At 35.0% G+C, this 72,089-nt stretch overlaps 1 long non-coding RNA gene across 1 annotated transcript; it reads left to right on the top strand.

Annotated features, from left to right (window-relative positions):
• The first annotated feature begins 14,860 nt into the window (after window positions 1-14,860).
• Window positions 14,861-47,757, top strand: LOC141553292 (uncharacterized). Its single transcript, XR_012485376.1, has 3 exons — window positions 14,861-15,010; window positions 42,632-42,714; window positions 47,552-47,757. It is a non-coding gene; the product is annotated as an uncharacterized LOC141553292 (long non-coding RNA).
• Window positions 47,758-72,089: the final 24,332 nt, after the last annotated feature.

Here is a 72,089-nt window from a genome sequence, read left to right as displayed (position 1 = left end):
TATGATCCCCATTTTACATTTGAGAAAATTGAGGTACTCAGAAATTAAGTAACTTGCTCAGGATCACAGAGCTAGTAAACATGGGAGGTCAGAGTGGGACTTGGATCTTTTTGACTCCAGGCCCAGCAATTTATTCACTGGCACTATTTTAAATCTGCATTGTGAAATATGATGTAAAAGGTTGATCAGAACCTAATTTCTGCCAGACTACTTTCTAGTTTTCACTGTAGCTTTTTTTTTTTTTATCAACTAGAGAATTCTTTCCTAAATATATTTTTTTATTTTTTGTGCTTTTTAAATGCTGAATTTTTGAAGCCCATTGTTTCTGATATTCCCTAGTCTACACTGTTCCATTGGTTTATCTCTTTATCTTTTTAATCATTATGGAATAAAACAATTTTAATGACTGTTGCTTTAAACATAGTTTGAGGTCTAGAAGTGCTATTCCTTCTTTTTCTCTATCCTTTTCCACTATTTCCCCTTAGGGGAAAGTGTTCAGAGAAGATAAGCACCTCTGATGTAAGGGTTTGTTGAGTTCTTTACAGGGTTGTTTATCCACTTTTGATGTCTACCAGTTCTTACTTGTGACTCCAAAAAACTGTAGCATGTGCAGTGGCCATACCCTAGTAAAACTGTCTCAACAGATGGGACAAATAAGATTAAGCACAATCAATAGGCCTCAAACTCATTGGGGAATGAGGTACAATCAAACACAAGCATGCAAAGACTTTGTGCAATGGGAGGATGGGAAAGAACAATTTATTCCAATGGCCATGGAAGATGGCTGAAGCAGGTGCTGCTTGGTTAAACATAGAAGAAAGCAACATTATCTACTGCATCCTGGGCTACCACCTGTCATCCTGACTTTTGTCTTGACACTGGACCTCAGTGATTCTGAAATAATGTGAGGCTGATAATTTATGCAGATTTGCCTCACTTGACCAAGATGTCAGTGGTTCTCTTCAAAAAGAAGGATAAATAACACTTCTCCTAATACTTTCAATCTTTCATTTTATTCCAAATGAGTTTTGTTATTATTTTACTAAGTTCTACAAGTTGATAATTTGATTGGTATAGCAATAAAAGTGTCAATTAATTTGGTAGAATTGCCATTTTCCTTAGATTGAATGTAGTTTTAGGTAAGTAGTATTTATATTATTGAAAAAGGTTCTTCTCTGATTACTTTATAGTTATCTCTCTCTCTTTTTAAGCATAAATGAGTACATTAACAAAGGTTTTTTTTTCTTTTTCTTTTAATTTTATTTATTTATAATTTTGACATTATATATGCATGAGTAATTTTTTTATAATATTATCCCTTGTATTCATTTTTCCAAATTATCCCTTCCCTCCTTCTACTCCCTCCCCTTGATGACAGGCAATCCCATACATTTTACATATGTTACAATATAACCTAGATATAATATATGTGTGTAAATACCATTTTCTTGTTGCACATTAAGTATTAGATTCCGAAGGTATAAGTAACCTGGGTAGATAGACAGTAGTGCTAACAATTTACATTCGCTTCCCAGTGTTCCTTCTCTGGGTATAGTTATTTCTGTCCATCATTGATCAACTGGAAGTGAGTTGGATCTTCTTTATGTTGAAGATATCCACTTCCATCAGAATACATCTTCATACAGCATTGAAGTGTACAGAGATCTTCTGGTTCTATTCATTTCACTCAGCATCAGTTGATGTAAGTCTCTCCAAGCCTCTCTGTATTCCTCCTGCTGGTCATTTCTTACAGAGCAATAATATTCCATAACCTTCATATACCATAATTTACCCAACCATTCTCCAATTGACGGACATCCATTCATCTTCCAGTTTCTAGCCACTACAAAAAGAGCTGCCACAAACATTGGCACATACAGGTCCCTTTCCCCTCCTCAGTATTTCTTTGGGATATAAGCCCAATAGTAGCAATGCTGCATCAAAGGGTATACACAGTTTGATAACTTTTTGGGCATAGTTCCAAATTGCTCTCTAGAATGGCTGGATTCTTTCACAACTCCACCAACAATGTATTAGTTTTCCAGTTTTCCCACATCCCCTCCAACATTTATCATTATTTGTTCCTGTCATCTTGGCCAATCTGACAGGTGTGTAGTGGTATCTCAAAGTTGTCTTAATTTGCATTTCTCTGATCAGTAGTGATTTGGAAGACTCTTTCATATGAATGGATATAATTTCAATTTCATCATCTGAGAATTGTCTGTTCATATCCTTTGACCATTTATCAGTTGGAGAATGGTTTGATTTCTTATAAATTAGGGTCAGTTCTCTATATATTTTGGAAATGAGACCTTTATAAGAAAAGGTTTTTTTCCTATATCTATTATGATAAACATGTGACATTTGTTTTAATTTGATTCCTTATATTGATTTTTTTCTTGATGTTAAGCCATCCTTGCATCCCTGATATATAGCCAACTTGGTTATGATGAATGATGTCTGGAATCGGTCACCATAGAGTGTTTGGCAGAATTTTGTTTAAAATATTTAAGTCAATATCCATTGATTACCTTGTTCTGTGATTCTTTTCTTTTTTTTTTCTTTTCCTGGTTTAAGTATTAGGACAATATTTGTCTTGTAACAGAAATCTGATGTGTTTGGTTTCTCAATTTTTGCAATAATTCATGTAGTTCTGGTACCACTGATCTTTAAAAGTTTAAGAGAATTGGCTTGTAAATCCATTTGGACCATACATTTTTTTTCTTTGATAATTCCTTTGCAGTTGGTTCTATTTCGTTTTCTAATACTGAATTATTTGTTATCTCTATTTAGTATTCTGTTAATTTGGGTATTATTAATTTTTAACATATTCCTCCATTTCTTTTGTAATATCTATTTTAGTAGCATATAATTGTGAATATAAGGTTCTGATAATTTTTTTTAAAAATTCTTCTTGTTTTGCTGTAATATCAATTTGTTCATTTACTAATTTGTTGATTTAATTTTTATGCTCTTTTCTTTTTAATCTTTAATTCCCAAAATTGTTATGTGGTTAAATTTTCCTTTAAGTGAGCAGTATCATTGGGTAAACATGTTTGGTACTAGTATTGTTTCACCATGTATATTATCTGTAACATAATAGATATTATCAAAGTGGACTTCTGGTTTAAACTATTTGTCCATGCCTTTTTCCATTTCTTGGCTGTGATTTTTACTCCTACTTTTGCAGATTCATTTCTTGGCTGTCATTGTTACTCCTACTTCTACAGATTCATCCAAAGAATGCCAGATTGTATTCCAGAATCTTATTTTTTTTAATGTTCATTAAGTAAACCACAAAATAAGGTCCAAATAAGGAATCCAAAAACAAAGGAGAGATTGTGCCTCTTTCTGAGGCATCAATTTCCCAATGTAAAATGGAGATTATAACAGTTAGCCTCTCCATCCTTCCTTAGAGTTTGCTTAAACTTTTGCATATTAAACTCCTTCTGGAAAGATGTTCTAGAAACACAAAGGGGATGATTAAAATGATAGCAGACTAATAGCAATTATACTCTGCAGAGTATTACTTACCTGAGCAATTCAGATGTTCCAGGTTACAGCATGTGGCATCTTAGATGTTGTCTTTCCATGAAGGGACTCTTCAGTCCACACAACAATTTCATTTCCTGTAAGGGACAGATGCTCAAGAAATGTCAGCCCTATCAGCTTTCTCCTCTCACCCCACTATCAAGTTCAGTATACATTTCCCTAGAATTATCATCTATTTAGAATATCCAGGATTTACTGAATCACAGCCTCCCAAGATGGCAAATCAGGAAAAACCTTTGAAATCATATAATTCAAAAGTTTCCAACTTTTAAAACCCATTTACCTCTCATAAACCTTTCCCTTCCCCCAACTGAATATAAAAGGAAATAAATTCTAGAGTTGACCTTGCATATATACATATATATATATATATATATATATATATATATATATATATATATATAAAGTTGTTTTTTTTTAATTATTGAAAACAGAATGAAAGTCTTGTGGGAAAATTTAAGAAGAAAGTTTCTCCTACCTCTTGGGGGTATAGATACACCATATTGATATCCCCCTAACTTAGTTTAACCTCACTTTATTATTTAAGAAATTGAAGACTAAGATAGAGGAAATGACTAAGACCACCTGATTAGCTACTCTGATTCTCAGGTTTATCCAGACCTCTTTTTCATAGGTCTCTCATACTATAAGAGTCAGAATGGAATAATTGATAAAGTTCTTTCCAGAAAACCAAGAAGACCTGGTTTGATCTTGCCTCTAACTAATCTTAACCATGCATCATTATTCAATCATTTTAGTCATGTCCCACTATTTGGAGGTGGTTTTGGTAAACCACCCCTTTGGAGGTGGTTTTGGTACTTTTTCCAGTTCATTTAACAGATGAGGAAACTAAGGAAATGGAGTGCTCAGAGTCACACATCTAGTAAGTGACTGAAATCAGACTTGAACTCAAAATGATGAGCTCACCTGATTCCAGGTCTCACACCCTACCTACTGCCTATTCTGACCTTGTAATACTTGATAAATCATTTAACTTTATAGATAACTCTCATGTACTATAGCTTTGCAGAGAAAATGTATTGGAAGAAGTTTCCTCACATGGGAGTTTTCTATACCAAGAAAATCAGGTTTCATTTCTGTCCCATAATATAATGTATAAAGCTATACTTCAAAGCCCCATTCCTTAGGCTTTCCTTCCCTTAAGGAAATTCATGTTTAGAAAGTCAAATGAGCACAGATTGATTTACTGTGTTAGCTAGATATCTCCTTAGAAAATATATCTGTGAAATGAGATATAAAGAATAATGGAGAAAAGAAAAAGAATTACAAACAGTCCCTGAGATGGAGCCTGTTGAGTAGAGCTGGGAAGCATGGGGGCCCTGAGAGCATAGAAAGGGGGAATGGAGAGGGCAGCAGTCCTAAAGGAAAAACAGATACTTCAGGGTGGTCTTGTCAGAAAACAACACACAGTTCCAAATAAATTTTGAAACTTGATCCAAGCATTCGTTTGAGATTTTAATGTTCAGATAAAAAATTTTAAGTTATGAAACTAGATCTTGTTCCTTATTTTTCAATCATCTAGCTGAAGGAGTATTTCCCTAATGCTGGCCCAATTTTCATCCATTCTGGATGGTAGCTATTGTCAGGGGGCTCTCTGCTCTCTTTCTAGAGACAAAAGTATTCACATGAGTGCTTGGATCAACTCATGTCTTTCACTGTGTACTGGGATGGAGGTGAGCCATGGGGGAATTATCATCCTTTGGTTTTGAAATTATAGCTCTTGTTCCCTGGAACTACTACAAAGAAGGGATTTATTGTAAATGGATGGAACATTGGTCTTGCAATCAAAGAACCTCAGTTGCAATTCTTGCTTTGCCCCATTCTTGTGACTGGGCCACTGATTTCACTTCATTCCTTGCTTTCCTCGTCTGCCTTGTTGGGGTAACATATTTACTCTACCAAACAAAGAAAACAATTTGTAAACCTAAAAATGTACCATTATTATGAGATATGGATGTTCATTACCCTTAAACAGGAACCCAGCTAAAGATCAGTGGAACAATTTTGAAATCATCACCACCTCCCCTGTCAGTCAGCTTTGAAACCTCAGAGATAATCTTTATCCTTTCCTTTTCTTTGCTTCCTAGGATAGGTATTACCTCCAGGATGGTTGTGAGGATCAAATGAAATTTTATTTGTAAAGGGTTTTGCAAACCTTATACTGTTATTTAAATTTTAGCTATGTCTTCTAAGGAAGACATAGCTAATTCTCCAGTCTCTTTGCTTAGAAGAATGACATCATTCCTTCAGTCCAAATACTTGTTCCTTCTGAACTTTTGAGAGAAGTGACTCTGACAATAAAAGGGGACAATAAAAGTCTATCTAAACTCATTCCTTAATAATTAAAAAATTCCATCCTGGGAAATGTTCCCCATCCCAATGATTCTGAAGCCTGATAAGTCATCATTCAAACCCATTCCTCAGATCTCACTATCTAATCCCTTTTGTCCTTTCTCCTCAAATCACCATGCCCTTAATATCTCATACTAAAGCTACCATCTTTTCCATTTAAGCTCTGTTTATATATAATGTGTTTTCTAGAGTGCCTGTTCATATACAACATACTTCCTTTCATCTTATTTTCCCTTTTTATTCCTTTCATTCCTGGCTCTCACTGAGACCTCTCTGATTACACAGTCTTCCTGGTTGCTCTTTCTAACACTGGCAGCATTTTCTATTATTGTCCTGCACTCACTGGACAAAGAAAAAGGTGATTGGAATATTGCTTTGCTCACCTTCTGCCACTGACACTTAGTAACCTCACTGCCTTTGAAGTTCATTCAATCATATCTGCCATTCATCAAAATTCTGGTTGCCTACTGATCTTTAGGACACATCTTTCCTCTGTGAATTCTGTGCTTGGCTCACAGTCTCTCTCTTCCCCCTTTATAATAAGAGACTTCAGCATGCATATATATATTGACAAATACCTTGATCTCATGTTCCTTAGCTTACTCATTTCCCATATTTCTTCTCCCCATTTCAGCCATTAACAAAAAATCTTTTTTTTTTATTCTAGATCTTGTCATCACTCACAGATATGCCATTTCCATGTTCATGAACACTGAAAATTATTTTATCAGATTATAATCTATTGTCAACTCTTCTCTCCCTCTGATTTTCAACCTTAAATCCTATTTTTTAAAAATATTGAACCCTCAATGTCTCAGTTCTTTCCTAGGCAACCATCCCTCTAATAGCTACCCTCTCCTCATTTCACTATCTTGATCTCTTGATTAAGAGGTCACCTCTTGACTTGAGTCCCTTATTCTCTTATTGCAACAAAGATTTTGCCCTGCCAAATCTCAGTCTTGGATCACTCCCACCATTTTCTACCTTTTCTTCTATACACATGATGCTGAATAAAGCAGGAGAAAAGCATGAAACCATGCTGACTGGGTCCACTGTGATTATATGACACAGAACTTCAATGGATCTTCACAGTTGCTGGGCATTCAATTTTATATTTCCTTAACTAGTTGACTATTCCACTGACCACAGTGATAAGTAAATTGTAAATACATGGCAGGTAGTCAACAGCAAGGTCAGAGTACTACTTATCTGACTTCTGCTGATGGCTTCTCAGTCTCCTTTGATGTATCTTCATCTAGTCACACCTACTAACAATGGATATCCCAAAGGACTGTATCCTAGGCCCTCTTCTCTCTATATGCTATTTCACTTAGAGATCTTCTCAGTTAAAAAGAAGATTTCTGGATTCAATTATCATCTCTAGTCAGATCATTCTAACATCTATTTATCTAGTCATAAGCTTTCTATTGATCTCCAGTCTAACATCTCCAATTGCCTAATAGACATCTTGAACAAAATGTCTTATAAAAATTTTAAACTCAACAATTCCAATGTTGAACTCGTTATCTTTCCCCGAAAACCCTCTCCCCTTCCAAGTGTTCCTATTACTGTCAAAGGTACCACCAATCTTCCAGTCTTTCAGGTTCAAAACCTATGTGTCATCTTTGATGCTATACTATTTCATGTTCCATATTCAATCTGTTACCAGTCATTTTATCTTTGTAATATCTCTTTCATATATTTCCTTTTCTACTTTAACACAGTTAACACATTGATTCAGGCTGTCTTCATCTCATCAGTGGACTATTGCAAAAATCTACTGGTTGTTCCCCCTGACACGAATTTCTCCCCACTATATGTCTTCTATTCAGCTACCAGAGTGATCTTCCTAAAATGCAGATCTGTTCATGTCATTTCACTTTTAAAAAACAAAAACAAAAAGCTCTAGCAGCTTCTTATTACTTCCAAATCAAATAGAAAATCCTCTGGCTTTTAAATCATTTTAAAATCTGTTCCTCATCCCCTATTTTCAAGTCTTTTTATATCTTATGATCTGTTTGTCATTCAAATTTTCTCAAAAACTGCCCCCCAACCATATCTTTCTAGTGTTTTTTATGCCCTAAACATCTATAATCTCTGATCCAGTATTTCTGGACTTTTATCTGTTTCTTGCACAAACACTCCATCTCTCAACTCTGAAAATTTTCACATCTTCCATGCCTGTAATGATCTTCCTCTACTTCTTGTCTTTCCTTTGCTTTTCCTTCAAATTTTGGTTAAAATCCTACTTTCTCCATGAAGCCATTTCTCATCTACCTTAATTCTAGTATCTTCCCTGTGTTGATTATTATTATATTTACAAGTTATTCTCTATGTAACTTATTTACACATAGTTGTTTAAATGTTTTCTCTCCTTCAGATTGTGAGCTCCTTGAGAATAAAGATGACATTTTCTTTTCTTTGTATTCTAGTACTCATCATAGAGCCTGCCACATAGTGGGTGCTTAAAAATATATACTGATTGACTAGCTGACTGGCCAACTTGTACCAGCTTACAAGAACCTGTTGTTAAATTTTCCTACTTCTTAGTTATTCTTCTCTCTCAAATTATTTATCTGTTCTTATTATCTGTAAATTGAAAGCTCCTTTTTAATTCTTTTTTCTTGTACTCCTAATACTTAATATAGAACATGATATATGATAGGTGATTAATAAATATTGTGTTATTCTTGTTGAACTAGATTGATCTGATTTAAATCCAAGACTTTCATTTGCACCTTTACTGGTGTCAACAAAGAAAATTCTATACCAAAACTTTTTTACTTCCCTACTGGATTAATAATCTCATGAAAAATATAAAACCCTACAGTCCATTATTAAACCCTACACTCTAATATTTCTTCCTATAAATCACTGCCATTATATCAAGATTTCTGAGTTCTTCAGGATTCTCTCAGGTCCAAATAAGACGTGAAAGAAATATTGATTTCCAAGGAAACAATTAATCCATATATAGAAAAGGTCCAAGGAGTCTAAGGGTATAAAAGTGAATTGACTATAGGGAAGCTACAGACAATTCTTTCAACTAAATTTAAGCTCCTTCTAATTCGTGGTAGCTGGTCTGCTCAGAGATGACATTTTGGAAGAGGAAAATTCCCATCATGTGACATCTCTTTTCCCAGTTATGATCATTTCCCAGAATCATTTCAGAATGATCAGAAATGATCATTTCAGAATGATCATTTCCCAGCTGTGACCTTTTTTCCTCTTTAGGAAATAAAGAACATCCTATGTGTATAAAGCAAAGAGCTATTGTCTAAAAGCTAGCTTTCTTCTGGTTATCCTAGTGTTTAGTCTCTGAATCCCACCAAAGCACCACCTGGGAGTATCAAGGCTGAGCAGATGCCTCTCAGTAGGATCTATGTTCCTTCTTGGGAAAGCTAATGATTTTTGGCTGAATTACAGCCTATAATCTCAAACTGCTGTGAGCCATAAATGGTAATTCCAGCACTAGGCTTCCACCTCACCTTCCTTCCTCTGTCAATCCTGTTTAGAGAGACTTTCCTGCCACTAGAAAGAGGCTCTTTCCCATTCTTGCTCTACCAATATCAGCTTCTGATACCCAAAGCTGCAATAAAAGTTGTTACACCTGCCTTACATAGAACTTGTCTGAGATGCTGCCACACATACACCAAACTTTTATCTCATTAATTTCATTAAGCATTTCCTAAACATGTATAGATAGATAGATAGATAAGATATTCTAATTCAAAGCATTTTGCTAAATTTTGAAGAAGAGATGATATGTTCTTCTTTCATTAATATGTGTAGATCAAGGGTTAAAAATATACACAAAAACTATCAAAGTAAAAATGTACATTTCCATAGTATTTTATGTCTGGAAAATAGTTTTCTCCTAATAATTTTGTGAGATATGCAGTCCACATATCTTCATCCCTATTTTCAAGATGAAGAAAATGAGGCTCCAAGAGGATACATAATTTACCCGAGAACACTCATATAGTAACATTAACCAGGACTTGCACCCAGGTCTTCTAAGTCTAAATCTAAAACTCTCCCTTTTATCTGGATCCTTCTGAATTACCTCTGTGGAACTAATTTTCACTAAGAAACTAATACCTTTAGGGATTAGACTTGCCAAGTTATTGACCTTTTAAAATAAGACCAGGTGGATATCAATTTTAAATCCAAAGGAATGGATATTTAATGGTAGAATTTTAAACTAATGTACTTAGGTAGGAAGGGGGCAGGGAGTTTTGACATCTTTCAAATCTCACCCTATAGGTTTGTGTTTAAAGCAAGCAATAAATGTCCAGTTTTTACTTTAGAAACTTGCCAGATATTCCACTGGGTATTTTTCTCTAAACAGAATTTATGGATACAATGTTGTCCTAATGTTATTTTAGCTACTGCTTTTTTTATTTTTTTTTTGTTTTTTTCTAAAACCAAGTGCTCTTCCCCCTCCCTTAAACTTCCTTCCAGGCATTTTGAGTCATTTCCCAAGGCCTTTGGTGGCTTTAGTTAAGGAACTTGGTACAAGCAGTGATTGTCATTTCTGGTGTTTGTCTCTCTGGAGGATTTATAAATGGGTATCAGCCTAAGCTAATTAAAAAACCAGCAAAGAAGGTGGAGCCTGGAAAGACTGATGCTGGCCTTTACATTAAAGCCAAGCATTTATCACTCATTTTGATAAAACACACACACACACACACAACCACCATTAACCCTTGAATTTTATAGGACAAATATTTAGAACTTGAAGCGAATCATAAAATATCAGAGTTGGAAGGGACTTCAGTCCCTTCTAGTACAACCCAGACCTAATGAATCACTCCCTTTATAATATATATCAGACAAGCATGAGGACCTAAAGAGGAAGAACCCATCATCCCCTGAAGGAACCCATTGAACCTTTGGATGGATCTAACTGTTGGGAAGTTTTCTTTTTTCTTACATCATGTCTAAATTTGTTTATTTAGCCAAATTTTGTCTTGATATTTACACTTTTTCCTTCTAGATATACTTTCTGAGGTCAGCAAAATAATTTTAATCTCTCCATTACAAGATAAACATTATTATTTGATGTATTTCCTTCTTCCTTTCTGTCTCTGGTTCCTTCAATTATACCTCATTAAGTACCATGATATTTGTTCATAACATCTGACTGGATGACAAGTATTGTTGAAGTTACTCATTTGTATAATGAAAGCATTGTATTAAAGAATTTATTTCTATGATCCTGACTAGCTCAACAGCCTATAGTTCCATGATCTCATGTTCTACAGGGAGAGGATATACAGAAAGAATAAGAATGGAATCAAAAGGAGATGTTCAAGACACCTAAGATATACTTTGCCTGCTTCACAAACTTCAGTGAGGACAATCCTCAGTAGTTTCATATCCAATTCAATTCAGTATAATCAAAATTAAGCTAGCTCTTCCCAATAGATTACGATCTCCTAGAGAACATGGATTGACTTTTATTTTTCTTCCCTTAGCACAGGCCTGGAACATTATAGATGATTAATAATATGAAATACAGAATTAGATGCTTAAGATACAAAGACAACAATGAAAATTAATATTCTCCAGAAGTTTCTTTCCTTCATGCTTGACACTATAATTCTTTCTTTATTATTATTATTATAGCTTTTTATTTACAAGATATATGCATGGGTAATTTTTCAGTATTGACAAATGCAAAACCTTTTGTTCCAATTTTCCCCCTCTTCCCCATCCCCTCCCTGAGATGGCATGTTAAATATGTTAAAGTATATGTATAATATGTATACATGTCCATACAGTTATTTTGTTGCACAAGAAGAATTGGACTTTGAAATAGTTGTACAATTCTTTCTTGGTGCTTCTTTCATTCACTCTTTCTCATCTTATTCTGTAAGCTTTTTATGTGGTATTTAATGTGTGACTAAGTGAATATAAGTAATTTTTTAATTTTTTGTTTTGTTTTTGTTTTTTGTTCACACATTGACATTCAGTGAAGGTTTAAAACAATCAAATACTTAACTATATAGCTGAATCTCAAGGAACTCAAAGCTGTCTATGTCTTTGCAATGCCAAGGAAAGAAAGAATGGTATATTTTGGCTCTGGGTTACTGTCAGAAAGACACACACATCAAAAAGGGCAGTGGTTTTTTCATGACCATTACATATTGGTAACAGACCTAGAAATAAAAACAAAAACTTCAGTCCTCCCTTTAAGAAAGGGAGAAGAGGAAAGTGAAGAAAAGGGAAAGTTTGAAAGTAGAGATTTAAAGCTGTGAGGAGTCTTAGAAAACATATAGTTAAAGGCTTTTATTTAATGTTCTTTTTATTTTGTTTTAACTATGATCTTAATTATCAATGAATACAAACATTCTAATAAACAAAACAGTTACATAAAATCATGAACTTGTGTGGTATGCATTTTAATATATATTAAATTCAAAACCAGAATGGTAATATTGTCCTGATTGTGTCCCTTTCTAGACTTTTTTCTTCTGTTACTGTTTTCTCCCTTTCTTTTTCTTTTATTTCCTCCCTTCCTTCTCTCTCTTTTTTCTTTCTCTCTCTTTCTTTCTCTCTCTCTTTCTCTCTCTCTTTCTCTCTCTTTCTCTCTCTCTCTCTCTCTCTCTCTCTCTCTCTCTCTCTCTCTCTCTGTCTCCTCTGTCTCTCTCTATCTCTCTCTCTGTGTCTCTCTCTGTCTCTGTCTCTCTGTCTCTCTCTTTCTTCCTTCCTTTCTTCTTTCCTTCTTCCTACTTTTTACCCCTTTTTTTCTTTTTTCTTTTGGTATGTCTGTTGATATGACAATCTTTTAATAGGAAATTTAAATGAATGTCTATGGACACGACAAAAACCAATCTCATTATTTAGTAACCTAAGAACTGGTAATTTTAAACTCCCCAAGAGAGACAATATTTCCTTCTCCTTGCCTAACTGAGGGGGGGAAAAAAGCTAAAATATCATGAGTGGTCCACAGGAAGAAAGTATAGAAGGTTCGTGGATCCTGATTGGATGCTAACTACCACTGTTACTGTTACAAACAATAACCAGGGGGCAACACACTTGGGATATACTGTAGCTAAACCAGCAGTTACCAGGAGACAATGCAGAATGGTATTGATTATACCTGGAGCTAAGAACAGAAATGGTAAAACTCCTGTCTTATCATTATTTACTTTGCTATGACTCTCACATTGAAGCTATATCCAATTCCTCATTTCTTTGAGAGTCTGTTTACTTTCAGTAATTGTCATCTATTTTCCAAAAAAAATTAGTTGCTTTAAGATTGTTTGTACATATTTTTGAGGGGCTTCAAAACAAGATAGGAAGATGATCATCCTAGGACACAGAGAGAAAAATATTCCTTTTTAAATATTGGTTTTCAACCCTGTGAAGAGTTTGAGTTTAATAATTGAGACCATGTATTATCATGAATTGTAATGTATTATCATGTAATGTCAAATTGATCTGCACTCATACCTGAACATAAAATAAGCCAAAGATGTTCTGGTGGATAGGGGCTTGATAGGGAGGAAAAAGAGGCAATGACCAGAGGAATCTCCTCTCCCATTGTTTCCTCCATAGCTTATTCCAGAAATTCCTCTCCCCTAAAGGTAAATTTACCCCTAATTAAATAGAAAACCAAAAATTAAGAAGAAAGCTAGGAAACTATAGTTCCCTGCACTCAAAGGTAGAGGGACAAAGATAGAAATTAGTGAATTTTCTTCTAAAGCCAAGTATTTCATATCATCCCACGTTCCCAATTTTTGTTAGATATCACCACTCACTAAATCTCAGTAGAAGTCCTCCCTTGTAAGAAGTAAGTATGATCAAGTAAAATGAACAAATATTGTTCATGTATGAAAACATGCACTTTAAAATGTATTTCTATTCTGGTTATACCAGAATACCTTTTACATATCTTGCTTTTGGTTTTCCCCTTCCTTATTTCTCCTTCCCCCTTCCCACTTCAAGGAATGTTTACCAGAGTATGTTGGCACACTTCCCACGCACATGCATGAGTAGTAAAGGCTTGACATTTTAATCCACTTACTTTACAAAAAATGTTTTTTCCTCAATTAACAGAAATTGTTTTTCTCTCCCTTTCATTCCCCCCTATTAAAAATTAATAAAAAATAAAAACAAAACTCATAACAAATATATGCAATAAAGCAAAACAAATTAAAATAATGACTATATAAAAAAAATTTAGTCTCATTCTGCCCCCTAAGTCTATCATCTTCATGCTAGGAGGTGAGTAACATACTTTATCTTTCATTCTTTGGAGTCATGGATAGTCATTTGTATTGATCAGAGTTTGTCATTCTTTCAAAGTTGTTAACAACTATTGTCAAACTACTTACCATTTTGGGAGAGGAGAAGGATGGGAGTGAGAAAAATTTCTAATTCAAAATTTTGTTAATTTGGCTGCTAAAATTGTCTTTACATATAATTGAAAAAAAACTGTTAAAAAATAGGACATGTCTTTGTATACTTAACACAGTGCCCGACACATGGTAAGATCTTAATGAATTCTAGTTCAAGGGGAAAATGTTAATAGCACTATTATTATTGTATAAAATTTTCTCTTGGTTCTGTGTCAATTTATCCTGACAAATTTCAGGCTCTTCTCATGTCTTTTATCTTATCTGACATTCTGGGTCTAAGCATCACCTCTACCTGTGCTCTGTCAGGATGCAGTGAACTCATTGTCTTATTTCTCCTGTTCTTCATCTCAACCTTCTTATTGTTTCTTTTCATTCACCTTTTTCTTCCCATCACTCATCTTTTTAGGATTCAAAAAATAAAAATAACAAAACAGATTTGTCATTTGCTGTTTCCTGGCCATGTCACTATTAATTACTTTTGGCCTAAGTTCCAGACTTTTCTGGAACTCATTGCCACACCCAGGGATAGTGCAAAAGGGTTAGAGGAATTAGTTTTGCATGAGCTCACTTTGGTGGGGCTAAGAGGACTTGTAGAGCAGAATGGCATTTCCATAAGGCACTAAGCCAGGATATATTTCTTCTGATCTCAGGGACTGGGCAATGTGACCACATGGGCAATTTTTCCTTTTTGGAGGATCTGACTCTGTTTCTCATATGTAAGTATTCTTTTTCCTCCTTTTTTCCAGCAGCCTGTAAAGATCATGCCTGTTTTCCAGATGCCCTTCAAAGAATCTAAATAGTGACTTGTTCATTCTTCTTCCACATGTCTTGGAGTACTTCCAGGTCTGCAGCCTATGATAGGTTCCAGGCCTTCTCAGTTATCATTGCTGGCAAAGATACTTGAAGAGGAGTAAAGGTAGGGTGAAGGAATATACTCACTAAAGGAAATAGCTGATCTCGTAGAGTCCTAGTGCCAAGTGGAGAAAACTGTTGGAACTATTATAGAAAGGTGCTAACTACTTTTCCTCTTACTAGGAGGTAATAATAATAACAATTTATTTTTATGGATTGTTCATAAAACATTTTCTTTATATTGTATGAATTAATGTTCACATAAACCTTTTGGAATATGTACTTACCAGTATTGTTATTGTTATTCTCTAAATGAAGAAAGTAAGAACCAAGTAGTAGAATAATTTGCTTATAACTTGCCCATGATACCTAACAATAATCAGAGGCAGGATTCAAAGACTTGTCCTGATTCAAGCCCTATACTCTAGTTGCTATTCTATATTGCTGTGTCTTAAATATTAACTAAAGATAAGAAAATTTATTTTAAAATACTTCTTTATGTATGGAGAGATAGACAGAGACAGAAAGAGAGAGAGACAGAGAGAAAAAGACAGATTCAGAGACAGAGAGACAGAAACAAAGAGAAAGGGCTTATGACTTATATAACATAAGACAAATCAGAATAGAATACTAGGCCAGAATATGATCATGCATCCCAGTGACTTTAGTTATTTCCTCTATAAATCTATTTCTATTAGTCTTATGATCATCTCCATTTTGGTGCAAGCATTTTTTATTTATTTTACCAGCTCTGGCCATAAGACCTTTGTTCAAATTTGACTTCTGATGCACTTTAGTATGGGCAACAAAAGTAAAACCTGCCAGAGGTCCCATTTTTTATTTGTAAAACAAGAAGGATTGAACTTAATGGCTTCTGAGGAAATGGGAATTAGGAAAAACTGAGTTCAAATCTTGTTTCAGACACTTATTAGTTTTGTGACTCTGAGAAAATGCCTTTATCTTTGTCTACTGTAGTTTCCTCAAGTATAAAATGGGGACAATAGTAGCATGTTACCTCCTAGGATTGTTGTGAGAATCAAATGAGACAATATTTGCAAAGGACAGTATCTGGCACATGTGATTAATAAGTGCTTATATTCTCCCTCTCCCTTATCTTCTTGGACCTCAGTTTCCATAAAAGAATTGGATAAAATTGCTTCTGTGGCCCCTGCCAACTCTCTATATAAGATATTCCTCAAATTCCCCCAAAATAAAACTATTTTAGATTATCAGCATTTAATATACACATTTATATATAGGCCATGTCTAAATAAACCAAAAGTTATTTCAAGAATGAAAAAAAAAAACCCTAATCTTTCAAATGTTTAATTTAGTAATGAGTTTAATAATAATAATTTTATTATTTAAGCTAAATATTTAAGCTTTAATAGCTTAAAACAGATAAAAGACTTTGGTGTACCCTATGTATGCTAGATTATGATATGTATTTGTTAGGCAATTCTAAGACAATTCAAATTCTGTACAAATAGCTAGCCTTGATAAAACTATTAAATTTCTATGTAACCTATATAAGTACCCATGGTCCAATTGTTTTTGGAGATCCAAATATTTTATGAATGACAGAAAACTTAGAAATGTCAACAAGTAAGAATACCTGATGGAAAATAAGAGGACTTATGTTTGGAGAAACCTGGAACATGGATTAGTACTTACAAGGCCTCAGATATTAGAAGTATCAATCCATTTTCAACAAAAAGAGCAATTGGATGGAGAAACCTAGTACTATTAGAGTCCCAGAAACTGCTATGGAGGGCTTAAACCAGTAATAGAAATTCTGACCTCCTAGAAGTTTGAAGTTAGAATAGAAATTTTATATCATCAAATTTCACTCACTCATTTTTAGCTTCAATTTGCATTATGAGAATTGCATTTCTCAAGTTTCTACTTCTTTATGGTACACTGTGATACATATAGCAAATGATACAAGATAAAATCATATATATGACCTATGAGATCACCTAGTGAAACAAATTAATTTTACAGATGAGAAAAAAAGACCCAGACACATTTTTGCATTCGCACAAATAATAACTGTCAGAAATGAGGTTTGAACCCAGTTCTGCTCATTCCAAAAAATCTGGGCTCTTTTTGTGGTACCAGACTTATTCCTTTATTATCTTATATAATTCCAAGGAATCTGTTGACATGGAGATATTGAGAGCAGCCAAAAGAAGCAAATCATATATGTTTAATTTCAGAGATCTTTAAGTAAGTCTTGTATTCTCACTATTGACAAGTCCAAAGCTAGCTTTAGAGAATAAGGAAATGAACTAAAATGAGGAGACTAAAGAAGATTGTAGTGATTTCTCTCAGAAAAAAAAAAATCAGTGATTCAAACTAGAAATAACAGTGTTACCAACCCCAGAGCCTAACAAATAAGGCAGGACTTTTGGAGCCAAATCATACATTATAGTCCAGTAGTAGTAGTAGTAGTAGTAATCCTATGATCAGTATATTAAAACAATCCCAAAGACTTAATGAAACAATAGCATTTGGGGAAATTCCTGAATCCAAGATCCTGAGATCTTCCTGGAAAATAATTCCTCCTACTTTGTCCATTTGGTCAGAGATAAATTTTTTGATCCTTGTCTTCATTTGAGTATTCTAGTAACCAATGACAGAGCCAACAAAAATGGCAAATCTTAGTCCATATATTTTTATAGATAAGCAAACAATCCCAAAGAAGTTAAATTATTTGTCCAAAGTCACACAGTTTGTGTCAGAACCTAAATTTTCTGAGTCATAATTCTATATTCTTTTTATCATTTTTAATCATATTTCAAAATTCTTCTATAACCTGGGACAAGGCACAAATGTTCTGGGCCTCAGTTTTCTCATGTATAAAATGGGAAGAATAATAATAGCATCTACCACACAAAGTTCTTAGGGCAATATAAGATGACACTTGAAAAGAGCTTTATAAACCTTTCAGCACTATATAAATATTAACTATTAACACTGTTTATTAATATTTCCATTATGAATATTTTCTACTTCCCAAGTAGATTAGGACTATGTCCTTAAATAAGATGGTGTGAATTTGAAGATACTATTAGGCTTATAAATTTAGAACTAGAAGAGACTGAGATGCCATCTGCTCATTTATTTCCCATGTGAAGAAATTGATCCAAGAAGGTTAAGTATGTTTTTCAAGGTCACTAACAAGCATCTAAGGTAGAATTTGAACCCAAGTCTTCTTACTCAGAGGCAGTATTATTTCCACATTGATTCTTATAAGAAAATGGCAAAGCCATAAACAGAAACAGGATTGATGAGACCTAGACACATGGTAAGTGAATTAGACCATGAGATCATCTCATTTATCCCTATTTTTTCCTTTCCTGCAACATTTTCATTGACATTTTTTTGTTTTTTAATTCTGCATTTCTCATCCCAAAAGTCTGGGCTCTTTTCATAATACCAGACTGATGCCTTGATCATCTCATATAATTCCAAGTAATCTATTGGCATAGAGATATAAAGAGCAGCCATGTGAAGCAAATCATATATGTTTAATTTCAGAGATCTTTACTTCTGAATACATTTCTCTTTCCACCTCTATTCAGGGAATTTTGTTTTATAGCAAAGGATAAGAAAGAAAAAGATTAAGAAGCAGTTCAACAAAACCAATTCATACATCAATTTTGTCAAACAATATATATGACATTCTACACCTATAATATCATACTTTGGCAAAATGGGAGCATCCCTCTGCTTTATATAAGGGATCACCATTGCTGAACTGATTATGAAGCAATCACATGAGCCCTGAAGACAATTTGCTGGTCAAGACACAATCTATTTAGGACAAGGAGCCCTTGATTACTTTTAGATAAAGAGCATGCATGATTCATTTCTTTAAAGCTTTGAGATCATAAATCAATGGAAAGATGATGAGTAAAGTATTGCCAAGCCAGCTGCTACTCCCTCCCTAGTAGAAATAATGATAATTATAGCTATTTATATAACGCTTGAAGATGTACAAACAACTTTATAGATATTCTTAGTTTCTCATCACAACAACTTTTTGAGGTAAAAATTATTATTATCCCCGTTAACCATGAGGAAACTGAGTCACAGAATAGTCAAATGATTTGTTTAGGGTCACACTGATAGTAAATACCTGAGGCAGGATTTGAACTTAGTTTCCCTACTCAAAGTTGAGTGCTTTACTACCTAACTGCTCCAGCAGGCAACAGGGAAAAGAAGAATGGGAATACTGGAGATAGTGGTAAAGGATGGATTGGATATCTACCATGTAAGTCTTTAAGATCTACTGGTAGAGTGCTATCTACCCAAATGCAGGATTGACTATGATCACACAAGGTCTTTTATGCATAGAGCTTCAGTAAGAAGAGAAGCATTCAGAATTGCAATAATTCTTTTCCCTTCTTTATTCCCATCTCCTAAATGTACAATGTTTTAAATTAATTGTGAAAAAAAAAACAATAAAGTCATGAATGAATTGAAAATTTGAATGAATTGAAAATTTGTTTTGGAAGATTTAGGCAAATGCAGATTTTTAAACTTCTTCTGGTCTAAACTATGCCAAGAAATCTTTTTTTCCCCTATCTCCCCTTCTCTTAACACCAAAGAAATTTTTAAGAGATCTATTTAATCATAATCTTCTTCAAATGGATCTTAGGGAGAGAATGTTTTGATTAAGACAACTTATCAAAGTAGGATCCTGACTGGAAACAAAGCTAAATTATGTTCTGATGTTCTAAATTTAAACAGCTGCTAATTCACTCTTTCCCATGCAGACCTAAACACTGTCTTTGCTGACCCCACCTAGGTTGACACTGGACATATTTATGTAGATATCATTCAAGTCTTATCTATACCCCATCCTAATGTCAAAACTATTCATTGTGCAAAAGGGAGAAGCAGTTATCAGCCTCTCATTTTTTCTTATGCAAACCTCTGAAATCTGACTTTGATCTTTGTTTTAGTCAAATAATTTAGCTTTATCCTTAGTATATTCTGAAAAGGTCAGGAAGACATTGGAACAGGTCAGGGCAGGAAGAGTGAGAAGGTTCTTTTAATCATCTACAGCTATAACTCAAGTAAAATGCTTAGAGCATTTTTTCCCAATTCAGAAACTTGAAGATTAATAATAATTATGATGATAAAAACAAGTAGCTTTTATATGAGCTTTTTTTTTTTTTTTTGAGATTGAGAGAGATTAAGTAACTTGCCAGGAGCTATTTATCAGTGTGTATTTGAGGTAAGATTTGAACTTAGGTCTTTTTTTTTTTTTTTTTTTTTTGAGACTGGGGTTAAATGACTTGTCCAGGGTCACACAGCTAGGAAGTGTTAAGTGTCTGAGGACAGATTTGAACTCAGGTCCTCCTGAATTCAAGGCTGGTATCCACTGCGCCACCTAGATGCCCCCAAACTTAGGTCTTTTTAACACTATATCTTAGTTTTCATCTCTCTATACTTCAGGTAAGCTCTCTGCCCTTCTACTCTTAGGTGGAATGATTTAACTTTATTTTATTGTCTCTATTTTCCTATTCTTCAGCTGAGGACATCTATAAATTTTATTTCAAAGACTTTTAAATTCCACTTTCCTTTGGTTGCATTCAGTGTTGCTTTGCAAAGTTAGAAGCCATTCATCATTTAAGTGCCCAGACCTACACAGACTTCAGCTTGTATAGGACTTCCTCTTGTTCTAAAAGATTCCTTTCTGGAGTCATGCCATCTCGTCTGTGTTTGCATGAATTTCGGGATGTTGTGTAATATTTGGTGACTATCAGTAAGAAAGCACTGCTGCACAGGCAATCAATTTTAAGATTTGCATAGCAATAGAAAAGCTTCAATTCCTCCTATAGTGAGTCTATAACTTATTCTTGTCATAAATGACAAGAAAGGGCCAGAGCCAGAAATAGATCCCATGTCTCCAGATTCCAAATCTCTCTGTTGCCCATATTACCTGTAGTGTGGAAGAGTTTAAAAACATCCTTAACAAGTAAAAATCAGTATTAACTTCTGGGGACGGATATGTTTTGTGTGTGTGTGTGTGTGTGTATGTGTGTGTGTGTGAGTTTACATTCTAATAGAGAGAATTTTAGAGGAGTAGTACCTACAGAAGCTATTTTGATTTAGAAAGTCATTATCTAGGGGATTCAATTGATATATTCTTTCTAGGTTTAATGGCACTATTCATTTGATTATTATTCCAAAGCTGGAAAAGGGAAGTCAGAAGGAACTGTGCTGCTTCAAGTAGGGGGTAGATAGTGAGAAAATGACTGAGATATAGTGTGAAACATTCTGGAAACCTACCTACAGTTCATGAAAGGGCATTGCCAAAGTAATAAGGAAAATGGAGAACAGGAATTACAGAGCTGAAAGCCTTTCAGATCATGACCTTTGGTCCTAAAAATGTAGGAGGAAATTACTACACCACACTAGGACTTGTGGTGTAACACTATGGATCAACTACATGGGTAAAACTAATTCTTGCAATATAGGGCCATTCCAGAGGAAACTCTATGTCATAAAGACAGGTCAGTTATGTGATGCAATAGACTGAATGTAGGACTTGGAGTCAAGAAAATATGATTTATAATTCCTACTTCAGACACTTGGAAACTGTGAGACCAAAGGTAAGTAATTCAGTCTTGTTTTTCTCATTTGTAAAATGGGGATAATAAAAGTACCTACCTCTCAATGATATTGAGAAATTTCACTGAGATGACAGGAAAACACTTTGAAACTCTTAAAATGCTCTAAAAATGCTATCATCATTATTATTGACTGGTACATGATCTTTTTCAGGACAGTATCTCCCAGTCTAAATCTGTTATCCCCTTATGCTTCTGATGATTTTGACTAATGACTACATGCACAAGTGTGGTTCCTTTATTCCATTCTTGTCTTATCCCACACTGAATATTTCCCAACAAGGACCAAACTAAAGAGGTCAATCTAGTCCTCTACTATTTATCATTCTCAATCCCATTGCCCTATCCATGGAAAACCATAATGAATAGATACTTTGGGAAAGGCTTTTTAAAAATGTTGCCTTTATAACAGAATAATTTGTATGTGGTAGGTTGTTGCCCTGGCCTGCAAGGAACCAGGGAAGAAAAGACAACCTTGATAAAGAGCTACTCAAATGATATGAAATTCAGTCTATAAGATATAAGGAGGTCTTTGCAAGCATGGCTCCCAGACAATTTACATGTTAAAGGCAACTACTCTATTATCCTGTAATATTGACTCTACTTTGTGTGGGGTAGACAACAGAGGCCCAGTCCTTTAGTTGTCTTCATTTTGAACGAGATGAGGTGAGATCTCTCAGGACAATTGTGAAAGTCGAGTAAGGCTTCATCTACTTCAGAGTTGGAGTAGGCCTGAAAGTCCTTGAGCATTGACTCAAGGGCATACCTAAATATCCTTCCTGCTATCCTCTTATGACATCATTCTCTCTCTACTTCAATCAAATATGGGCAACTATGTACTTATTGGCCAAGTTCAATTTCTTGGGTAGTTGCCCGTGTTGAGAATGTGAAACCCTCAGCCAATGAGGATGATGGTCAGTAATGGGAAGGGTGTTTGTGTTATGGACTATTTGAAGTGTAAAACCTGTCTCAGAAAGTGCCTTCTCCCTTGGATTGCCTGCTCAACGGATAGCACACCCAACTCGTAAAAACGTACTATAAACTTTTGCTTTGTTCCTAGAGATCTCTTCAGCTTTTTTTATTAAATGGTGACCTCTCACCATTCTGAGCCACATAATTTCAACTCTTTTTTTCACTTTATGATCTGACTCAATTTGCAGAATCATAAAGCATAATCATTTTAGAGACCATTCCTAGCTGCAAGGTGAACTCCTACATTAGCCCTGACTTACTTCTATAGTCTCTGCTTGAAAGGCATATAATTATGAGGAACTTAGCTGATAAAATAATCCATTGTTGGCAGCTCTAATTTGAGCAAGCTCTACTTTATTGTAATCTAAACTGTTAGGATTCTTACAAGGTGCTAAATCACTGGAATAGATATAATTATCTAATTTAGCATGGTACTTAACAATTCTCTAGTTCAGTAATGTATTTACTAGCATTCCAAGAGATTCACACCTTTTAGAGAGCATACTTTTAAGGAGCTCCCACAAGCCCACTCTCTGGGAGGAGATTCACAACTAGGATTGACTTCTGGGAAACCCATAATCCCACACTCTGAGAGGCAGAGGCAGATTCATTCCCATGTCTACCTTTGTGCTGTCTAGAGACATTGGGGAGGACGAGAGGCTGGAGGCTGAAGGACTAACCTTTGGATTTGGAGACATTCAGACAAGAGCTCTCGGGAGCCAAGAAGAGAGATAGGCCTCTACTAAAGCTAGCCGGGCCCCAGGAAAAGATTCAGGATTTTTAAGGACACAATATAGGATCTGGACTTTAACTCCTGGCTGCATTTTGGGCATTGTTGAACTGAAACTAAAGCCAAGGCTGCCTCCAGAAGCTCCCCAAGAGATCTGCTCACAGAAAACGATTATACTTTAGAAAAACAGAATATCCCACTAAACTCAAGAGGAACCCCTCTCAGTGGTTATGGATTTGTTTTGTTGTTGCTATTATCTGCTCCAGTCAGATTTTCTTTTACTTGTAAGACCTGAATTCCTTTCTGCTCCTCATCACACACCCAATAAGTCAGTGAGACAACAAACATTTATTAAGCACTTACTATGTGCCAAATACTGTCCTGAATCCAAGGATTCAAAAAAAGTCAAAAACATCTCTGCCCTTGAGAAGCTCAGTATATAATGGAGGAGATAACATGTAAACAACTACATATAAAAAATTATATAGCAGTAAAATCCAAATTAGAGTAGGATTTCAAATTCAGAATTGCAAAAAGCAATTTAACATTTCCACTCCAAATGTTCATGTAGCTTATTTGTGCCCAAACTGTGATAGAGTATTCTGAGTACACATTGGTCTGATCAGCCAGTTAGACACTGTACTTGACCCAACATTGTAATGTCAATTTGGTTCTCTTTGAGAATGAAGAACAACCAATACTAGATAAATAGGAAATAACTCAGAGAAGAGACACATGAGAATTAAGAATTGGAAAAGGTTTCCTTTTGAAGGTTGTTAGCTGGGACTAACAGTAACTAAGGAAACCAGTAAGTGGACATGGGGAAAGAGAGCTTTCCATGGAGAGGAGTCAGCTAGTAAAAATCCTAAAGCCAAGAGATAAAATTCTTGTTTGAGGGTAAGTGGCTTCCACCCTCAAACTTTTCTTTCCCCTATTATCTCACTGAGCTTTATTTTCCCTCTCCTCTTCATCACAATAGGACCTTTCCCTGCCTACCACACTTTACATATAAATTCTTAGAGATCACACAGAGATCATTAAAGTCTAAGGGCCCTCTCTTAACATTGGATCCCTTTGGCAATTTGGTGAAACCTAATGATCTCTGATCAGAGTATGTTTTTAAATATATGAAATAAAATGCATAGGATTACAAGGGATAATAATCATATTGAAATATGATCTCATATCTTAATAAATATGAAAAAGCTGTCTGTCCTCCCTTTTGAGATATATTAAGATAGAAAAAGTCTCAAATTCTCAGACCCTCTTAAATTTATCCACAAATGCTTTGGGACCCCTGAAGGAGTCCAATTAATTCATTTTACATTTTAACTTTTAGCACTTCTGCAATACTCAATTCATCAACATTTATTAAGCACCTACTGTGTACAAAGCACTATAAAATAAGTTGTGTGTGCAAAAACAAAATTAGACAGAATTCTTGCATTTGAAAAATTTTAATCAAATCCTCCTGTCCTGAATGTCCCTCACTTTGAACAATGTTCAAGGCAAGAAGTGTGTTATCCTTATCCAAGTGTCATGATTACAGAAAATTCTTTCCAAAGCTACCAAAATATTTTTTCCACCTGCTCCTTTATATCATCATGAAAATTCTGCCATTGGCACTTTATTCCTTGAATTGAAGCATACTAAATCCCCTAGTAAGAAAATAACATGCCTTATTAACCATTTTTGTGAACTCAATAAAAAAGGTAGAGCCATTGATCTGTGGGACATTGAATATTGCCAACAGCCCTGATGCTGAATTTCCCTTTGCCTCTGAAGCTTTCTTCCTATATCTCTCCTTCTCTTTGTAGACAATCTTCTAGGGGGAAAAAGGTTGTAGAAGGTTGCAGAAGAAAGAAAGAAAGATGCATCTATTTTCCCAACTCTCATGGTAATTTGTGAACATCATGTATTCCTATTTTCCTGCCCACTAAAATGAGAGAGTTATTGTTCTCCTATTTTAATATATAATATCCCCAGCCTCTGGTATAGTGCCTACATAGTAAATCCTTAATATAGGTGTTTTGATTGATAAATAAAAGTAGAGGGGAGCTCAGACTTCTAGGCAAGCACTCTTGACTGAGCTTCATAATATAGAGATCAAGAGATTCAAGAAAGACCTCAGTGTCTCTGAGAAGTATGGATATTTGGGTCATTTCCTTTCTGTTTATGTTTCTTTCAGCTTTTCCACATTGTGTGTATGTAGCCCTTGGAGAATTTTATGTCATTCATTGTGGTTCTTCCACCTGAGATAACCAGAGTAGGCAAGGAAGAACAAATTCAGAGGGAAATATCTTCAAATTACAGGAAAAGCTTAGCTGAAATCTAAGCTGTTGAAGGTCTTAAGTTAAGGTCTTAAACCATAACCCCGAAGGCCTAGGAAATGAGGGAGAGAATAGATGGACAGATCAATAAATGAAGGAATGAAAAAAATTATTTGTTAAGCATGCACCCTCTGACAAGCATTGTACTGTACATGAAGGATACAAATGCAAGAGAGAAAAAAGATAGATCAAGAGAGAGAGACAGAGACAGAGAGGAGACAAAAAGAGAGAAAGAGAGAAAGAGACATAAAGAGAGAGAGAGGAGAGAGAGAGAGAGAGAGAGAGAGAGAGAGAGAGAGAGAGAGAGAGAGAGAAGAGAGAGAGAGAGAGAGAGAGAGAGAGAGAGAGGGAGAGGAGACTACATTCATAAGACCATCAAGTGACCATCCTTTCCAAAAGGAAAAGTAACATTAATTTGATTACTGCTCCAGAATAAGAAGCAGAAATTAAGGTGACAAGTATGTCCTTAGTAACCATTTTTTGGAGACTTTTTGTATACTCTGAGATGTGCTTGGGTCAGAGATTTCTGAGTACTGGAAGCCAGAGTTCTTGGGATTATGAAAATGTATATTATAGCATAAATTTGTTCATCAGATATTTTAATGAGTTAATATTGAGTGGAAGAGGGAGGTATGTGTCAAGAGAAAGGATTCCACTAAGAGGGAAAAGGTATATATGAAGAAGAAGAAGATGAAGGTATCAACGGATAAATTTCAGTTTTAATAGAGATGTTCTTAGCAAAACTAATACATGAGCCAGAAATTCCAACCACTCTTTGACTCTACCCAGAATTTTTTTTTCCAAATTGGAGTTTAGAGTTAGACCTACCAATGGTTGGAAGGGTTCTGAAATAAAGCATGTTTTGCAATTATTTATGATAATTGAAGGTTTAACAAGCATCTTGACTGAGTGTGGATGAGGAAAAATTATTATGACCAAATAAAAATAAGTTATCTCTTGATGTTCTGGAAATTGTCTTATGCCATGAAATCCCTCAATGCACATACAGAAATTATGAAAACTGAGTATGATCTATTTAGGACCTTAGTCACTCAGACTTTGCATTGTGACTTTTAAAGGAATGAAAAGGTCAAGGTCACTGCACAGCACAATCTTATCTCTTTTTCTTTTTATTCTTCTTCCATTGTTCTTTCTCTTTCTTTTCTTTCCATTTCTTATTTTTCTTAACTAGGGACTCCTTCCCTAACTATGGATCTTATTTTAGCATCTTAATAAAAAGAAGGTAGCTATAGTATATTTGTTAGAAAGTTGCTCTTCCGAACTAGAAAGATCTGAATTAAAATCCTGCCCCTGATACATGCTGGCTGTGTTACTTTAAACAATTCTTTTAACCTCTCAATGTTCCAGGCATTTCTCTAAGACCATGTGTTGCAGAGAAGATACCTCTATCAGTTGATGGAATTTTCTCATCTAGGAAAGATTTGTGTTTCCTCTTATTTCTGATTAAAAAAATTTTTTTTCTTAACCATGATAGGGAATGAGTTTCTTCTTGCTTATTTGAAAAATATTTCATATTAAATTAACTGTTATTTCATCGACTAGAAACTAAACAATCAGAGACATTTTGGTAGAGTGAAAATATCTCTGGACAAAGTTCTAATCCACTCACCACCACTAGGATCTGCAACTGGAATAGAAGTTAGAGATTATCTACTAAAAGGATCATACATTTGAATCTAGAAGGGACCTAAAATATCAGTGAGTCTAATCCCCTAGTTTACAAGCAAGGAAATGGAAGCACAGAAGCAATCTTTGAAGTACTCTGTCTATCAAGTCTAGTCCCTTCCTTAAGTATCTCTTGCAAACACACTATTCCAGTTTCATCATATATTTATTTTTAAATGGAAACAAATGGAAACAAATTTTGCTTTATAGAAATTTACTCTAAAGTCAACTTTAAACAAAATTTAAAGAAAATTAATTATATTAAATAATTGCTCTAGTGTGAATCCATATCATTATTATGAAAAATAATCCTTCTGTTTCTTGATTATGTGAGTTCTTAAAAGTTTCCCTTATTTGACTTTTTACAACAGTTTGAGAAATAACTATACCATATCAGTAAGCCTCATTTTGGAACACAACTAACTTTTCTTGAATTAATAGAATTCTTTGAATCACTGTTGATGTTAAGTTTGTTTTATAAATTGAGAGCAGACTCTGTCCTAATAGATTGTCAGTACCCAATAAATATTAACTACCGGTAATAATTATTACCTAAGGGAGGAAAGACACAAAGGCATGATATCAAAACATTGGCCAAGAAGGATTAGAAAATGCCTGGAAAAAGAATGAAAATAATGACATTTAGTGAGAAAATACTTAGCTAGTGAAACTGTGTAAAGGAAGTTCCAAACCATCACAGCTGCAATTGTATATTCCTTAGCAATGAGCTGCCTTGACCAGTGAATTCACTGGATCCAGGAGAAAAGCTGCTTTAGGAGCTTTACAGAAATCAACTTGTCTTACCAATGCATACAGATTCCTTATAGAACAATATCAGTATTAGTTCACTTTCTTTCTGGAATGCTTCAGGTGAGCTTTTGTTTATTTGGCTCTTAGCACACAGAACTCAAAGAGACCTTAATGATATTTGGATTTAACCTCATCATTTTACACGCAAGGAAACTGAGGCCCAATATAGATAATGCAATAGATAAAAGTCCTAATTTCATGAAGAACTGAGAAATAGTATGACATATTAGAAATATACTGTATTTGGATTGTTGCAAGAATTCCAGCACCAGTTCTGCTATGTATTACCTGTATGATCTTAGGGAAGTCAATCAGTCAACAAGCATTCATTTAGCACTTATTAGATGACTCCATAATGACTCTTCTATGATTCTATAACATAACTTGCCTACAGATATACAGATACTAAACAGCAAATCTGGGAGTGAATGTGTATGATGTAACTCCAAATCGAATGCTCTTCTCTTATATTATTCTTCTTGATCAAGTTAGAACTTTTACCCCAATTATTGTCAGAATTTTTTATTTCCTGTTCTTTGGTTCAGTAATTTCTGTGAATACTCAACTATATGATTAATCAATCTTTAGTTTCTCTATTTATTCTCCCCTTTCCACTGAGAGCAACAACTACAATTATTCTTCAGCATTACATTGTAATCATTATGATACTGTGTATGAAAGAATTTTCCCAGGCACAATCTCATTGGCTGCTCTGTGAGATGTTTCCCTTCTCTAGGTCTTAGTGTTTTCTTCTGTAAAATGGGGAGCTGGACTAGCTGCTATCTAAGGTGTACTAAACCCTATTAATCTATGAATCCCAGATTACAGCATGACCAACAATATACATATCTTGTTGGAGGTACTTAAAAGCATAAGAAAAAGTTCCTGTCTTCAAGGAACCCACAGTCTAGTTGAGAAGATAGTGAGACAGAAGTCATGTTTTTTTTGTTTTTTTTTTTATAAATTTTTTGACAATATATATGCATGAGTAATTTTTTTATAACATTATCCCTTGTATTCATTTTTCCAAATTATCCCCTTCCTCCCTCTACTCCCTCCCCTTGATGATAGGCAATCCCATACATGTTACATGTGTTACAATATAACCTAGATACAATATATGTGTGTAAATACCATTTTCTTGTTGCACATTCAGAAGTCATAAGTTTAATAAAATTGATGTGAGGGAGATATCATTTGATCTAGAAAAAAATATATAGTTTTGTAGAACTAAAAAGAACCTTTGTAATCATCTAATTATACTACTTGAATGAGCAGAGAGCCATTGACCACAATTCTTCCAGTAAAATGGAGGACCACAGAACTTGCCATCTGCTCTGGTGCTGACTCCTACATATTGGTTGTTTTTCTTTTTCTTTTTTTTTCTGAGTAGAATATAAGTTCTCTAAGAGCAGAGGCTGTCTTACTTTTTGCATTAATATAACCAGCAGTTAGCCCAGGGCTTGACATAGACAGTGCTTACTAAATGTCTTTTCATTTATCTTACAAATGAGGAAACTGAGGCCCAGAGAGGTTGTGACTTACTCAAGATCATACAGTTAGTGGCAAAACTGAAATAACTGAGATTTCTATCTCGGAGGATAATGCTCTTTTGGCCAATGAAAAAAGATTGCACTGAGGACAGCAATATCTTATTAATGGTAGAAATACTATTAAAATTTCCATCCTGTGGCATAAATTTGGGTTAGTAGCATCCCCAAGCACTCCTTTCCTTGTAATCATATGAGTAGTGCTCAGATAAGTGAGCCCATATGGAAATGGGTGGTATAACAGACTCTAAGATACCTAAAATGATCTCTGAATAAAGGTGAAGAGAAAGCCATTGTGCTGGGTGTAAGTAAATAGAGCAGAGAGGGGAGAGTGAGGTAATCCTTGGCACCTGATTGTAACCCAATGAGCAATCTGGCAAGAGTTCAAGAGTACCAGCCCTTCAAAGCAGCAAAAACACTGTGATATGAGCAGAGCCAAGATGACTTAAGAAAAGAATCCTCTAAACACCCCTAAATAATGTTATAATACAACTCCTGGAAAAGCAGAACCCACAAAGGAATGGAATGAAATAATTTTCTATCAAATGATCACTTAGAAGATCAGCAGGAAAACTCTGTCACCCTTGAGTGAAAGTGGATCACAGTCTAAAGCAGGCTGCACGAACAAAGACCCAGGCCCAGCAAATCAGGAACAGGTATTGGGAGCCACCAAATCACCAGTGGCAGCAATCCACAAATGGTAAGAGAATCAAACAATTGGTCAGAAGGAGATTAAAGGAGCCTTTTAGCTAATAGTAAGTCAAGACTCTGTTGCTTTGTCCATACTTGAATCCAGGTGGCAGTCTTGGTGACAATCCCAGAGAGACAATTTCTCTCAACAGAATTTGCAGCCACAATGGAGTTCCAAAGGAGAAAAGAGTGTTTGTGGTTGCTAGAGCATAGGCCAGGAGATTAATAAACCCAGCTCTTGTTAGGTAATACCACATTGGAAGAAGTGAAAATTTACAGTTCCTAGAACTTCCTAGAAGTATCTATGAAAATTGTATCACAAATAGTAGGACAAAACTCATGAAACTTGGGTGTTCTTCACCCTAGAAACAGAGCCCTACTTTAACAAAGAGTTTAAAAGTCAAGAAATAGGCTGAGAAAATGGGCAAACAGAAAAAACCTGTGACCTTAAGAAGTTACTATGGTGACGAAGATCAAAACACATATTCAGAAAATAACAAAGCCAAAAGATCTTACATCCAAAGTTTCCAAGAAAAATAAGAATAAGACACTGGCTATGGAAGAGCTCAAAAAAGTTTTTGAAAATCAAGTAAAAGAAGTAGAAGAAAAATTGGAAAGAGAAATGACATTGATGCAAGAAAATCACATAAAACAAGTCAACATCTTAGTAAAGAATACAAAAAATAGTAAAGAAAAAATGGTAAAGGTTACAAAAAAAAACAATGAGGAGAAGAATGACTTAAAAAAAAGCAAAATTGGACAAATGGAAAGAGAGGCATAAAAATTTACTGAGTACAAAAACTCCTTAAAAAGTAGAATTAGAATGATATATACCCTCACTAGTACTGTATCCCAAAAAGGATAAAGAATACAAAGGAAAAGAACCTACATAATATCGAGAGAAAGAGATAGAGAGAGAGAGAGAGAGAGAGAGAGAGAGAGAGAGAGAGAGAGAGAGAGAGAGAGAGAGAGAGAGAGAGAGAGAGAAAGAGAGAGAGAGATCAGATCTCTTCTGGTAGTAAAGAATTAGAAATAGAGATGATGACCATTAATTGGGGAATGGCTGAACAAATTGTGATATGTGAGTATGATAGAATACTATTGTTCCAGAAGAAATGATGGCAGGATGCGCTCAAAAAAACCTGGAAAATATGATCTAATGCAAAGAGAAATGCATTGTGTGCAAAGTTAACAGCAATATTTTAAGATATTTAGATGTGAATTTCTATTCTCAGCAATTCAAGACAATTATGAAGAGCTTAGTATGAAAAAAATGCTATCCATCCCCAGAGAAAGAACTGATGGTGTCCAAATACAGACTGAAGCTTACTTATTTTAAACTTTATTTTTCTTGAGATTTGGGGTTTGGGTTTTTTTTTAAATCTGTTTTCCTTCACCACATGACTAATATGGAAATGTTTTGTATAACTACACATGTATAACCTATATCAAATTGCTTGCCTTCTCAGTGAGAGGGGTGGGAAGGAAGGAAAGGGAGAGAATTTGAATTAAGATTTTTAAAATTAGTGTTAAAATTAATTTCATATGTAACCAGGAAAATGGAATACTAAATTATTTTTTAAAAAAACTAGTGTAGTGTATTAGGATTAGAATTAATCCTCACATTTCACTAATATATAATTAGATGCATCTTTTTGAAAAGTAAAGAATTCATTTCACTGTTGAAGGCAGAACTCCTTTAAGGGTATACCCTTAAAGGAGCTCTGCCTATAGGTATATTGTTGCTTTAATGACATTTTCATTACTGGTAGACAAAACATAAAATATCACTGAACTGAACTCTTGCCATACTCCTCCAGACTTCAATTTCAATTTGTAAAGTACTAAAATATTGTTGTTCTGACTTCCTCACTGGGATCTATAGAAAGCACCATTCTAGACCTCCCTCACCCCTCCTTGCTATTTCATTTCATTTCAGTTTAATAAAAATATTATCAAGAATTTCTTTAGCATGAAAGGCACTATATTCAGGCTTTGGGGGATGAAATTTTGAAAAAAGAAAAGAAAAGGAAAAAAAAAAACAAAAATACTAAATGAAAACTGTTTCTTCCCTCAAGTCCTGACATTTTTCTGGAAATATTTGTACCACAGTTTCTTCCTAATTTTTCAAATGATCTATAATGTCTAATAGGGACATCTTTTTCTCTTTAGCTGTCTTATCCACTGAGAGACCAGGAAACTTTAAATAAATTTCATTCCCAACACTTATTTCCAACTCTTTATTTAACAGGGCAGCTAGTACTTAGAGCGTTGCACTTGGAGTCAGATTTAAGTTCAATTTTGTCCTCAGACATTTACCAGCTGTGTGACCCTGTGAAAATCATTTAACTGGACTGTTTTGGTTTCTTTATCTGTAAAAGAATAATAATAACATCTGCTCAGGAGTGGTATAAGGATAAAATTAAATAACATTTAATTTTATATCTTAAAGCATTAAAAATTCTAATATGTGGTACCAAGCAAAACTTTATTTTTTCTGAACCTGTTTCTTCATCCAGAGAATAAAAAAATTAATACTTGGATTAATTTACCTGACAAACATTTTGTCACAATTTATCTCATTTCTGTCTGTCCTATATAGTAAAGAAAATGAGAACTAAACAAAGAAAGCTTTGCTATTTGTGTTCCTATTACTCCACCTCATATATATTGAATGCAGCAGAACATGACAATAAACTGTCATCAAACATTTGGTTAGAGATGTTTAAGGCATATAGCTTATAAACAAAGTGACTCTTGAAACTTTAGCAATTCATCTTACCTCCCTGGCTCTCAGTTTTCTTATTAATTAAATGGAAATTTTGAACTAGTCTTTAAGGTGCCTCTCAGTTCTAAAATTTGAGGATTCTCAAGTCTGGAAAAGAATCTGTTGGTTAAAATAAGGTTTTTATCAGACTAACCAGTGTTACAATATACTTGGCCATGTGTTGATTATATAAAAAAGAGAGTTAAATAAAAGAATTGATCCCTTAGGATTGTAGTTTATGAAATCTTTCCAGGTCTCTCAGCCCACAGAATTGGCTACAAGGAGATAATCAGATCCAGCCAAGGCAATACTTGGGGGGTGGAAAGAAGGAAGATTAAGAGATTTCCAGCTGACCCGACAATTCATGAAATAATTAAAACACAGAAGTTTGCAAGGAATAATTTCTAAAATCATTGTTGGATAGAAACCCTCCATTTGACCCCAAAGTTATAAGGAGCTGCAACTCAACCTAAGGTTGGCCAGAAAGATCATTATTCAATGGATTTCAATTCTATGGCTACTCATACATTATAGATACACTTTAGGGGCCAAACTACAAAGAAAGAAGACAAGATTTAATATCTAAAACTAAAGACCAACTTCCTTCTGTTATAAAGAAACTTCTTTATAACAGAAATTTATGTTATAAAGAAATTCTTATTTCATCTCCATCTTTCCATTCCCAGCTAATATCCCATCATCTGCAAGAAGCCTTTGCTGATCTTCCTGTTGATTTTTCCCCAATTTATGTTGCAAATAGCTTGTTGTAAAAAGCTAATTGCATATTGCCTCCCTATTTAACTATGAGCTCCTTGAGATGATGGGCTCGTCTTTTGTCTTTCTTTGTATTGTCCATACTTAGCACAGTGCCTGGTACATTTGTTGTTGTCATTATGTCATTAGTTGTATCTGACTCTTTGTTACCCCTTTTGGGAAATTCCTGGCAAAGGAACTGGACTAGTTTGACATTTTCTTTCCCAACTCATTTTACAGATGAGGAAATTGAGGAAAACAGAATTAAGTGACATGTCCAGGGTCACAGCTATTAAGTGTCTAAAGCCACATTTGAACTAAGGTCTTCTTGACTCCTAAGCTAGCATTCTCTCTACTATGCCACATAGCTGCACATAGTATGTTCTTAATAATTGCTTGTTGACTAGCTTAACTCCGTTCCAAATTATTTTTTTAAATGGACTGGAAAGAAAAAAATCAAATGGGACAAGATTCAGTGGCAGAGGGACAGGAGAAGAAAGAGAAGAGGAGATTGAAAACCACATCATTGGATTTAGAATAAGGAAGCACAGATTTCAGGGACAGCTCTTCCCTAACTTATTGCTTCATTTCTTTACCTTTCTAAGTCATAGTTTTTTCACCTGGAAAATGAGTTATCTGCTCCATTTATAAAATCTCTCAGAGGAAAAAAAGAGTACAAAGTTCTTTAAGTAGCTACATATGGTGACACATCTATATGAAATATAAAAGCTATTCTCAGTTTTGTCAGCTCACTAGCTATTCAGCACTTTCTTTCCTATTCCCATCCCCCACATACACACACCCCATTCCATAGTTTCTGGGTGGCTTCTTGTATACTGTAGGGACATAAAGACCAGATTAGGTGAATATTTGGTCTTTTACATTATAGGATAGGAGCTTTTGGTTGCTTATTGTTTACTTGGTGTTTTCAAGTAACCCACCCCATTTCCACCCTTCTTTCCTTCCATTTCAATTTGAAGAAGACCAGACCAGTGGAAATTTCAAGAAAAGGCCAAAAATGTTGAGGTTAGTTGTAAACAGTTATAAACAGACTGCAAACAGGTGGGAGTATATTATGATTGTGATCCAGAGACCTAAGTTTTTCATGTTAAACACCAGCTGCACTGGAAGCTAATGCACTTATGGACAGTAGAGAAGAAGCAATGATTGTGATTTCTCGTTGAGCCTCTGTTTCCTTCTTAGCCAATGTACCAGATGTTGTCAGAGGGAAGACTGCCTCATATTGAGCCTGAGGCCAGATAAGATAACTAACTCTGTGTATTATTTTTTAATGCAAGTGTGCCTCATTTTAAATAACTGCTCTGCTGAGAAGAGCCTTTCATGGCTTTTTCAATGTGGCATACTTTGCATTAAACTTATGTTTTCTTTAGGTGGACCAAGGATTTCCTTGGTATAAGAAATTCTCATTAAGATAACTTCCTCTTCAAATGCAGGATAGCATATCCTCTCCAACTTAACACTCTTAAAAGATTTGTGTGAGTTTGTGTGCTTTGGCTAGAATTACCCAGTTTATTACATACACACATACATCTATGGCAGGCCCTGAATTCGGACCTTTCTGATTGTGAAGCCAGGGCTTTATTCACAACACCAAACAAAAAATTCAAACTAATATTTTTGTTTTGATCTTCAAACAAAAATTTTATTCTTGAGAATTGTGGGTCAATTTTCTTTAGTACTTTATCCAAAGTTTCTTAAACTATGGGTTGCTACTTCTTATGGGGCTGTGTAACTGAATGTGGGACTTGTGTGAGAAATTTGACAGCTATAAAAGGTATCAAATATTCCACCAAGATTTAATTCTTTATGTAAAAATAAACAAATATATATATCTCATTATGCAAATTTGCTTTCACATTAAAAAATGATAAAATTATATGTATATTAAAGAATTGTTTTAAAATAAATTTGTGATTTATTATAAGTGAATGTTTGATTTGTATGCCTATTTTATATACCTATATTACTCAGGGTCATGAAAAAATTTCTTGGGGAAAAAGGGTCGCAAATATAAAAACTTTAAAAAGCTTGCTTTATGCTACTATACAATTTACTATACATTCACTTTTCATTTCTCACAGAAACTCAAGCCATAGTTAAAGGATTTTTGCCTTAGCAGAGTTAAAAGAAATTCTGCATCCCATGTCTGAAAAGGTACCTCCTCTATCACACCCTTGACAAATGGTCAATAGAGTTCCATCTGAAGATATCTATGATGGAGGAGTCATTAATATTGATGTAGTTCATTTCTTCTTTGAATTAATGAAGTTTTCCCCCTTTATGTCTACCAGTTATATAGATGATAGTGCACTCACTGTGGCCTCTGAGGCTAAGATATAACAAGAATATGGACTGATTTTCTATTGTGTGTGATTATTTTGTCCAGGCAATTAATACTAAGAAAACAGGTTCTTCACTAGTCAGCGCTGTACCATCCTTACATGGAACCATTGCTTGCAGCAAATAGAGAAATTTTGAATGCTGTGGTTAGTTAATTTACTTTGGCAAAACACTTTCCAGCAATATCTATATAAATGATGAGATTAACACATATATTGCCAGAGCTACCTCAGCAACTGGGAGGCTCCAGAGAAAAGCGTGGGAGAGAAGCATTAGGCTGCCTACCAGACTGAAAATCTATGGAGCCTTTGTGCTGACATCATTGTTGGATGCCTATGAAACCTGAACAGTCTATCAGTGCCATGCCAGGAAGCTAAATTGCTTCCATTGTTTTAGGGAGATTCTGAAGATTGCCTGGAAAGATAAAGTACAAATACATGTTCACCTAAAAGACTAACAGAACTTACATAAAAAAGTGCTCAAACAGATGTCAGAAGTGGTGCAAAGACACTTAAAGCAAGATCTTTCTAAGAAACTACAGAATTGATTGTAAGACATAGGAGAGGCTGGCACAGAATCACCTAACATGATATGCTGCATCAAAGAAGGAACTGTGCTCTTATCAATGAAGCAGAATCACAGCAGTTCAAAAGAAATGTGAGATGCACAAATCTAGAGACATCCCCATCCCAAATCTTCAAAGGGACTATTTGTCCCCAGCCTGTGGTAGAATCTTCTGAGCTCATATTGAACTGATCAGCCACAGCTGGACCCATTGTACCTTGACCCCAACATAGTAATGTCATTTTGGACCTCTTCAAGCACAAATGATGAACACCAGCTGTTGTAATTAATTGTATAATGTGATGTTTCTCTTCTTTCTCAGCCTATCTGTTAGGTATCTTCCCATGAAATTATATATTTCAGTACATTGGGACCATCAATCTAAAGCAGTAAAGGACTTTAGGGACCACCCAGCAAAACATTATTATTTTATATTTTATAGTTCCAGTCTCAAATTTATGCAGATAGTAAGTATCAGAGGCAGTATTTGAACTGAGATCTTTTGCCTCTTGAGTCAGGGCTCTTTTTCCCATATTATGTTGACACCTTAAAAAATATTGCTAAACAAAATATATAATATTTTTATTTTAGAGTTGGAAAGGACCTTATAAGTCATTTAATTTGAAAGTCTCATTTGCCTAGATGAGATTATAATCGTCATCAAATCAAATCTTTTATTTTATTTTATTCATTTTTTAATGATTCATTCTAGATTTACACACCAAACAGAATTAGCATTTCCATGCACAAAAAGCATAAAAGAAAAGGAGAATTGTGTTTCTATTACTGCAGAATATATTTTTCTTTTAGGTATCTAATAAGCCTAATATATAACTTTCAAACTTATTTGTATTTCCCTCGGGTCTTCCTTTTGCTCTCCTCTGTTGATTAAAAAATGCTTCAAGGATTATATATATTTTTTGCAATACTATCACTATTCCTGCCCTCTAACCCTTGGCTCTCCTTAACTGAAAAGGAAAAACATCTACATAGTCAAGCAAAACAAATCTCCCATGATTGACATATAAAAATACCTATAAAACTCTTCTCTGTTAGTCTGTCATCTTTCTTTTAGGAGAGTAGCATACATGTCTGTATCCCATCATTGCATACATCATTGGTCCACAAGAATCACAGTAGATAATTTTATTGATCATACTTTTTAAGTCTTTTAAAGTTGTTTTTCTTTGTAATACTGTTGTTATTTTTATAAATTGTTCTCAATAGTCTGTTTAGGTAATTCTTCATGAGGTCACAGAAGTCTGCCCAAATTTCTCTGAAATCATCCTTCTTTTTTTCTTATATTAAGTCAATATTCATCTCTTATGTTAAAATGATGTTCCATTATATCCATATGACATATTTGTTCAATTCTTCATTAATTTATGGTTCCTCTTTTAATTTCTACTTTAAAATAAGCATTAATATTCTATAATTTTTGTATATATGGGTTATTTTCTTCTTTTATTTCTGTGATAAAGGCCTAATAATTTGCATTAGTGCATCAGAGGGTATGCAAAAAGTTGTGAATTTTAGGACATAGCTTCAAATTGCTTTCCAGAATTGGCTCTCTCATAGTTCCACTAATAGAACACTAGTGTTCTGCTGTTATATTCCCTTTTTGTCATATTTGTCAGTCTATTAACTATGAGGTAGAAATTCATAGTAATTTTAACATGCATTTTTCAAATTATTAATCATTTGGAATATTTTTACATGAATGAAGATTATTTAGATTTTTTTTCCTTTAGAAAATTCCTTTTATATCCTTTGTCCTTTCATGTCCTTTGTCATATATTGGAGAATTGTAACATTCTCTTTAAAATGTAATGTTCTCTGTTGAGATTTTCTTGGAGTCTCTGGGAGCAGCCTTCATTTTAGTTCAGTAATCACCATAAGAGAGGGGTTAAAGTCCAAATGCTTTACTGTCTCTTTCAAAGTCTTGTCTCCTTCATTTGGGGCTCAGCTAGTTTTTTTGAAGTCCTATCTCTCTCCTTGGTTCTGAGAACTTGAGCTCCCACTGTCTTCTCTGGCTTCTGAATCTCCCTGACTTCCAAGGGTTTGTGCTTCAGCCTCCAGCCACAACAAAGGTGGAAGATGGAATGAATGCTCAGTCTCCTGGAGCTTCTAGTGGATTTATCCCTCTGGCTCTGAGAGCTTCTAGCTTATATGCCCCACACTGAGTAAACACCAATCATTATATCACTAGGAAACCATTATTTGTTGTAGGATTAAATCAATGCTAAACTAGATTTAACCATTGTCTTCTCAATTCCACTTAGTACCTTGTTTCAAGTTCTGGCACATAACATCTCCTTGTAGGATTAAATCAATCATACTGAACCATGCTAAATTAGATAACTATTGTCTCTATCAATTCCACTGACTTAGTACCGTGTAAGAATCCTTTGTTTCACATCTGTCAGATTGGCTAAGATAATAGGAACAAATAATGATGAATGTTGGAGGGGCTGTGGGAAAACTGGGACACTGATGCATTGTTGGTGGAGTTGTGAAAGAATCCAACCATTCTGGAGAGCAATCTGAAATTATGCCCAAAAAGTTATCAAAATGTGCATACCCTTTGACCCAGCAGTGCTACTACTGGGCTTATATCCCAAGGAAATAGTAAAGAAGGGAAAGGGACCTGTATGTGCCAAACTGTTTGTGGCAGCCCTTTTTGTAGTGGCTAGAAAGTAGAAAATGAACGGATGCCCATCAATTGAAGAATGGTTGGGTAAATTATGGTATATGAATGTTATGGAATATTATTGTTCTGTAAGAAATGACCAACAGGAGGAATACAGAGAGGCTTGGAGAGACTTACATCAATTGATGCTGAATGAAACGAGCAGAACTAGGAGATCATTATACATTTCAACAATGATACTGTCTGAGGATGTATTCTGATGGAAGTGGATATCTTCAACATAGGGAAGAGCTAATCCAATTCCAATTGATCAATGATGGACAGAATCATCTACATACAGAAAAGGAACACTGGGAAATGAGTGTAAACTGTGAGCATTATTGTTTTTTCTTCCCAGATTATTTTTGCCTTCTGAATCCAATTCTTCCTTTGCAACAATAACAACAACAAAATTCGGTTCTGCACATATATATTGTACCTAAGATATATTATAAGATATTTAATATGTATGGGAATGCCTGCCATCTAGGGGAGGGGGTGGAGGGAAGGAGGGGAAAAATTTGGAACAGAAGGGAGTACAAGGGATAATGTAAAAAAAAATTACCTATGCATATGTACTGTCAAAAAATATTATTATTATAAAAATTTATATATGTATATATATATATATATATATGAAAAGAATCTTTTGTTTCAAGTTCAGAGTTCTGGCCCATAACAGAGAATGTGTTTTATCCCCATATATCTGAATAAGTTCCTTTTATATCTTGAAAATGAGACCTTTATTGGAAAAATCTGCTCCATAGGTTTTTTCTGGGTTTTTTATCATTTACCTTTTAATTTTTAATGCTTTTATTTTGTTTGTTTAAAAACTTTATATTTTTGTAATCAAAATTGCTTATTTTATTTTCTGTTATCCTCTGTTTTAGTTATCTGGTTATTTATTCTTCTTGTATCCGTAGATATGATCCTTTATTTTTTCTAGTTAGTTGAACTGGAATTTCTAAATTACATTTCTGGTGTATAGTACATGATGCTGGTCCATACATAACTTCTGCCAGACTTTTCCAGTGTTAGTAGCAGTTTTTGTTAAATCATGAATTCTTATCACAGTAAGCTATGACATTTTGGTATATTAAACAAATTCTATGCTTTCTTGCTTCTATGTATCATATACCCAATCTACTCTACTGATTGGCATTTATTATTTTTATATTGTTCTGTATTTTATTGCTTTAAATTATTTTGCTAATTATGGTTTTATAATATGATAGAGATCTGATATTGGTATTCTCCATTTCTTTTTGCTTTTTTTCATTGTTCCCCTTTAGATTCTTGAACTTTTGTCCTCATGAATTTTGATATTTTTCCAGGCCTATGAAGTAATCCTTTGGTATTTTCAATGCTATGACATTGAACAACTGGAATAATTTAGAAAATATTGACATTTTCTTTAGGTTTGCATAACCCAAATATGAGAAATTAATATCTCTCCAGTTATTTAAATGTCTTTATATAAAGAATAGTTTATAGTTGAATTCATGTAGCGCCTATGTGTGCTTTGTTAGTTGGATTTTATATTCTTGTTACTAACCTAAATGTTTTCTCAATAGTCCATTTCTATTCCAAATTATATTTTTGTCATCATATGCAAAATTACCTATTTACTTTGGGAAATACAACCTGCCAAGTACTCTATAGTCCATTGCTGTAGTTATACCCTGTGGTTATTTAAGATATAACTTCTCTCTCTGTTTCACCATATAATCACACTTTCATTTTCCTGATTTAGCATTAATCCTAGCATTAAGGTACCAGAAAATTCCTTTCAAAAGTTATGGAACATAGAAGATGCCTTGGTATTTCCATTATAATTAATTTTTTCAGTACCTGGCATAGCATAGTGATCAAAGTAAATGATTAATAAATAATTGTTGAAGAAATGAAAATGTGACCTCAAAATATGGCAAAATCTCTTTAAACTTGTAGAGTTTTCCAATAGTACCTCTTATTAGAAGTTTAATGACTTAGTCATCTTGGATAATATTATGATTTCATCTGACAATAAGTTATCTTCTAGCTGTCTGGAATGCAGAAGGCAATTAATACCTTATCTTTATTCCATTCAACTCTAGTAAGAGTGTACTTACAGCAATATATCCCTTGATTTGATTCAGGATATGGCTTTCTGGAGGTAGAGTCAAGATGGTGGAGTAAACTTGGGTATTCCTGAGTTCTCTCTCAAACTTACTCCAAATACTTTTAAATAGTGTCTCTAAACAAATTTCAGAGCAGCAGAATCCACAAAAAAGATAGTGTGAAACAATTTCTCAGCCTAAGACAACTTAGAAGGTCAGAAGGAAAGGTCTATTGCACCAGAGTTAGAGTGGAGCACAGTCCAGCTCAGACTAAACCATTATAGTACAGACCCCAGCCTACCAGGAACAGTTCTTAAGAGTCATTGAATCAGCAGTGACAGCAGATATTTATGGTGCTCTTAACCCACAGATAGTATGGGAGCCAAAAAAACTGGTTGGAGAGAGATTACAGGGGGTTACTTTGCTAGCACTGAGACAGGACTCTGTTGCTTTGTCCATACTCAAATACAAGACATGGCTTTCTGTTATCAACAGGGCAGAAAACTCTTGATCTAAAATTGACTTGTCCTTTGAAAAGGAAGGAGACATCCATTGGCTCTTGAAACTTGCAAAATAAAAGATTCAAGATTTCCTTTGTAACATTTAACATATGCTATGGTATCAATCTAGAAAGTGGTCTTCCAGGAAGAAACAAATGAGCAAGGATCACATGACCAAACTAAGTTGGAAGTAATCAATGCTGCTAAATGACATTAACTATCCTTTCTATGAGCTTCTTTCTCTTCTTTAATTCTACTGATCAGAGTAAGAGAAAGTAGGGGTTTTGTTTGTTTGTTCCTCATCCTGATTTCTTCTCTCTTTCCTCCTGGAAACCAGAGCAGCAGAAAACACCAAAGGTTTCCTTTTCTGAGGAAGGCTTTCTTGAGGAGAAAAAAATTCTCCCAACTTGGTGAACAAAGGTACAACTAAATTTCTCCTTACATTGAGATAATTTAGAAGGCATTACCATTCTACTTTCAGAAATGTTTGTGTTTGCTTTGCAGAATCATTTTCATCATTTATAGGTTCCATTCAATAATTCTGCATATTTTTTAATTACCTAAGTATTTTTTTTCAATAACCTATTGCTAGGTAGCAGTTAGATGGTGTGGTGGATAGACCACCTGAGTAAGGAGGATCTGAGTTCAAATCTAGCCTCAGATACATAACACTTACAGCTCCAACTGCCTAGCCATAAATAAATAAATAATCCATTTCCTGTCTTCATTATATTTTTGTTCTTATGAGCAATATTGCTTATTTATTTTGGAGGTTACAACTAGCCAAGTTTCCTATTGTTCATTGCTTTAAAGATATCTCCATCTGAAGATCACTATTCCTCAATGGATTTGGTGCTCAAAACATTTTTGGTGGAAAAAAGAGGCATTCTCTAATAATTTCAAATTCTGATTCCACATCAGTATGAAAAATGTTCCTAAAAATTTAGATCTACATACCAGACTAATAACAGCAGGGAGTCTAGAAAAGCTTGAAATTTACTGGCATCTATTTTCCATAAGCACAGAAAGAGTCTCTCTCTTCTAACTGCAACTCATCCCCTATTTTGTCCACAAGAAGTTATGACCCAGACAATAAGCTTTTAGGCAAATGATCTAACAAATTCCTCATAAGAGAAGAGACTGAAGAAAGTTTGTTAATCAAGAATACCACATTATTTACCAAAAGATATTTGAGAATTTTAAAATGAACTCTTTCCTTTGCAAATGTTTTCTCTTTGGAAGTGTACAGTGAGCATACCACAGTCCTTTTAATATCTTAGAAAAATGACATGACCAAAGTTTGAATCTGACAGAAGCATGTGAAACCAGAATTGTGATCTTGATCATAAAAGGAACCCAAATTTCTTGCTCCCAACACATTCCATTTATAGGTCACAAGGACTGATGACGCATAATCCAAAATGATGATCATTCCATACATTCTGACCACCTGCTGGGTTAAAATCAGATCCATTCAAAAGGCCTGGAAGCTGGCCATGGGAAAATCAGGCTCTGTTAAACAAATGTAATTTTTAAGTCTATATTTCAATGATTTGGAGAGATCTGCTAAGGGTGGAGGGTCTATCTCTTTTACTAATAATTCCTATTGCTCAGTGGTGGGGTTAGGTTATAGTATTAGTTGATTGTCACAATACAAACAGCAGTCCTCTTCTCTCTCCAGGCCAATAATATCATTATGGTTGCCAATAGCCTCTTCACATAAATTCTATAATAACAAACAAATAGAGGTAAAGAAGACTCAGAAGGAAGAAAGCAAAAGATGAATTTCATTTTTAAGTGTCAGAGAAGTTTTTTTTTAAATTACGACACTGACAACTACATTTGAAAAGCTGTGAAGAAAAATAAAATAATGCCTCAATTTTGTCTTGTAAAAATCATATCTTTGAGAAAAGTTCAAAGCTAAGACACTTTTCCAATGTGGAAACAGAATATCACCTTGTACTGCTGAGTGACTCAGGTCTGAGTCCAATCCAGATTAATGGAAACATTGAAACAGTCTTGAAAGTGAATTCAGATCATGGTCTCAAGAATTGTCAGTTTAATTCACCAAGAATATATTGGGTTCTTCTTATGTGCCAGTTGCTTTGGAAGGATACAATATAAAGGAAAAAAAAATAAAGCAATCCCTGCCCTCAAATTTTTTACATTTTACTGAGTGACATGGGACTATTTCAGATGGGAGGCACTGGCACAGCATGAACAGATAAATGTGAAATAATTTTGGAGGCATAGACAGAATAACAGAAAAATAGACACACAGAGAGAAACAACAGAGGGGAAGAGAGAGAGAGACTGAGACAGAGATAGTGAGACAGAGACAGTAGGAGGAGAAATAGAGCTAGAGATCGAGAGATGGCATTAACAGGTGGTAAGTAAAGAAAGGTTTTATGTATGTTAGATAATGAATGCATTGAATCAAACCTTGAAGGGAATTTAAGAGACCAGAGTAAGATGGCTATGCATTTTAGCCACAAAAAAGAACCAGTGTAAACTCACAGAGTTAGCAAATAGATATCCTGTTTGACTCCAATTTGACTGGACTTCAGATTGTGTGAAAGGGAAAGACTGTATAAAGCTATAAAAGGAATATTGATCCCAGACTATGGGGGGCTTAAAGTGTCAAACACTACTGCTTCATCCCCTGAGATATTCTTACCCTGAAATATCCTTCCACCATGCTAGCCCCTTTTCTCCAATAGTGAGGTTCTGCTAGGGGGAGACACTCAGTTTGGGAGATGAGTCCTCCTGACTGTCTTTCTGATTCTCTAGAGTTAACACCATATCTCTGAGGGAGTAACTTTTTTCTGCTTATGTCTGGACACTCCACTTTTCAGCTTCCTTCTAAAGGCCTTCAGTAATTAAGATGTCAGATTCTTGAGAACAGGGATTATCTTTCTTTTCACTTGTATGTTTTTCTAGCATTTACCACAATACCTTGCCATAATAAGTATTAATAAATGCTTTTTTACTCTGTCTATCATGCACAAAGGAGTATTTGATGCTAAAAGTAAAGGGAAATCACTAGAACATACTGAAAAAACAGGAATATAATAAACACTGAATAATTTTTTTGTATTGATATGAACACTTACAAAATTTTTTAAAGAACAAATGTATTATAGCTGTATAGCATTATTGTTTATTCTCACCTACTTGTGCTAAGAGGAGGAAGCAGTTGTGGAGTCAATCTCAAATCTCTCTTTTTCCCCAAGTTGCATTTAAATTTTACTATTCTATTACTGTCTATGTTATACATTACTTCTGGTTACTTTTATTATTTATTATATTCAATTTTTATCATGTAATCCTAAAATAATCATATATATATATATATTAATAAAATTAATATTAGCTAGCATCTATATAGCATTTTAAAGTTTGCTAAATTATAAAAAAGTATTTCTATCACAATAACCCTTATTATCTTCATTTAAAAGATGGAAAAACTAAGTCTAATAGAGTTTAGTGACTTGGGTTGAGTCATTAAAAAAAAAAAATTTCCAAATGAGGTCACAAAGAGTCTGGCATGACTGAAAAATGACTTAATAAAATAACAACAAAGGAGCGGGGATCATTGATTTTGTGATGAGGATCCATCCCTGCAAATTCTTTAAGTATTCTCCTGCCTCAGACCTCAGTCACTTTATCAGCATTACCTTCCAGGAACACTCTCAGGGAACACCCAACACACAAGAATATTTACAAACATTCAGAGAAAGACCTTCAGGAGCATTGGAATTTTCAGGTTCAGTGTTTTTCACCAATGAGGTCCTTTCTACCCATCTTTTCTCTCCTTCTAATAATGCTATAAAATTTTACAAAATGAGGGAGTATCTCTCACTTGTAAATGAATTCTAATTCATTTAAAGTCATCATCATCAAGATGAATAATTGATTATCAAGACCCACTTTCTATAAATTTATAATCTATATAGTGCCAACAATGAATAATAAGCTACATTTAGTCCTTTCTGAGACACAGAGCACCAAACCTAGAATCTGGATTTCAGTCACAGATATTAGATTCTAAACTGACATCACACCTGTCCCTGAGTCATGTCCCAACTGTTATCTACAATAGTGGTCAAAGGATGAAAACTAACATCTCTTCTTGTTGGGGAGTGAATATGGGAAAGGGGCATAAGAGAAATAAGTCTATTATATAAAGTTATATGACCGATAAAGTCAAGTAAAATGGATCGAGAGATTACTTAATAAATTTAGATTATCCCCACCATTGCTTCTTTTCAATTCCAGAGTAAATGGAAAAAGTGGGCAAAAGTGAATGAGAAGAGAGTTACAGAATTCCAAATGCATTTTTATTTCCCTCCATTCTAGATATCATTCTGAATTTCCAAAAGCTCAACTGAGTGTTTTCTTTTATTCTGATTCTTAGAAAAGCAGTTTGGTGTTATAGAAAGTTCAGGAACCTTAAATATCTATTCCAACACCCTCCTTTTTAAAAGAGGGATTGGGAATCCAGACAGGTTAAGAGTTACTCAAGGTCACAAAAGTGGCAAAGACAGGATTCGAACCTAGATTATTAATTTTAAATCCAGTTAGCTCTCCATGGTAGAATGAAGTTCCTGGTCAAAACCCAGTACTAACATTTATCTTAATTACCATGGAAATATGCTTCAATCTCTTGGCCATCATTTTTCTCAACAAATGAGATATTGGAACTAGACAATCTTCAAAGTCTCTTCAGTTAAAAAAAAAATCCTCATTTCACATGATTTTAGTTAGAATCTAGTCTACCGCCTACCTTTATTTTACAAATTAGAAAGCTTGAACCAAAAAAACTAAATTTCTTTCCCAGTGCAAATTAATTCTCTTCAATAAACATTTAATTGTCTGGAGAACTGTCTTCTAAATCAGGACTTTTTGGATTCAAGCCATGCCTTGGACATATATTCACTATGTGGTCCTGGGTGACTTTTCTGGGCCTCAGATTTCTTTTCTTTTCTTTTTTCTTTCTCTCTCTCTCTTTTTTTCCCCCCAAGTCAACTGGGTTTAAGTGACTTGACCAGGATCACACATCTAGGAAGTGTTTAGTATCTGACATCACATTTGAACTCAGGTCTTCCTAACTTCAGGGATGGTGCTCTGTTCACACCACCTACCTGCCCCAGGGCCTCAGAGTTCTAATCTGAAAAACCTCTTCCTGGCTTGTAGAGTATTTGAAAACAGAGGAAAAAAGCACTCACACAATTAATTATCTATTTTCCTTTTCCAGGTAACTTCCCCCATTCAAGAACATGGAATCTGGAATCCCATTTCACTTACTACTAGAGAGATCTTGGACAATCAACCCTTCCCTGTCTCAGCTGTTATTTACTTATCTATAAAATGGGGGAGTTGAATTAATATCTAAGTTGTTTTCCAATGTCATTGTAATTATCCCCTAATTTCTTTTTTCCTCCAAATAAAGTGTTATATTGACTATGTCTCAATCACTCCCTCTGAATCAAATTTATTACTGGCCATCTATTAATGCGAAATGGTCTCCCCAAGTTGACATATTCCCATTACAATCACTCATAACTTTGAGAAGACTTAAACTCTTACATAGGAAAATGGTAAGCAAAATGGACCAAATCATGGACCAAAGCCTGCAATCATGAACAAGTCAAAGAGATTCATCTGAGAGGAAAATTATGAATAGAATACCAAAGATATACAAAAAAGCAGGTTAGGAATCTATATGACAACTTCAAATTGACTTAAATAATCTAGATATAATTTGTTATTGATACCTAGAAATAACAGTGAATTGAGAAGTAGACTGGGCTAGATGCTTTTTAATAAAGTATCTTCTCTATATGGAATATGGTCCTTCTTCATTTCTATTTTTTGGAGTCTTAACTTCTAAGACTCAGTTCATGTGCTGTCCCTTTTTAACTATCCTAATTTTTAGTGATTTCTCTTTCTCCTTTAAATATAGATATATAAATAAATAAATGGTTGGATAAATTGGTAGATATACACATATGTAATACATATTACATATGTGTGTATAATATTTGTTTTTATTGTTTTGTCCACACACACCACAAACTTACATATATTTAGAGTAGATTATGAGCTTCCTGAGGACAGGAACTATGTATTCTTTTGCTTTGTTTTGTCTTGCTTTTATATTTGCAATCTCTAAAACAACATTATACATCTAATTATTGTTTCATGACAAGTGGGTACATTTCATTGAATTGGACTTGCATTCTCAATGGTAGATAAAAAGAGATTTTCTTTTTGACTTCCCATAATATTTCATGTATAATATGCGATTAATAATTTTTTTATTATTTGCTGATCACAGAATTGCAGAATTTCGGGATTTAAAGGTATCTTTAAACCATCCAATCCAAACTGAACAAGAGTCCTTAATATATTATACTCAACAATGACGTGGATTATACTCAAGATGAACAAGTGAACCAGGTCATAACAAGCCTTATCGGTTCATCTGATCTATCTTTAAAAACAGTATCAATTACAATAGCTTATGATAATGCTGATCTGTATAGATTGAGGTTAACTGACTGACCAAATTGGGACATTAAAACTAGCTTACCCAGTAGTATTTAAAACTGTTTTGGTTCTACTAACACAAGTAATAAACAGCTATGCTGTAATTTGATGTAGGCTGGGTTTCTTAGGGCATCTTCTTTCCTCTCTATCATCAGCTCTTTTCTCTTGCAGAAAAAGATATGTCTGTCACTAAAAATGTAATTGATTTACAAAACATGTGCTGAAACCAGTGTAATTAAATGTTATACTTTTATTTTTCCCGGCCCTTTCTAGTAAGGAAAGAAAAACAAAACAAAACATTAACTCTCATTCATGATTTTGGTGATATGTTTCTCATCTAGCCTTTGCATAAGGAGGCAGTATAGTGTAGTTAAAAGAACACTGGTGTTAAATTCCATTTATTAGCTATGTGTTCATTAACTTGACTTCTCTGAGATTCCATTATCTCATAAAGTGGGTATATAATATTTGATTTCCTACCTCAAATGGATTAGGTTGGAAGAAAATACTCTGGAAACTTTCAATAATTATACAAAGGGGAGCAATTATTTCTATATACCACACCTATTTGCCAGATTATCATTGACATTGAACAATGGCCAAAAATCTAAGAAATCTTTGTTGAATGAATAAATTAATGAATGAACCCATGAGGACACATTATATATTGTGTAGGACACTGAGAAGATAATGAAATCTTCAAGATCCTGTTCAAATTCCACTGGTCATGATCACCCCAGCCAAAGTGATTACACTCTTACCTGACTTCAGTAAAACCATAGCATTCATTGTCCACTTACATTGCCTTTTATTCTTTATTAACTATATATCCTACAGTGTAAGCCCCTTTAGGGCAAGCCCCCTGGTCCCTAATGGATTATGCTTCCTATATTAGGATGTTAAAGCTCACTGTGTGTTGTTTTTGATGATTGACAATTTTAATGGAGGGGGTAGGAGGATAGGGATAATAAAGTTGATGATCTCAAACAAACCTGTAAGAGATGGATTCTTTCTTTAAGGAATTTACAATTTAGTTGGGAAAGACAATAGGAGCAAAGAATATCTGATGAATAATATGATTTTCCCTTTATTTTTATTTGTTTTTGTCAATATTATTTTATTTTTTCCAGGTGCAAATAAAGATAGTTTTCAACATTACTTTTTATAGATTTTGAATTCTAAATATTTCTCCCTTTAATCCATAATCATCTTTAGACAATGAACTTGAGATTTCAAGAAACACTGGAGGACAGAGAGACCTAGAGTGCTGTGGTACATGGTGTCACTAAAAGTCAGACATAACTGAACAAAAACACCAAGTACCAACTGGACCATATGGTGTACATTTGATACTGGGACTCAGGAAGGAAAAATCCTTGTGGTTTGGAAAGATCATAGGAGCCCTCACGAAAGTACAATATGAGTTAGACTTTGAAGGAAAAAGCAAGATTTGACTAAGCATAGAGTGAAGATATCATTCCAGGTTTGTAGATGACATGGAGTAGAAAGAAGAAATGACATGAAGATTAGGAAATTTTCAACATTGTGTGAACTCTTATTTAGTTATTATGGAGAATTTAGAAAGAGTAGTTGTGGGAGACAAATTTGGAAAAGTAGGTCAGGATCAAATTATTTGTCATCTCTAATTCAGTTTATAAAAATTTATTTAAAGTACCCATTATGTATAAAGCTCTGTGCTAGGCACAAGAACAAAACAGAAAAACAGTCCTGGCTAAAGAATTTTGATTTGATCTTGTAGTAAATAGGGAGCATTTAGAGATTCATGAATACAAAAGTGATCTGATTAAGGAAAGGTTTTAGGAAATCTAGCAATATTGTTTCCAATGGATTGAAAAGGGGAGAGAGTGAAAATGAGAAAACAAATCTGGTAGTCCATAAGTGGAATGAATAGGACATAAACTAAAAGTTATCATTTCTTTATTCTTTTACAAACTCCAAAGCCATTTCAAGGATTCTTGAAATTTCCTAGTCTCTCATTCCATGACAAATGCTCTCAAAGTCTCTAATGTAGTAGTGTAAGCATTATTACATCTTAGTATATTATCTGGTCATATTGGTAGAGTTGTTGGCACATAGGAAATAACAAATCCTTATTTCCTTTCTTCTAACATTGTTTTAAGAGTGAAAGTTATATTTATGTAGAGGCAAAAATTGAAAGTGTGATTTCATTAGTATAAGGAAATCCCTAGTAAGAAAATTCTATCTGTTAATCTAGATCTATATTACATGCATATATATATATACACACTTTCATTAATACTTTATTTTTTCAACTACACATAAAATTATTTCCAACATTCATTTTTGTAAGACTTTGTGTTCCAATTTTTTCTCTCTCCCTCCCTTAACTCCCCCTTTGTAAGGGGCTGAAACTCTTGAGTCAATGCACTGAGGTGGGACAATATAGCACTTGAGGCTAATTACTAATTGGACAATACTCTATAAGAATATGCTTGGAAAATGGCCCTTCCCACTATCCTGTGCTGGCCCAGAGAATTGTGGGAGGGACTAGGAAGTGCAGGGACACTAGCCAGGGTCACTTCTTCGAAGAGAGATAAGGCAGTGAGATCACAGAGATCCTATGCATCCACTCTCTTTACTTCTACCACTAAAGACCAAGAATAAAGACTTTTGCTTATCCTGAGTTCAGCTGATTCTAAGATATCCAGGGTGCTAAGGTAGTCACCAATGCCCAATGTGGGTCCAAGGACCCTAATTTCACTGAAGAAGCTCTTGGGAACCAGGAAATAGGGTGAGTATTTTAATAGACAAACAGGGAACTTACTTTGTTAAGGGCTAAACTAGTAACCTTTTCTAGCTGAAATGGGGCAGATGTTAGGAAAAGATTCTCCCCCACCCCAACCCACACCCCCAACCCCACTCCTAAGGAGATCTACAGGAAGCATACTCAGACTGATATAGAGACAGGGTTTAATTATGACTTGGGAGCAGATTGATGGATTCATGGCTACATAAGAACATATGTCCTCTTGGTTCTTCACTGAAGAAGATATAGGGGCAGATAATTGGAAACTAATAGATCAACTATGTGAATATTATAATGATAATGGTTCTGATTCAATTTCCAAAGAAACATTCTATACGTACAACATAATATAATTGGCCTTAAAAAATCCGGCATGTGGAGTTAAGTGAGGATGAAGGGTGTGGTGAAGGGCGTGGTGATTCTTGCTCTGACCAGCCAGCTTCAACTCCACCTAAACTGGAACTGGTTCTTGACACACTCCCATAAACTTCACCTTCCTGGATGGAGAGAGGAGGAGTAGTGAGAGGGGCAGTGACACCACCAGCACCTCTCCCCCAGCAATCACCCCCTCCTATGGCTATATTGCAAAAGGCACTACTTAGAGCCACAGAAGAGGGCCAGGATTTAGCTGATTTGAAAGTCAATATGTGTCCTGTGATTCAACAGTTTAAGTCTTCAAGTCAAGAAGGTAGAAGATACATTCCTTTTGATACAGAAATCCTCAAAGGCCTGAAAAAGGCTTGCTCTCTTTATGGGGCTACATCAGTTTATGTTAAGTTGTTATTACAGAATTTGGCTTATGAATTCTTAATCCCTAGGGCCCAGAAATCTATAGCAAGAACATGCTTAGAACCTGGACAAAACTTATTGTGGCTTTCTGAATATAGTGAGCCTTGTAGCATACAAGCCCAACAAAATAATCATAGTGAAGTTAATCCTCCAATCACCTATGATCAACTAACAGGTGTAGGTTCTTATGCAGACATTTCAGTACAGATTAATTACCCCTTAACAGCATATGAGCAAATTGCTGCTGCTGCTATCAAAGCATGGACTTTTATCCCCAGTAAAAACAACAAGGGTGAGGCCTTCACAAAAATTGCACAAAGGCCAAATGAACCCTTTGCTGATTTTGTGGGATGTTTGCAGACAGCTGTCATATGAACTAATGGTGAAAATTCAGTAACAGACATTATGATAAGGCAACTTGCTAAAGAAAATGCTAATGAATATGGATCCACACTTAACACCATATACCAAGATAAGATCAAAATGGGTCCATGATTTAGGCATAAAGAATGAGATAATAAATAGATTAGAGGAACAGAGGATAGTCTACCTCTCAGACCTGTGGAGGAGGAAGGAATTTATGACCAGAAGAGAACTAGAGATCATTATTGATCACAAAATAGAAGATTTTGATTACATCAAACTAAAAAGTTTCTGTACAAACAATACTAATGCAAACAAGATTAGAAGGGAAGTAACAAATTGGGAAAATATTTTTAAAAGTAAAGGTTCTGACAAAGGTCTCATTTCCAAAATATATAGAGAACTGACCCTAATTTATAGGAAACCAAACCATTCTCCAATTGATAAATGGTCAAGGGATATGAACAGACAATTCTCAGATGATGAAATTGAAACTATTTCCACTCATATGAAAGAGTGTTCCAAATCACTACTGATCAGAGAAATGCAAATTAAGACAACTCTGAGATACCACTACACACCTGTCAAATTGGCTAAGATGACAGGAACAAATAATGATGAATGTTGGAGGGGATGTGGGAAAACGGGGACACTGATACATTGTTGGTGGAGTTGTGAAAGAATCCAGCTATTCTGGAGAGCAATTTGGAACTATGCCCAAAAAGTTATCAAACTGTGCATACCCTTTGACCCAGCATTGCTGTTATTGGGATTATATCCCAAAGAAATACTAAAGAGCGGAAAGGGACCTGTATGTGCCAAAATGTTTGTGTGCAGCTCTTTTTGTTGTAGCTAGAAACTGGAAGTTGAATGGATGTCCATCAATTGGAGAATGGTTGGGTAAATTATGGTATATGAAGGTTATGGAATATTATTGCTCTGTAAGAAATGACCAGCAGGAGGAATACAGAGAGGCTTGGAGAGACTTACATCAACTGATGCTGAGTGAAATGAATAGAACCAGAAAATTGCTGTACACTTCAATGCTGTATGAAGAGGTATTCTGATGGAAGTGGATATCTTCAATATAAAGAAGATCCAACTCACTTCCAGTTGATCAATGATGGACAAAAATAACTACACCCAGAGAAGGAACACTGGGAAGTGAATGTAAATTGTTAGCACTACTGTCTATCTACCCAGGTTACTTATACCTTCGGAAGCTAATACTTAATGTGCAACAAGAAAATGGTATTTACACACATATATTGTATCTAGGTTATATTGTAACACATGTAAAATGTATGGGATTGCCTGTCATCAGGGGGAGGGAGTGGAAGGAGGGAGGGGATAATTTGGAAAAATGAATAAAAAATTTAAAAAATTTAAAAAAAAAAAAAGAAAGAAAATGCTAATGACTTCTGTAGAAGGATTATACTAGGACTACATAAGGATGCTCCTTTAGAGGAGATCATAAGACACTGTGCCACAGTGGGCACAAATACCTTTTATAGCCAGGCTATGATGTAGACTTCCCAAGATCCAAATGTGGGAAGACAGGGTCTCCTTTGGCAAGGGACTTCTAGAGAGACTCATCAATGCTTTCAATGTGGTAAAGTAGGGCATCTGAAAGCTCAATGTTGGCATAGAGACAGAGTGAGAAAAGAGGCTGGGAGAAAAAGACTCAATACCCCATTTCCAAAATGCAACATTCTTCCATTGGGCATCAGAATGTAAACTGATTCAGGAAAATGGAATGAGAGGTCCAGCCCCAGGGCCTTGGGGGGCATGATGGCAGCCAATACTATACCTAGAGAGTGCTTAGAAGTTCAGTACCCAGACATGGCCAATCAGCCAGGAAGCCATCTGATGGGAGAAAGGGATTATATAATCAATCAGCCAGGAAGCAACCGGTTTACAATTGGGGAGAATATAGTTGTATGCAGCTGGGACAATTGAGATACCCCCTGGAGAGGTGAAATCTGTTCCTCTCCAGCCTATGGATCCCTTGCCTCCAGGCACAGTAAGCGTGACCATTTCACCTTTTGAGTGTACTTACAAAACAGTGTCATTCATACACTGATGTGGGAAACTGGGGAATATGTAGATAATATCCCAGTTACTAATACAAGTAGACAATGTGTGATTTATCAACCAGGAGAAGTAGTAGCATTAGGTTTATTGATACAGACTCCTAATAAGCAATCTGGTGATAGCCACCCAGATTCTGACTCCATGCAACAAAATCCAGGAATATACTTGACAGCAGCTATGACAGCAGATTGACCTATGCTCACTATCTATATAAATGGCATACTATCAGAAGGATTGGTAGACACTGGTGCAAATTGTATAGTCATTGGAGGTGCTAACTGGCCCAGTCACTGGCCAAAGATTAAGGGAGACACTTATATGTCTGGTGTAAGAGGATCAATAGCAGCTGAAGTTAGTGCTACCCCTTTGAGATGGATATTTGAAGGTGAAACAGGAGTTTTTACTCCTTTTATAGTTGAAAAAATCCCTATCAATTTGTGGGGAAGAGATATTTTACAACAATTAGGATTAAATATGAGTACTTCAGGTTTTTAGGCAGGGCTGCTGTTGAAGGCCTGCCAACACTTTCACCTTGTTCTATTCAATGGAAAACTGATACACCAGTGTGGATAGAACAGTGGCCCTTAGGTAGTGATAAAATTCAGGCCTTATTAGATATAGTACAGGAGCAACTTGACCAAGGATACTTACAACCTTCTCTAAGTCCTTGGAATTCTCCAGTATTTGTTATAAAAAAGAAATCTGGGAAATGGAGGATGTTGATTGACTTAAGAAAGGTAAATGAACAGATGGAAACTATGGGAACTCTTCAACCTGGACTTCCATCTCCTTCTCAATTACCTAGAGAATGGCCTCTTTGGGTTATAGACATTAAGGCTTATTTCTATTCTATCCCTCTAGATAAGTAGGATTTGAAAAGATTTGCCTTTTCAGTGCTCAGCATTAACTAGCTGAGCCTTATAAAAGATGTGAATGGACAGTTTTGCCAGAGGGAATGAAAAACAGCCCTACTATGTGCCAAACGTACTCTTACATAAGAAAAGCATTTCCAAAAGTAATGTTATTTTATTACAGGATGATATATTGGGATCTGCTCCTGAGGAACAAATGTGAGAAGCATCTCTACAAAAGACCATAGAAACACTAAGGAACTACAAATTGCATATAGCTCCAGAAAAAAATCAAAGACATGCTACTTTTCAATATTTAGGATATGAAGTATACCCTAAGGTGCTTATAGTACAAAAACTTTCTTTAAGAACAGAGAAGCTAAACATCTTAAATGACTTTTAGAAATTGATAAGAGATGTGTCCAATGGATGCATCCAGTGTCAGGCTTGACTATCTATCAATTGCAACCATTATATGACATTTTAAGGGAAAACAGTGTTTTAAACTCACCATGCCAGCTTACAAAAGAAGCTCAAGAGGCTTTAAGAGAAGTTGAACTGGCTTTATCCAATGTGGTTGAAAGAGTCACTCAAAAACCCTTGGAAATATCAGTTTTTGCTACACAAGAGGCACCCACAGCAGTCCTTAATCAGGGAGACAGTATGATACAGTAGGTGAACCTCCCAGCACAACCAAAACAAAGCCTTACTTCTTACTCAGTACTTGTGGCTAGAATTTTATTAAAGGCCATTAAGTGAGCAATACAATTATCTGGGATAAGACCTGACAAGATATACACCTTTTATACCAATGCACAAATTAATGTATTCTGTGAAAACATCCCAGAGTGGCAAATTTTATTAGCCATGGCTCCAAATTTTACACATGGGTCTCCATTAAAGATAACCAGACTATTACCTAATTGGTGATGGATTCTTGAAGAAAAGGTTTCTAAAGTTCCTCTTAAAGGACCAACTATCTTTACAGATGCATCCAAACATAATATTTGCACTGTATACTCTCATGACTTAACTATAGAGTAGTCAGAACTCCTTTTCAGTCCACCCAGCAGAATAAATTGTATACAATCATTCTAGCTCTTACTTATTATCCAGAAGATATAAATATAATATCTGATTCAGCCTATTCAGTAGGTGTGGTACAAAGAATTGCCACAGCCCAAATAAAATTTGTAGCCTCTAATATACATCAGCCCTTTAAGGAACTTCAAGAGCAAGTGAGAAAACATCCAGGTAAGATTTATATCTTGCTTGTCCACTCTCATAGTGGACTTCCAGGTCCTATTTTTGATGGTAATTCAAAGGCAGATAGCCTTCTAACCATGTTGGCCAATACTCCTTTGTTTCAAGAAGTCCAAGAATCTCATTTTAAGTATCATCAGGCTGCTTGAGCTTTACATTTACAATTTGGAATAACAAGAGAGGAAGCTAGGAGCATAGCTTCTTGTGCAGCTTGCCTTCCTTTTCATGCTCCTACACTCCCTCCAGGGAAGAACCCTCATGGTTTGAGCCTAATGAAATTTGGCAAGTAGATGTGGCCCATTATCAATCTTTTGGTCATCTGTCTTTTATCCATGTTGTGGTAGACTCTTTTCCAGTATTCACTTTTTCAATACCAGCAGCAAAAGAGACAGCCAAAGTGGTCACTGAATTCTTTATACAAGCATTTGCAATTATAGGTGTGCCACAAGCAATAAAAACAGACAATGGACCTGCATATACTTCTAAACATTTCGCACACTTTTGTGCACAGTATAAGATTTTACACACCAGTGGCATACCCTTTAATCCTCAAGAACAGGCAATAGTAGAGAGGAGAAACAGAGACATTAAGACACTCCTCTAAAAACAAAAGAAAGGGAGAGCCACAGGTTATCCTAGAGAACTTCTAAATCTAGATCTTTATACTATTAACTTCTTGATTTTTGACAAAAATGCACTGGCTCTGGCAGACAGGTTTTGTAATCCACTGGAAGGGCAGTGTCCAGTGCAAACAGCTCCACTATCTTTAGATAATCACCAGGTGATGTGGAGAGACCCAGAAAGTGGTGAATCGAAGGGACCAGAGAGGTTAACTGCTTGGGGGAGAGGGTTTGCTTGTATCTCCACAGATGGAGAAGGAATCAGATAGGTGCCAATGAGCCGTATTCACCTTGTCCATTGGAGAGAGATGGAGCAGACCCTTGAAACGAAGGAGAAGACCCAAGAAACATCAGGTGGTTCTATTGCTGACTGTGCCCACCATGGAAAGAGCATGGCATTTATGGCATTTGACTCACAGAAATCAAATATTGTTGGACTTCTAAACCCTCAGGAATTGTTGGATTCTCTGAGACATGATAAGACTATTGTAGGACTTCTAAACCCTCAGGAATCATTAGATTCTCTGAGATATAATAAGACTGTTGAAGGGGGCAGCTAGGTGACGAGTAGATAGAGCACCAGCCTTGAATTCAGGAGGATCCCAGTTCAAATCTGGTCTCAGACACTTAACACTTCCTAGCTGTGTGACCCTGGGCAAGTCACTTAACCTCAGCCTCAGGAAAAAAGAAAGAAAGAAAGAAAGAAAGAAAGAAAGAAAGAAAGAAAGAAAGAAAGAAAGAAAGAAAGAAAGAAAGAAAGAAAGAAAGAAAGAAAGAAAGAAAGAAAGAAAGAAAGAAAGAGAGAGAGAGAGAGAGAGAGAGAGAGAGAGAGAGAGAGAGAGAGAGAGGGAGGGAGGGAGGGAGGGAGGGAGGGAGGGAGGGAGGGAGGGAGGGAGGGAGGGAGGAAGGAAGGAAGGAAGGAAGGAAGGAAGGAAGGAAGGAAGAAAGAAAGAAAGAAAGAAAGAAAGAAAGAAAGAAAGAAAGAAAGAAAGAAAGAAAGAAAGAAAGAAAGAAAGAAAGAAAGAAAGAAAGAAAGAAAGAAAGAAAGAAAGAAAGAAAGAAAGAAAGAAAGAAAGAAAGAAAGAAAGAAAGAAGAAAGAAAGAAAGAAAGAAAGAAAGAAAGAAAGAAAGAAAGAAAGAAAGAAAGAAAGAAAGAAAGAAAGAAAGAAAGAAAGAAAGAAAGAAAAGTGAGTCTTTTTGGGGCAGCTAGGTGGTGCAGTGGATAGAGCACCAGCCCTGAATTCAGGAGGACCCAAGTCCAAATCTGGTCTCAGACACTTAACACTTCCTAGCTGTGTGACCCTGGGCAAGTCAGTTAACCCCAGACTCAAAAAAAAAAAAAAAAACGACTGTTGTAGGACTTGAAAATCCTCAAGAATCTTTGGATTCTCCGAGACATGATAAGACTGTTGCAGGACTTCTAAATCTGCAGGAATCATTGGATTCTCTGAGACATGATAAGATTGTTGATGGACTTCAAAACCCTTAGGAATCATTGCATTCTCTGAGACATGATAAGACTGTTGTAGGACTTCTAAATCATCAGGAATCATTGGATTTTCTGAAAAATAATAAAACTGTTGCAAGACTTCAAAACCCTCATGAATCCATTGTATTCTATGAGACATGATAAGACTGTTGCAGAACTTCAAAATCTGCAGGAATCATTGGATTCTCTGAGACATAAGACTATTGCAGTACTTCAAAACCCTCAGGAATCATTGGATTCTCTGAGACATGATAAGACTGTTGTAGGACTTGAAAATCTGCAGGAATCATTGGATTCTCTGAGACATAATAAGATTATTGTTGGACTTCAAAACCCTCAGGAATCATTGGATTCTCTGAGACATGATAAGATTGTTATAGGACTTAAAAACCCTCAGGAATTACTGAATTTTCTGAGAAATGATAAAACTGTTGCAAGACTTCAAAATCCTCAGGAATCATATTCTATGAGACATGATAAGACTGTTGCAGGACTTCAAAATCTGCAGGAATCATTGGATTCTCTGAGACATGATAAGACTGTTGCAGAACTTCAAAATCTGCAGGAATCATTGGATTCTCTGAGACATAAGACTATTGCAGTACTTCAAAACCCTCAGGAATCATTGGATTCTCTGAGACATGATAAGACTGTTGTAGGACTTGAAAATCTGCAGGAATCATTGGATTCTCTGAGACATAATAAGATTATTGTTGGACTTCAAAACCCTCAGGAATCATTGGATTCTCTGAGACATGATAAGATTGTTATAGGACTTAAAAACCCTCAGGAATTACTGAATTTTCTGAGAAATGATAAAACTGTTGCAAGACTTCAAAATCCTCAGGAATCATATTCTATGAGACATGATAAGACTGTTGCAGGACTTCAAAATCTGCAGGAATCATTGGATTCTCTGAGACATGATAAGACTGTTATAGGACTTCTAAACTCTCAGGAATCATTGGATTCTCTGAGACATGATAAGATTATTGTTGGACTTCAAAATCCTCAGGAATCATTGAATTCTATGAGACATGATAAGACTGTTGCAGGACTTCAAAATCTGCAGGAATCATTGGATTCTCTGAGACATGATAAGCCTGTTGTAGGACTTGAAAATCCTCAGAAATCATTGGACTTTCTGAGAAATGATAAAACTGTTGCAGGACTTCAAAATCTGCAGGAATCATTGGATTCTCTGAGACATGATAAATTTGTTGTTGGACTTCAAAACCTCTGTTCTAAAACAGAGAGATATAAGGGGCTGAAACTCTTGAGTCAATGCACTGAGGTGGGACAATCCAGCACTTGAGGCTAATTACTAATCGGACAATACACTATAAGAATATGCTTGGAAAATGGCCCTTCCCATTATCCTGTGCTGGCCTAGTCGGTTGGTGTATACAGAGAATTGTGAGAGGGACTAGAAGGTGCAGGGAGACTAGCCAGGGTCACTTCTGGGAGAGAGACAAGGGGGTGAGGTTGCAGAGATCCTACACATCCACTCTCTTTACTTCTACCAATAAAGACCAAAAATAAAGACTTTTGCTTATCCTGATTCTGGCTGATTCAAAGATATCCAAGGTGCTAATGTGGTCACCACACGCCTTCCCAAGACTGTAAGCAATTTAATAAAGGTTAAACGTGTTGTTATGGACCAGAATTCTGTCCTTGAACCAAGTATTCTTACAAGGTGCTAACTCAGTGGAATTGATAATGGTTGTCTGGTTTAGCATGGTGATTAATAATTCTCTAGTTCAGTATGATTGATTTAATCTTATAACAAATAATAGTTCCCTTGTGATATAATGATTGGTTTATATTCAGTATACTACATATAAGCTGGGATAAACTCAGCCAGGGAGATTCATTCCATCTCACATCATCATGGTGGCTCTCCTTCTTTGCTTTTCCACTGAAACCAAGACTCCAGAAGGCTTCCAAGAAAGCTAGCCCGAGCCCCAGGCAAGGAGACAAGACTTTGAAAGAGATAATAAAGAATTTGGACTTTATCCTTGGTATTCTTGTGGTGATTACTCAACTGAAATGAAGGCTGGTCCAAGACCTCTGGAAAACCAACTGGAATATTACAATATGTAATATTTTTAAACATTCCATATTTGTCATGTTATGCAAGAAAAATCAGACTGAAAGGGGGGGGAAACAAAGAAAAACAACAGAAAGAAAAAGCCAACAAAAGAGGGCTGAAAATATTACAATCCATATTCACCCTCCATAATTCTCTATATGCAAATGGCACATAACATCCAAGTCTATTGGAATTGCCTTGAATCACTGCAGTGCTATGAAAAGCCAAGTCCATCACAATTGCCAATCTACTTTATAATCCTAGAAAGTTGCCTAGAATATGGAGAGATTGAATGTCTTACTCAACAGAATCACTGGTTCAATATTTATCAGATGTAGGAGTTGAATCCAGATCTTCCTAACTCCAACTCCATCTACCATATTATGCTGCCTCTTCATATCTGTATTACAGAAAAGTGTTAACAATGTAAACAACTTTTGCAAACATTACACATGCTTCAAAACTTCTCATTAGGCCAATAAATACTTTTCAAATCTTAAGATGCTATACAAATAGAATCCTGCTTGAGAAAGGCATCTTGCTGCAACAAATAGGTTAAATGTGGAATTGGGAAGTCTTAGACTAGAATATAGATTGTATTATTATCTCCATATTACACATAAAGATACTGAGTCAGAGAGGTTAAATAGGTTACAAAGGATTGCACAGCTAGTGCCTGAGTGGGTTTAAACTGAGTACTTCTTAACTCTCAGTCCTATGTTTTATTCACTTTGCCAACTAGCTGCCTCATGTAAAATGTACCATTTGAACTTTAAAGAAAACATGGAATGCTAAAAAGAAAAAAAAAGTGAAAAGGAAGTATAACATTACTGCAGAGAACTAAACAATGCAAAGAGACTAGTTGGCGCAATCTAGGAAGCCTTCATGGAAAAAGTGGAAGATTTTGTACTAGATTCTAGTTCTGTGACTCTCATGTGTCTGCTTAAAACTGCTGCGTGCCAGACTAGAAATTATTCCAAAAGCCAATGGATAACAATCTCAGAAAAATAAAAAGCAGACTTCTCCATGTTTGGTTATTTGATGTTTATTCTGGGAACAACAGTTGGAAAGTTGCTCTTTACTTGATCATTCTTCTGCAATGTTAAAGACAAATCATTTTTTCCCAAGAAAAACTGAGTTATAGATAGTACTTAATAAGATGAATGGAACTAATAAAACAGTTTACAAGAGAAAAGTTTGTGGGTTTCAACAATCTGGGATTTTCTTCATTTTGAATAATAAATATGTTTTTATTTATGAGTGGAAGGGAGAGACACTGCTTGCTTCTTGTTGTTTTTAAAATTTAAAAATAACAATACAAAAAAGCTACTTAACAGGTATATAGGAAAAAACTGAGGTTTATTTGGGAAGTGAGAAGAGGGGTAGTAAGTAGAAGCAAAGTATCCAAAATTCTAGAACTGCAGTTTATAATTCTTGAGATGTAAATTAGCCTAAACATATGGGTTTTCCTCATTCATCTACATCCTTTTATGTTATTGTATGCTGATTCGTCCACAGATACTTAATTCATCTGGGAAGTGTGACTGAAGTTAATGTGTAGTTTTGATGTACTTACTATTTGTCCATTTGCTTTGATATATAGTATATGGTATATAGGGGGAATATATTTTTTTCATCAAGTTTAAACTTAGGAGCCTGATATAATGTGTATATGGGGTCTTCTTGAGATATATCTCTTTGAAAATTGGATAGAATGAGCCATCATGCTTAGAGAATGAATACATATCCTTATGCCCCTAAGGGAAGTTGGGAAAGGCATTCCAGAATGGGAGATAACATCCCCACACACATAAACAAACACACATAGGCATATGTGTATATGTTTTCTCCTCTGGTATAATGTAAGCTCATTAAAGTCAGGGATTGTTCATGCAGATCTTTATAGACATAAAATAAATACTTCAGAAATGCTTGTTGGTTGAAATATTATTTCAGTTAAGTTTCACAAACATTTATTAAGCATCTACTTTTTTAATAAAACAGTCCTAACCCCGTGGTGGAAACAGTGATGAAATGGTATCTACCCTCATATCTATTCTGAAAGGAAACATGGTGGCATGGTGAATAGATTGCAAATCCAACCTCAGAAACATACTAGTTACAAAAAATCTGAACAAATCATTTAACCATTGGCTGCCTCAATTTTTCCAACTGTAAAATGGAGATAAGAGTAGTGCATGTGTTCGGGATCTTGCAAAGATCAGTTGAAATATTTGTAAAGTGCTCAGCACAGTATCCTACACATAAGATACACTTAATAAATGCTTTGTTTCCTTAATTTTTTCTTCAAGAAATTTAAAAAATCAAATTCATGAATGTATACCAAGATGAGATGTTAAAATAATCTCATAGTTAATATGAGATAGCAAACCTGCAGGATAAGATAGAATATTTTATAATACTAGCAATTTGCATTAATACAAGACTTTAAGGTTTACCCAGAAAAGACAAGAAAGAAAGAGTTTAACAAGTCAAAGTTAGGCTTATAACAACGAAGTATACTGTCAATCTAAAAGGTAGGATCACAATTTTTCTTGTGCAGCAAAATAACCATATAAATATGTATACATATATTGGATTTAACATATATTTTAATATATTTAACATATATTGCACTACCTGCCATCTAAGGGAGAGGATGGGGGGAAGGAGGGAAAAATTTAGAGCAGAAAGTTTTGCAAGGGTCAATGTTGAAAAATTACACATGTGTAAATTTTGTAAATAAAAAGCTAGAATAAAAATTTTAAAAGTAGATTATTTTATTTAGAAAAGTAATGAGGACTGAAAATGAATTGTAATAGCTATTTGTTCATGAAAACAGTTATATACTTACTCCAACACATGGGTTTTTATCCAGTGTGAAGAACCTATATGTATGGTCAATACCTCTGGTTTTCTAGCTCCTCTTTTTTTAAATAGTATTTATTCAATAGTCCAGTTTATTTTGTAAAGGGCTTCCCCAAATTTTTATAAGTTCCAGAATATCTTATTTCTCATTTTCAATGGTCTTGGGACTCTTTGAAACAACTTTCTATGGATGTGTTCCCATGCAACACAATAAACTCTTAATGGCAACATTTTTCTTCACACAGTTATTATGAGATCTCCTTTTGTGTCTCTCCCAAACTAATTTTATTTTGCATTGCTTAATCAAGAAAAATATAGATTAAAATCTAGCTTCCCACACTTTCTGTATGATTCTGGGTATGTCCCTTTAACTCTTTGTCCCCTGATTACTTTCTCTATAGAACAAGTATATTAATATACCACATGGCATGAGTATGGGACAAAAAATAAGGTATGTTAAATATGTTTTATGCACTTAGGGATTCTGTTATACCTATATTCTTCAGCTCTGTAGAAGAAAATGGCAGCCTTTGATCTCCCTATATTTCAGCCTTCAATATTTTTAATGCAATTGTCTTTAATCCATTCATATCTTACACAGCTCTTTTTTTTGTATGCTCTCATGCATACTCAAACTCACAAATATAAACACAAAAAATCCATGCATACCTTTTTGCCTAGGTTAGAAATAGAGACTGGATGTATGATTTCATAGGGACAGGGAATTTCCAAGTCAAGCCAGGTTAAGAAACACTGTTAAGTGCTAAAAATACAAAGAAAGACAAAAACAGGCCCTATCTTAGTAGTTCACAGTCTAATAAAGAAAACAACATGCAGACAGTTATGTAGAAACAATAGATATCCAGGATAAATAAAATACAGGAAATGAAGATTTCTAACAGAAAGTGTGATTTTAGATGATACATAAAGGATATTAGGAAAGTCAGAAGTAAGGAAGGAAAGAATTCCAGGACTAGCTGTAGCCAACAAAAGTGCAAGAAGTTCCAGAATAGAGTATCTTATTCAAGGATCTTAGGAGATCAAAGTCACTGAATCATACATTACACAGAGAAAAGAAAAATAAGAAAGATAAGAAGGAACCAGTTTAGAGAAGTTTTTTCAAAATCAAATAGAATTTTATATTTAATCCTAGAGGTAATAATAGGTCATCATAGGATTTATTGAACAGAGATATTGGGAGGAAGAGGAGCATGACATAGTCCAACCTATATTTGAAGAGGTCTACTTTGATAATTGAGTGGGGAACAGATAAAGTGGGGAGATTTTTTTTCTCCACTTAAAAGTATTTTTTCAATTATATGTAAAGATAGCTTCCATCATTCTTTTTTGTAAGATTTTGAGTTCCAATGTTTTTTCTTCCTCCCTTCTCCTTCTCCAAGAAAGCAAGCAATCTGACATAGGTTATATATGGACAATCATGTCAAATATATTATCATATTAATCATGTTGTGAAAGAAGAATCAGAACAAAAGGAAAACAATACAAGAAAGATAACTAAAAAATGAAATTTTTTAAAAAGGGGAAAAATTTAAAAGGGTATGTGAATGGCATTTTTTTTATTACAAGTCCTTGGAATTGTCTTGAATTACTGTATTGCTGAAGAGAGCTAAGTCTATCATAGTTGAACATCACACAATCTTGCTCTTACTGTGTACAATGTTCTCCTGGTTCTATTTATTTCATTCAGTATAAGTTCATGTAAGTCTTTCCACAGTATTCTGAAATCTGCTTTCTTATCATTTCTTTTGGAAAAATAGTGTTCCATTACATTCATATACCACAATTTGTTCAGCCATTCCCCAATTGATGGGCATCTTCTCCATTTCCACAAAAAAAACTGGGTACAAATATTTTTGTTCTTTCCCCCTTTTTATGATCTCTTTGGGATATATACCTAGTAGTGGTATTGCTAAGTAAAAGGATATACACAGTTTTGTAGCCCTTTGGGCATACAGTACTAAATTACTCTTCAGAATGTTTAGATCAGTTTACAACTATTGAGACCAAAGAAGCAACCAGAAGACTATTGCAACAGTCCTAGTTGAGGAAATATCCTATGTATGTCTTAATGAGTTGCATAGGGCAATGAGAAGTTAAATGACTTTCCCAGGATCATAACACTATGTGGCAGAAATAAGACATAACCCCAGTTCTTCATTTCTTTAAAGGCAGCTCTTTACTTTTTCTTTCATCTTAGTTAAGATGGAGGAAATGAACTGTTTTGTTAAGCTTATGTCTAAATCAGTTAATATTTGCTGAACTCTACAGGGGATTTTTGCCCTGGAGTGAGAACTAGACTATATGCATATGTGTCTTTCATCTGCTAATTTGTTTCATTATGACCATTTTCCTGTTCATTTTTTGGTTTCACACATGGAGCCCCAGGGAAATGATGTGCTGAATTTTTTCCTATCTTTCTTATTTGAAGTGAAGAGAAATTATGTTAATGGCTCCATTTGTGACTATTGCTGAAACCACAACCAATGCTTTTGTGGTCAAGCTAAATTCTAAAGTAAAGTGGAAATCTTGTAAATGTTACCATTCACTATTTGTGTTGAGATTTCAGGCATGACTTTTAGATGTTGTATTAAGACCTCATAGGCAGGTTTGAAGTTCCAGATGAGCCACAGTAATATTAGAATATAAATATGATGAGGTAACATGATGAGGTAACAGGGAACCCAAATAATTGAGGTCTAGTGGCAGGATTGGGGTACAGGGAGTCACATGGAGCTCCCCTGCAACCCCTTAGGATTTGGCGCAAGGATACAAAGTTAAACCAGGTCTAGTGGTGGCGAGAGTCCCCTGTAAATGAATTATAACTGTAAAATGAATTTACAGGGCTCGAAAATCTAGATTAATAAAAACAAGGTTTATTGCAAGGTTAAAGTCTTGTTAGTAAAAGGCATTAGATAGAGGAAGATATACGCCAAAAGAGGCGGGACAGATTGTCTCCGATGCAAGCAACTTGGCTGGCATCTTTCAACTCTCTGACCAAAGATGATTCCACCTTGGCTCTTTTATCTGCTTCAAGAAGCCTATGGGCTGATTCCTGGAAGGCCAGATTTTTGGGGGGCTTTTCAGATAGTTGGGGGTTGGGTTATCCAAGCCAGCTCAGATCTGGTGGGGGGGCTGGGTACAAGCCCAAACTGGCTCAGATACTGATCTCTCCCCTTGGGGTTTTGACCAGATATTGTAAATCAAAGGTACAAGGAATCTTAAAAGGGGCTACGCCTGCAACAAATATTTTAGGTTCTCTTTCTCTCTCAGTGAATATTTCTGAATGATTTCTCTAGTATAGCTGCTTGTTGCTATTCACAAATCTACATCATGTAACACAGGCAAAAATAAGACAGTGGTTTCTAAAGCATGGAGCTTGTTCTGATTAGAAGTCACTCTGTGTGCTAACTCTGAATGATGGTTTGGCATCAGCTTGCATGCTGGAAGGCAATTTATAATTTTTTAATTCTGACCAATTAATTTTTAAAATTCCAACCAATGTCAGAGACCCAATGGAATTATCTTTAGGAAAAATCATAAATTATATAAAGATTTTTGCACCATTCTATATTTTTATGTATCCTTTTCCTTTTGTGCTTTCTTATCTTCATAGTAGCTTAGTGGTCTCACACAGTGTACCCACACAGTGGTAGCCCACAATGGTAAGGCTTTTAATAGCTAATTCATACTAAAATACAAATGAGTGAAACCAGTTGTATGTGTTTCCCCTGGGAGAGATATTTGAGTTTTCACAGGTTAGAATGCATTATCCTAACAATGGGGAGGGGGGGGGAGTAAGAGGGGAAAGGGAGAAAGGCAAGAAATGTCTAATCCAATAAGCATTTTCTAATCACCTGTGGTATGGGCTTTACAAATATTTCATTTGATCCCCAGTAATTCTGGGAAATAAATACTATTATTATCCCCATTTTACAGATGAGAAAACTGAGGCAGAGAGAAATTAAGTATCTTACCTAAGATCATACAACTAGTAAAGTGTCTAAGATCAGATCTGAATTTAGTAGTTGTCCTAGTTATAGAAAGAACCCATAGTTATGGAATTATATGTGTAGCAATTAGGAGATTGTACCTTCTGCTGTACCACATTTGTTTCTTCAATAAGCTATTCTATTTTTAAAATATTCTGTGAAGAGTATTCTAAGCATGGGGGGCAGCCAATGAGAACAGGTAGGGGTTAGGAGATGACAGGAGTGTTTTGTCTGATGAACAGTGAGGAGGCTAGGGTCATGATCCCAGAGTAGGTAGAAGGGAGAAAGATCCAAGCAAAACAGAAAAGATTGGAAAGGAAAAAGTCTAGAGGTGGGTGGATCAATGGGGAGAACACTGCAGTCATCAAAGGGCAAGGTGATGAGGATGTGAATAGGAGTGGTGAAGTTTGGAATGAAGATAAAAAGATGAAAAGGGAACTTGTTGATGTATATTTAAAAGGGCTTGATAACTAACTATCAGGTTTGAAGTAAAGAGTTAAAGATGAATTTCAGGTTGCAGTACTGCAGTAGGGGAGAGATTGAATAGGAACTCTTCAAACTATACCTCCAAGACTTAAGCTGTAATTTTTTTTAGAAGGGCAAGGCCCTTCTATACCCAAGCATCAGACTAAAGAGAAGGCTCATTACTGCTTTCCATTATTTAGGATATTTAAGCAGTATGATATACCATACTTTTGTTTCAGTTGGCACCCACATACAAAACAGCTTTTTACTGTGTGGAGTCTTACTGTAGTCTTATTCTAATGTAATAGAGGTGACCTGAGTGATAAAAGATTATGTTAGTGAATCACGAGTTCTGGCAGGTCCTTCCAAGATGGAAAAAGTGGGCAGTCTGCCATTGAAGACCAAACTATAGTTAATTTGAAGAAAATCCTTGATCAGAAAGATAGTTACCATATGATTTTTATTTTGTTTTGTTTTATGGGACATAGAAAATCATGAAACTATCCATTAAGATTTGATAGGGTTGCAATTTGTTTACATGGTATGTTGAAATCATGAATTCTTGACAATATTAAAGAATGAAAAAGTGGAGTCAAGAGCTAAGGCATGTTCAATAGTCTGTGTCCTGACTTCTGTTCGAACCTGTTGGTAAATATACATTACAAAAGATAGCAGGCTACATTTGTGAGACCAAGAACTGAATTCAAATCAAATACTTATTAACTTGTGTGACTGGGCAAATCATTTAACCATGCTCAATTTGTTTCCTCATCTAGAAAATGGAAATATTAGTATCTACCTCCTAGGGGTATGAGGATCAAATGAGATACTTATTATTTTTATTATTCTTGAGCTTTTTTCTCTCATGGATGCTTTTGGCAGTCTGGTAAAGCGTATGGATCTTTTCTCAGAATAATGCTCTGATACTAAAGAAGGGAAAGAGACTTACTTGTATGTGCCAAAATGTTTGTGGCAGCCCTTTTTGTAGTGGCTGGAAACTGGAAAATGAATAGATGCCCATCAATTGAAGAATGGTTGGGTAAATTGTGGTATATGAATGTATTGGAATATTATTGTTCTATAAGAAATGACCAGCAGGATGAATACAGAGAGACTTGGAGAGACTTACATGAACTGATGCTGAGTGAAATGAGCAGAGGAGAATCATTATATACTTCAACAGCAATACTGTATAAGGATGTATTCTGATGGAAGTGGATATCTTCAACAAAGAGAAGATCTAATTCAATTTTTAATTGATCAATGATGGACAGAATCAGCTACACCCAGAGAAGTAACACTGGGAAATGAATGTGGATCACTTGCATTTTTGTTTTTCTTCCCAGGTTATTTTTACTTTCTCAATCCAATTCTTCTTGTGCAACAAGAGAACTGTACAGTTCTGCACATATATATTGTATCTAGGATATACTATAACATATTTAACATGGGGCAGCTAAGTGGCGCAGTGGATAGAGCACTAGCCTTGAATTCAGGAGGATCCCAGTTCAAATCTGGTCTCAGACACTTAACACTTCCTAGCTGTGTGACCCTGGGCAAGTCACTTCACCCCAGCCTCATAAAAAACAAAACAAAACATATTTAACATGTATAAGACTGCTTGCCATCTCTGGGAGGGGGTGGAAGGAGAGAAGGGAAAAGTCAGAACAGAAGTGAATGCAAGGGATAATATAAAAAATTACCCATGCATATGTTCTGTCAATAAAAAGTTATAATGTAAAGAAAAAGAATAACGCTCTGAAATGCACAAAACAAAATGCATAGGTTTACGAAGTTAGCCCACACATACTAAAATATAATTATCAAAAATAATTATCAAAACAAGTTCACAGACTCCAGGTTAAGAACTAAGATATGTAAATCATTTTGTAAGTGCTCTAGAATTACATAAAACATGTGTAAAATCCGAATAAATGCTAAAATTATGTTGTGTAGTTAGATAAACTGCATGCTTCCCTTTATCTAGCATGAAATAGTATTGTATTGATAATTTTGTAACATTGTTCAAGTTTAATTGGTACTTCTATAGGATGTTACTATTTAAAGAGCCTTGTATGTTACCACCTGCTTATTTAATACCTATTTAGACATATTATCTCGCTTTTCCAAACAAGGAAACAAAGGCTTAGGAAAGGTGAATCCCATATCAGATCAACCAAAGTTCTCATAATTAAATACTTCAGGTCAATTATCAGGACATGGGTTACCTTCTTTGAATTTGAAGATATGAATCTTCTCAAAATTAAGGGGTAGGATTGAAGAATTTTCTCAAATATATCTCTGTGATCTTATCAATTTGGGAGTGCTTTCCAAAGATGCAGATTATAACAATTCTGTGCCGATTTATCCTCTGTGACTCTTTCCATTTATTCCATAAATTCATCACAGAGAGTACATCCAATGTGCAAATGGCCCTTCTTCCTCACATTCTCTAGACATCTTGAGAACACCAGTGACATAGATTGTCTAGGGATGTGATAAGTTCATTATCTTTTTTGCTCATATATTTCTTTGATCACATTTTCTATTCCATTTTCCTAAAGTAATTCTTTGTTTCCATTTTGTTATAACCTTTTCATGCCCAAGATGCATCTTTTCATTGTACTTTAAGTCTCTATTTTAGATCTTCACAGACTACAATGCTGCATGCAGGATTTACTATCTCCAAATAGAAAGTCAATGAGATGTACAAACAAAACCAACTTATATTTTAAAAAAATACCCCAAGACATAAAAGTATAATATATGAACAATGATAATGCAATTCTTCCTATTTATCTTTCCTCCTCTAATCATCTCACACATTGCTGCCACGTGAATTTTCCTTTCAAAGGTCATTCATCATGCTACTCCTCTGCTCAGAACACTACAATGGCCTACTCTTTCTCAACACTATCCATTCCTGAAAACCATGCTGTTCTGCCTCATTTCTTACTCCCTTTGTCTTTGTTATTTACATCACCTAGATTAGTCCTTTATCATATTGCATTAGTATATGGTAGATTTTTTTTCTGCAGTTTTTTACATTTTACATTTTACATTTACATTTTCTACATTTTTTAATTATGAATTTTTATATTTCTGTATCATCTTTCTTTCAAAATATGTTGTTTTCTTTTTCCCTAATATTTGAGCTATCCTTTATAATAAAAACAAAACAAAAGAGTATGAAAGATCGAGAGAGATAGAAATAGAGACAGAGGAGAAAAAAAACAAATTAACTAAACTAAAGAATATATCAATCTACTCTGACAGTGTATTCCTCCCCACACACACTTCTAAAAAGAAGAATGAAGGATATTTTCATTTCATTTACAGCCAAGCTTGGCCATATAAAATTATCTGTTTCCTTCATGGTTTTATATCTATGTACCTCATCTCAATTACATAATAAATTTGTGAGGAAAAAAGTTGGGTTTTCATACAAAAATAAGCTGAACACAGTGCTAGCCACAGAGAAAACACTCAATACATTTTTTGATTGATCCCCACTTCATTCCTTTCTTTCTTTAAGTGGTTTCAAGATATGT

This window comes from Sminthopsis crassicaudata, chromosome 2 (genome assembly GCF_048593235.1).
Source record: "Sminthopsis crassicaudata isolate SCR6 chromosome 2, ASM4859323v1, whole genome shotgun sequence".
Classification (NCBI taxonomy): domain Eukaryota; kingdom Metazoa; phylum Chordata; class Mammalia; order Dasyuromorphia; family Dasyuridae; genus Sminthopsis; species Sminthopsis crassicaudata.
Note: the sequence above shows the minus strand (reverse complement) of the source record. Positions and strands in the feature narration are given on the sequence as shown.